At 37.5% G+C, this 72089-nt stretch overlaps 5 protein-coding genes across 5 annotated transcripts in view; 2 read left to right on the forward strand and 3 right to left on the reverse strand.

Moving 5' to 3' along the window:
- Positions 1 to 1625, reverse strand: part of EMB2770 (pre-mRNA splicing factor-like protein) — a 3324-nt gene extending 1699 nt beyond the window's left edge. Inside the window, exon 1 of the mRNA XM_086557611.1 lies at positions 1 to 1625. This exon is cut by the window's left edge and continues 1699 nt beyond it. Coding sequence (XP_086413737.1) covers positions 1 to 1535 — 1535 coding nt within the window. The 5' untranslated portion in view covers positions 1536 to 1625.
- A 22501-nt stretch (positions 1626 to 24126) lies between these two features.
- LOC147504994 (replication factor A protein 1-like) lies at positions 24127 to 30909 on the reverse strand. The gene is made up of 7 exons (XM_086605431.1): positions 30848 to 30909; positions 27696 to 27855; positions 27353 to 27629; positions 27201 to 27276; positions 27006 to 27124; positions 25030 to 25175; positions 24127 to 24315 (listed from the first exon to the last, which is right to left on the reverse strand). Exons 1-7 carry the CDS (start codon positions 30907 to 30909, stop codon positions 24127 to 24129), a joined length of 1029 nt encoding a protein of 342 aa, XP_086461557.1.
- An 835-nt stretch (positions 30910 to 31744) lies between these two features.
- LOC147504995 (glutamate--tRNA ligase, chloroplastic/mitochondrial-like) lies at positions 31745 to 34508 on the forward strand. The gene is made up of 4 exons (XM_086605432.1): positions 31745 to 31832; positions 33120 to 33219; positions 33438 to 33594; positions 34406 to 34508. Exons 1-4 carry the CDS (start codon positions 31745 to 31747, stop codon positions 34436 to 34438), a joined length of 378 nt encoding a protein of 125 aa, XP_086461558.1. The 3' UTR covers positions 34439 to 34508.
- Positions 34509 to 35948: 1440 nt separating this feature from the next.
- Positions 35949 to 38610, reverse strand: LOC147504996 (uncharacterized). The gene is made up of 4 exons (XM_086605433.1): positions 38518 to 38610; positions 36873 to 37215; positions 36649 to 36746; positions 35949 to 36500 (listed from the first exon to the last, which is right to left on the reverse strand). The coding sequence occupies exons 1-4, from the start codon at positions 38608 to 38610 to the stop codon at positions 35949 to 35951; spliced, it is 1086 nt and encodes a 361-aa protein (XP_086461559.1).
- Positions 38611 to 53693: 15083 nt separating this feature from the next.
- LOC147504997 (putative mitochondrial import inner membrane translocase subunit TIM21) lies at positions 53694 to 58395 on the forward strand. Its single transcript, XM_086557613.1, has 8 exons — positions 53694 to 54118; positions 54201 to 54260; positions 54348 to 54366; positions 55228 to 55394; positions 55583 to 55761; positions 55872 to 55920; positions 57707 to 57826; positions 57951 to 58395. The coding sequence occupies exons 1-8, from the start codon at positions 54032 to 54034 to the stop codon at positions 58122 to 58124; spliced, it is 855 nt and encodes a 284-aa protein (XP_086413739.1). The 5' UTR covers positions 53694 to 54031; the 3' UTR covers positions 58125 to 58395.
- Positions 58396 to 72089: the final 13694 nt, after the last annotated feature.

The raw sequence follows: 72089 nt of genomic DNA on the forward strand, positions 1-72089 counted from the left end.
AGCTCAACATGCAAGGGACAGCACTCAACAGCTCTCTGAAGGAGAAGCCTAGCATCCTCCTCATTGGCAAGCTCCACAACTGCTTTCCAGAGCCTCACAGAATCAGGGATATGCTCAAGTCCTTTCCTTAGCACCCTACTCTTATTTGCAACATCATGCTCCAGTTTCGCAGCCTGAGTCCATAGTTTAACTGAATAAGGAATTGCCTTAACTCCCCTCGCAATAACTGCTTTGGCTTCATCAGGACTTGCCAACCTACAACCCTCCAACCAAACATCCTCATTCTTAGGACACTCTTCACATCCTTTCTGTATCAACTGCCTAGCAGCTTGAATCTTCCCTGCAACCTCTTCCAATCTAGCCGCAGCAATCCAACCCGGTGGGTGTTTAGGATTCGTTTGTGTAACAGACTTAAGTAACAACCTAGCTTTCTTAATATCCGAAATTTCCGCATCACTAGTAATTTTCATACTCTTTAAATCAGTCAAATAACCCTTAGGATCGACAACAGTTAAACCAGACACAGAATCAGACAACCTATCTAATTTCAAAGATAAAACAGTACCTCTTCCTTCTCCAACCGCAGTTAAATCCGTAACAGGTGTCTGCCCCCATGGAGTCTCTGTCCCACCCGCAGCTCTACTCCTAGGGTCCAGTGCAGTAACATGAGCTTGTTCCTGCCTGGCTTTCTCAAGTAAAGTATCTGGCACCGGCACAAAACTCTCAAACCTCTTCTTCTTATTCCTTGATGAGTAATCCCCAATATCCGGTATACTCTCCCAATCACTCTCCTCCATATCATGCAACTTCCTCTTCAAATCAGCAAACTGTTCCGTAATCTTGGGATTAGACGCCCTATACTTCTCAATCTCTTGTTTCAACCTAGCCTCCCGTCTATCTTTCCTCCTCAAATCCATAGTCTTATCAATCCTATCCCAAACCTCATCGGCTTCCCTATCGTCCTCATCATACTCCGCGGAAGCAAACAACCCAACATCGTTCCCTTCAAACTCATCAAACTTTTGATTCTCATCATACCCTTTTTCATCCTCCCCTTCCCCATCTTCCTCCTCCTCATTCCCACCTTTCCCTCTCCCTCTCCCTACAGCCGGCCCCGCCCCGCCGCCGATCGTAGTGGCAGACCTGTCAGGCAAATCAGGTGCAGCCCTAGCTGGACCAATATCTGACCTAGTGGTAAAACCCGTGGCACCTCGACCCAAACCCGCTACATAATTAGGCGGGGGCTTATTATTCAAGAATTCTAATTTTGGTTTTGGTGGATTTGGTGGTTGCATTCCCGTCCCGCCTAATAATGGGATGTGTAATGTTAATGTTGAGTTTTCTTGAACACCAAGATTTGAAATTAGTGTTGATTTTGGACCGAGTAAGTGTTTTGGAGAGAGGAATAGACGTTGGTGAGTTATGGGTATGTTTAATTTTTGTTCAATTAGTTCTTTTAATGTTTCTAAAGTTGTGGATTTTGGATTTAGGTTTAGAATTTGGGTTTTGTTTTCATAGGTTTTCAGGTACACCATTTTTTGGGTTGGGGAAGAAAATTAAAAGGAAGAGACGAGTGTTTTGGTATTTGAGAGAGTGAGATATGATCAGGTGATACGGTTTGATGGTGTTGCGAATCATATCGGTTAGTTCTGGATGTGGATATGGGAACATTGGTTTGGGTCAAGCAAGGCCCAAAATATCGAATTCGGTTAATATTTCGATATACTCAAAAACCGATATATATATATATATATCAAAAATATCAGAGATATCTATTTTTTGACCTGTCAAAATTTGGTTTTTCATGTCGATATATCAGAAATATCGTCGATTATATCGGAAATATTGTCAACATATCAGTCAAAGTCAACAATATTTGATCAAAGTCAACAATATCGGTCAAAGTCAACAATTTATATCGGATATATCGTTATATTGGAAATTGTGATATATATCGGGGAAAAAAGATTCAATATTCAGTTGAGATATATCGAATATATCCATGTCAGTGTACCAAAAAAAAATATCGGCGATATATCGGATATATCAGTGATATTTTGGGCCTTGCGGTCAAGTAGATTAATTGATGTTTTCTTTTTCGACAATCTGTTAATTGATGTTTCCAGTTTAGAGTATTGGTTTGGGTGCATCATCCACGTATTAATTTGCAAGGGCTTACCTTTCTTTTTTTTTTCTTTTTTTTTTTTAATAACGAGTTTTATATATAATTAGGACAAGTTTGCAACAAGCTGGCGCAGCAAGTCCTTTTTGAATAACAATTTTATTTTTTACTTATTATTATTATTTTTGTTTAAACTTAAAGATAAACTGGGACACATAAATTATCTCACATACACTTCGGAATAGTAGAATTCTCCAACTGATGGTTAGCCCATCTAGCCAGTGAGTTTGCATCCCCACTTGAAATCGTGCTAATCCATTTAAAAGTACATGAGCTAAAATCCAAAATAAGATAGTTCATGTAGGTATTTATAGCTTCCATTGACCATTTGCACTCTAATCCTTGTAAAGTTTTTATCACCTCCATGTTGTCTCCTTCCAAAACATAGTGGTCATAACTAGGTCATAACTAAGTTGTTTTGCCATAAGGATTGCAACTTATGTTGCTCCCATTTATGCTTCTTCAGCATCCTTAGCTTTAAATCTTCTAACAGCTGCTCCCACAATACATCCTTCACTATTGCAAGCTATCGATCCAACTCCAGCCCATCCTGTGTCCCTGATAAAAGAAGCATCAAATATTATTACAGTGCACTTATTTGGAATGGTTAGAAACAAACTATCAATATTTTCATCATATGTACTAAAGGAAATTCGAGAGATAGAAGATTATTCTCTGTATGTTAGGTAGCATTTATCAACCAAAACTCTGCTTTTGTTGTCTGACGATCCTTTCCCTATTAGCCTTCCTGTTTTCAAACTTGACCTCATTCCTTATACTCCACATGTGTTGAAGTAAGTACATGATGTGTGTCCCAGCAAGACAAAGCTAACTATTCTTGTTGGTACACCATGACAGATACATGTCCATCCTCTCCCTCATACATGATTGCTGTTGAGTTCTATTAATTCTCAATCCCACTTGAGAACTGAACCAAACAGCTCTAGTCCAGTCACAAGTGAAGAAGAGATGTTGAGCATTTTCTAGCTCTCTATAGTAGAAAGCATATCTAGTAATTCGCCGAATTATTCGGGAATTATAAGGTTTGGCGAATAAAACGAATAATTCGGTGAATTTTTGAATGATACGATTTAATTCGTGAATTGGTTGGGCCAGGCTTATAATTGCCGAATTATAATGTCCGGATCTTTGAAATTCAAAAAAACGGGCCGGGCCTTAGTTGGAACCAAAAATAAATGTGTTAGTAATAGTAAGTAGAACCAAAAAATTGACATTTATATTATTTTTTCATGAATAAAATTGTAAAAATAACAATAAAAACGTTATGTACTTATATATCAAAGTTTTAAATGTAAAATATATAGCCGAATTTTAAAGGAATGCATTCATATTATATCCGTTTAAAACACGTGTATCGTATTTTTACCATTAGCATTTTATTGGACCGAATATTTAAAAGTATTATTGTTGAAAATTTCAAATCTTAGGCGAATATTTGCCGTATCGAACTTTTGCCGTCCACGAATTTACTAGCTATGGCAGAAAGGGCCAGAGAAATCACCATTAATTCTTTTTTCTATCAGCCTATCTCCCATAGGCAGCACTTTCATATACATTTTCCAGATGAACATCTGAATATATGTTAGGAGAGGTGATGCCCAGATATGTTTGAGAGCTTTATAGTTAACACTTGAACTCTATCTGACTTCATTCTTAGCTTGCAAAAATTCATAGGTAGACTTAATAGTTAGCCTCCCAAACTTATGTAGCACCCAAATCATTTTATCAGCAAAAGCAGAGGCAGGTCTAACAATAACCTCCTGTACTTTTTGGCAAATGACAAGATGGAAGTGTTGATTGAGTTTTACTAGATCCCATCCACTTTCATCAGCAAAGAAAAGGTCTGAGACATGTAGGTTAGTAAGAGTGTTATCCACATGTAGGTTAGTAAGAAACCGTTATCCAATTGCCTACCCCTCATATAAAAAGAATGAGTTAGAGAAATATTTTGACTATGATCTCATTCATGTTAAAATGATGAATTTAATATATTGGATTATGAAAAAAATTATGTCCAATTTTTCGCAATTGCACGCGTGATCATGTGTCTATAGTTCCCCTATCTATTTTTAAAACATATAAAATAATGATGTCCGAAATAGGTTAATTACTTCCAAGTTCATTAGAAGGTTTGAATGAAATTGAAGAAGAAATAGATATATATTTCAAATGAGGTTTCTTATTGTTTTTTTTCTTCAATTATACCGGGTTTTATCCTACTCGAAATCCAAACCCGAGCCCAATTGGTACTCGAAATATAGGGTTAGGGTAGAGTTTGGTCACACTTCTCAACAAAATACCCGACTCCGAACCCGACCCACTAAAAACCGGTCCTGGTCTGGGTAACCCAATACCCGTTCAAAACTCAAAAAAGTCGAGTTCGGGTTGGGTTAGGTACCCGTCTGGACATCCCTACTAGGGAGCGGTTTCCCACTAGTAGTGGATGTTATAACAACCATAATAGAATCTGAAGGCAAAAGGCCTTGCATATCAACCAAGGTTGTTAAATCGGTTTCATTTCCGATCTTCTTTACAACTCGAGCATAATCAACTAGGTGAGGTACTAGGGACTCAAGTTCTGGAAATTTTTGTCGGTATGTAGTGGCTGCAAATGAAATTGTGGACAGTAACAATCTCATTGTCGATATAAACTATAAGCTTTTATTCTAAATTATTATCATCGTTCGGAAAATACATATTCCCCTTGATCTCAAGTTTATGCTCGAGTTTCTGCATCATGTCAAGGTAGCCCTGTGTTTATGCAATTTTGAAACGCTCTCAAGGTCATCATAAGTCACACCACTACAAAAAACAAGGGTCTAATGTGTCACTTGGTTTGTGTCGGTTATATTCAAAAGTGACACACTACGACATCCTAAGATGGGTTGATGTACTTTTTCCCTATGCGACTCTAAAAATAATTTGTTGTGTTACTTTGATATTCCTTGAGAGAACTACTCCTTGAGAGAATCTTCCTTTGTTTCCACCCTTTTTTCATATTGTCATTCCATTCTCTCCTTCTCCTACATCCTATCCTTCACATCATCATACTTATACAACATTACTGCCTGCTTTGCTCTTTTTATTTTATTTTTCCTTTCCTCCTCTCTTTCTGTTAGGTCTTTCTACTGGTGAGTGTCTGTGATGTCTGGGTTAAGCAACTTCGAGTGGGTCATGATTATGGTAATGGAGAAGAACTTGGTCCAAAATTTAGCTCCAAATTGACTTTCTCAACTAAAATTTCTCAGTTGCCACAACTACCATCCCTTGACGAGAATGTTACAGTCAAATGGAAGCTCAATGCTTACAGCAAATTGATTTCTCATCGAGCTTTTCGTACGGATTATATTCAAGGGCAGCTTCAACTTCAATGGGGTTTCAATGATTTTCGGCTTCAAGTGGTTAAATATGGGTTGCTTCTTTTTGAATTCTCTTGCGACGATAAGTTGCAATTTGCGCTTGAGCAAGGTCCATGGATTGTTGGGGGGCATGTAATACTTTTTAAAGCCTGGGAAATGGAAAAAAACTCATGACAAAATGAATTTTCAAACTATGGATTTCTGGGCTCAAATTTATCAAATCCCTTTGGAAAGATTCTCAGCAACTACTGGCAAATTATTAGGATCTTCCATTGGGTCTGTTCAACGGGTTAATACACGGCGCCACCATAATCGTGATGGCTCTTACTTACGCATCCGCATTGCCATTCCAACGAATGCTCCATTGCCCACTCATGCTGAAGCTTTGGATCTATCACACAACTTTGTCAGTTACCCTATTAAGTTGGAAAGATTATAAGTTTTCTGTTTTGAATGTGGAAGGCTGGGGAATGATAAATCGTCTTGTGGCATCCAAGAATCAATCAGTTGGGCCAAACGTTATTCACGCCGGAAAAGATACAATTATTGGCTGTGCGGCTATCATTTTGACCGCTTTCCCCCAGCCCCTTCACAGCCAGCATCTCAAACCACTTATGGCATCCACACCCTTCCAACCACAACAGTCCAAAATTTGCATCTTCAGGGCCCAAGTGGCACAGGTGATGTACTTCATCAGCCTTCTAGTACAAATGGCAACCGTTACTTGCCAAGCAAGGATCAAGCAGGTCCAAGCAACACCAAAGAATCTCATGATTATTCTAGCATGCAACTTGCAACAGCTGCAGAGGTTCCTCAACACTTGGACAATAATAGGGAGCCAAACACTCATGTGGGTGACAACTCTACAATTGTTACTCCTATGGAGATTGTGGTTCCGCCACCTGGCAATGATAGTCTGATAGGGAATCTCGAAGAGCAACACATGACTCAAACTACTGATCCCTCTATTGCTTCTGGCACACTCCATCAGGATAGCAATACCATGGATGTATCTCCTCCTTTGGTGCATACCGGTATTCCAAGCGCACGTGATAAAGGGAAAAGTATTGTTCAGGACAGAGGGCACACCATCCCAGTGACTACAGATGATCTCTCTTTCTTGGAACTTACTTTAGCCGCAGTCACTACAGTTTCTCCACACACGCCGTCAATAAAATTTTACTCTAGGAAAAAAAACATAAAATCAAATCTCCACTCTAGAAAACACCAACCGTCCCTAGCTGCTCACAAAGCTAAAAAAAACCTTTAAAAGACATAAATCCAAAATGAATTCTACTAGCACCTCACACCAAGCTCTAGAAAGTCTCCCTCTTAACCAAGTGAAAGCCAAAAAACGTCCTAGAAGTGAAGATGCCAGTGATCAAAAGTGTGTTGCTAAGTACTCTCCTCCACTCAAAAAGAGGAAGTTACTATATGATCATGCAGTTGCTAATAGTGAAGTGCTGGTTATGGAGTTCCCATGCAACCTGCAGGATGATTCCGATGATGAGAACTCTGTTGATGAATCTACTCCAAGTTCTTCTCATGTTTATAATGAAACCCATGACAACTCGAATGTGCTTGATCCAGAACATCCAACAGCTCACCAGGTACACACATCTAACGTCTCTCATTTATTTTCATATACTTCTCCTTTGATTACCGTTCCTCACTTTCTTGCACCTTCTATAAATTCAAATCAAGTAGATTTTTTTCTTTCACCTTGGCCTCCACCTACACAACACCATGAAAATTTGTTCTTGGAATTGCAGAGGGAGTGGTAAACACTCCACTGTTAAATACTTACTTAATCGGCATTCTAAGCTTAAGTTTGATATTTGCTTTGTCATGGAGACAAAAGCATCCATGCATGATAGTCAGTTTCAACTTAAATCTCTTCCTTTTCAGCATCATTGCATTGTTCCTTCTGTTGGCTTAAAAGGTGGTCTTTGGTTGCTTTGGTCGAGTCAAATTAAGTTAGACATTCTTTTTCTTTCTCAAAACATTATACATACTAAAATCTATGATCATAACTCTACACCCTTACTTATGTCCTTCATATATGTGCCTCCACACCCTCGAAATAGATTCATGCATGCTTTGGACTCATCTCCAACAACAATGTGCCCACATTGACTCTGATTGGGGCATTATAGGTGACTTTAACAACATCCTATCTCCTTAGGAAAAATATGGAAAACCCTTCAAACAAACAAAGTCCTCCAACGCGTTGCAATCATTCCTACAACAAGCTCATCTTATAGACTTAGGCTTCCATGGCATCACCTTTACTTGGACAAATTACCAATCTCTTCACAATCTCACAAAAGAACGTCTGGACAAAGCTTACCTTAATACACAAGCCTTACAAAAATTCCCTAATACAACTCTCTATACCCTCCCGATCACATATTCCGATCATATCCTTATCAACCTCGACATCAATCCCACACACTGCAAAATCGTTAAACCTTTCTTCTTTCAGTCAGCATGGGTTACAGACTCTTCCTACAAAGAGCTTATTGAGCACAACTGGCAAACACATAATAATACTTCTTTCCAGGAATTTGAAAATAATTTACATCTAATGCAAAAGATCCTCTTAACTTGGAATAAAGAACACTTTCAAAAAATTGACTATGAGATTCAAAGCCTTTTAAATCATCTTGCTAAAATTCAATTAAGTAATTCTAATTATAACACCTTAGCCCTTGAACATGAGATACAATCCAAAATCACTTCTTTAGATACCAGGCAAGAGTCCTACTGGAGGGATAAGTCTAGATACCTCAAATTAACGTTAGGCGATCAAAATACCAAATTTTTTCATCAATCTGTTATATCCATACGACATACTAATCGTATTTTAACTTTAAAAGATGACAATAATCAATGGTATAACACAAGAGATGAGATTGGTACTCACATTGTGTCCTTCTTCACCAATCTTTTCTCCACTTCACATCCTATTCTCCCTCCTCATTTACCTTTCATAAGTAGAATCATCTCAGAAGATGATAATTATGAGTTAATAAAAGATGTAACTATGGAGGAGATTCATTCGGCTCCTTTTGCTATGGACCCTTGTAAAGCTCCGGGACCGGATGGTTTCACCCCCCTTTTTTATCAAGATAATTGGAACTTCCTAAAAAATGATATTTTTCACATCGTTCATGATTTTTTCACAAATAACAATCTAATGTAGAGTTTCAATCATACTAACCTCACTTTAATTCCCAAAATACCTAACCCTATTAATATTAAAAACTTTCTCCCCATCAGTTTGTGTAATTTCAAAAATCGCCTTTCCAATCAGATTTTGTCAAAATTGCCAAATCACTGATAATACTATTTTATTACAAGAGATTTTACACAAATTAAAAAAGAAAAAAATGTGTGCAAGGTTGTATGGCTGTAAAATTAGATATGTATAAAGCCTTTGATCAAATCGAATGGGCTTTCATTTTCAACATCTTAGAACAATTTGGTTTTTCTGATAAATGGATTTCATGGATAAAACTTTGTCTTACTAGTTCTTCTTTTTCTATTAACCTTAATGGTGCTCCTTTTGGGGTTTTCTCGGCTACCCGAGGCATTCGTCAGGGAGACCCTTTGTCTCCCTTTCTGTTTATCATTTGCACAGAGTATTTTTCTAGATGTATAAATCATTTGATGGCCATTAATAAGTTACATGGCATAAAGATTGCTCGCCACTTCCCTCCTATTTCCCATTTAATGTTTGCCAATGATTGCTTTGTTTTGTCAGAGCCAACTTAGTTGAAGCTCATAATATTGTTGATTGCTTGACTGACTATTGTAATCTTTCAGGGCAATGTATAAATTTTGATAAGTCCTCAATTATTTTTAGTCATAATTTACATCCTCTACTACGCAAACTTGTTGCTCGAGTGTTAAAAATCCCCGTGTCTAATCAAAACAATAAATATTTAGGTCTGACTTTTAATCCCATTAAACCTCATAAGTTTAATACTAATACCATTATTAGAAATATTTCAAAGAAATTATCAAGTTGAAAAAATACTTTAATCTCCAAAGTTGGACGTGGAACTCTGATTAAAAGTGTAACTAGTGCTATACCTATATATAACATGCAAACCCATCTTTTCACGAAACAAGATTGTCATGAACTAGATCAAACTCAAGCTAACTTCTGGTGGGGTAAAAATGAACATGGTAATCCAAAAGCCCACTTCATCAGTTGGGAAAAATGTTGTGGGAAAAAAAGTTTGGGAGGCCTGGGATTCAAATCTTCTTACTTTCAAAACAAAGCTTTGTTATCCAAGCTGTGTTGGAAACTTATTTCAAAACCACATCTCTTTTGAGTTTAGATTTTAAAATCCAAATACTTTCCTCAATGTAACTTCTTAAATGCTAAAGCCAAAGTTTCTGCTTCTTCTTGGTGGAAAAAGCTTATTAAGATAAAAAATGAAATAAAATATATTCCTTGTCTTCTAATCAAACATGGCCGAGATACTAAGATCTGGGAGGACAATTGGATTCCTACCCTGCCTTATAAAAAACCTATAGGTCCGCCCCCTAATGATAACATAGTTTTTGCATTAATTGTTTCTGATCTAATTATGAATAATTAATGGAATTATAATATGATTAATAGCCTTTTCACTGAAGAGATTGCAACTGAAATTTATAAAATTCATCTAGATCATAACTGTGTTTCTGAGGCTTGGATTTGGATAATAGAAAGAAATGGTAAATTCACAATTAAATCCACTTATAATTGGTATATGCAACTTCTTACCAACAGTCCTTCCTCAACTCCAATCCCTGATAAAATTTGGAATATCATCTGGAAACTAAAATCATCTCTAAGGATTCAACTCTTTATTTGGCAAGTACTACACTCTATTCTTCCAACTAAACATTTCTTAACTCATAGACATATGGCTACCAATGACATTTATCCTCGTTGTACCCAAGCGCCTGAATCCATTGACCATGCTCTGTTAACTTGTCCTTCCTTAGCAACAACATGGTTCACTAGTCCCCACTCTCTCCGCACACAATCTCAAACAACCTTTCTGGACACTTTCCTTAAAATCTCTATGGACACCCAACCCAAAGATGCTATCCTTTACAACTTAACACACTTTGCAAACTTATCTTACTTCATTTGGTTTGATAGAAACCAACTAATATTCACCCCAAACCACAAACCTTTATCCTCGATCAAACTTGTAGCCCAATCAACAACTTCTTTCTTACCTTCAAAACCCAAACCTTTGTGCAAATATTATATCCCAAAAACCTTTTTACCTAAGTTATTTCTTATAACAATTGATGAAGGATATGAGAGTCTCTAAAAAACAGGTGGCATAGGTCTTACTATTTGTAAATGGTCATGTGATATTTTGTTTGTAGGAAGCAAGCACTGCATAGCATCGGGATCGGAGGAGACGGAGTTCCAAGCTCTTTTGTGGGGTTTAGAAAAAGCTTTGGATCTGGATATTAAAATGGTGATCATTGTATCTGATTGCAAAAGCATGGTTGATGCAGTTAATGGGCAAATTGCATGTTCTTCTTGGGAGTTAGAAGATCTAAGGTCAAAGATCCAGTTTATCAGGTAGTCTTTTGGGTTTTGTCGTATTGTTTAGTGTTCTAGGAGTCTGCTTGCAGAGGCTGGTAAAAGTCGCACAAACTTGTCTTGTAATGGGACTGTGGTTCCCTTATCTATTAGTAGGGTCTTTTATCGAGTCAAGGAGCATATGTATGAAAACTTTGTTGTTACCTTATGATAAACTAGTTTTCGAACCCGTCCTACGAACGGTTGCCGTTATATTAAATTATTTTAAAAAATATTAGCAACTATACATAGCTATGAGATTTGGTTTTTTTTTTAATATGGAAGCAACAGACATTGATAAAACCCATTAGTTAATCTCTGATTTTATTTTTGTAATATATCTGATTAGAGCAATTTATTACTAAATGATTACATTTATTACTAAAAATATGATTCCATATATGTAAAAATGTCTGATAAGTCGTCTCATCTCCAAGATTGAACAGATAATTACGTAGAGAGAATCATAACTCTACCATTCTCTATTTATAATTGGCTTTAGATAATCAATATATTTTTTAGAGGGTTAAGTTTTTGAAATTTGAAATTTATAGATCAATTTATTGTTAGTAAAACACTTTAAAATTACAATTAACCAAAAAAATATAAATGTTAAATTTGTTTACCTTTTTATTGAATTTGTTGAGACTCGAGTACCGTTCTTTATTCTCCTTGATCATGAGTTTGGTATTGTCTAAAATAATACTTATAATATCTGTACTAGATATTCCTCGACGTGTTTCAATTCTTCTAACCTAAACTTTAAAAAGTTAGTGATATATAACATATAAAAATCATATTAAATAAAAAAAACTTGACTTTGTTTGTTGTTTGATATTCCAGTCTTTTCAATGAATTTTGATGGTCATCCTTTAAAACTTATGATTTTAGACGCAACTTCCACACCAACTACATCATTTCTCACCCTGACGCTTGCATTGTACATTCTGTTATGTATTGAACTTTCGTAAACAGGTTGATCCAGATTTAGCTTGTTAATTATTTATTCCAGCATAGGTTTGAATGACACTTCAATCCCTCCTGAATATTGCTTTGTTCACATCTCCATAGTGATCCTTTTATGTGTTTTTGTATAAGATAGCCAAGAAAAAAATGTTATGTTCACATTGTAGTAAGTAGAAGATTATTTTTTTAATTGAAGACACTTGGAAGAAGCCTTAAACCTTGCAGTGACGATGCCTATTGAGGCGTGTGTGGAGCACTATTTGGTGTTTGTCAGATCCATGGAAATCCTGATTATAGAAAAAGGAGTTAGAAAGAAACCTGGCTGCAGCTTGATGGAAGCAGAGGATTGGATTATACATGAGTTATTTTCTGGTGACATTATGCACCCAAAGTCAAAAGAGTTCAAGGAAGCACTGGAGAATCTTTTATAGACATCATTTGGACTATTTAGTACGAATGCTGGAATCCCCATTAGGATTGTAAAGAAACTCATAATTGATTGTGCTCTTGTGGTAATTTGTGGTGATTTAGGAGAGTTTATATAATGGAATTGCAAAACTGCCCCGATAATACTAAAAAAATCTAGACATCTAAGAATGTTGCTAACTGCCTAATTATTTCGCACTACCAATGATGTGTTTTTTTTTTAAAGTTCATTTGGTATTTGGCATTAGAATACTGAAGGAGGACCTCACTATCTCATTAATATTTGGAAGACACTGTCCAGTATTTACATTGTTGAATGTTCAGTGCATCCACTTATTTACAATTACTCACTTCTCTTAGAAGGTCAGCAAACGAAACAATGCTATGATACGAATACCTACTCCAAAGGTGACAAATGACTTATATTTTTTTCGATAGCGAACACAATATAACTTGAAGTAGTCGAATTTGAAAAGCGAGTGTGCTAATATTATAAATTTAAACTGAAAATTAACGAACTCAATAGTTACAAACTTTCATAAATAAAAAGCGTTAAACCTCGGCCATTAAAAAAATACTATGTGACCAACATAATAAAGTTTTGGTATTAAAGTACTAATCCTCATGGTTTTATTTTCTTTATTATGGAACTCTACATGCCTTTCATTCCTTTAATTTTTTCTTCGAGATAATATATTTTATCTTTGTTGTGTTTATCATCAACCAAACAATCTAGCATAATATTTTTGAGGATATCGAGTTGATTCTGTTTCTCTTCAACTTCTATTCTTTTCTTCATAAGTTCTTTGAAATTGAAGTCTTCAATTTCCATATCACGTTCATCCTTTATAAACTCAGATTGCGTGAAAAGCTCACTGAATCCTCTGCTTTTGCAACAGAATATGTTGGGCTTCCATCAATTTCTTTAACTATGACGTCTTCACTGTTAAAGAATAAGTCTTTTGGTACCTTTAATGTCATAGTGCTTTTGAATCGTCCGCTCTCTAATTCTGTGTTGTAGACTGGATCTTGTTGAATGTTAAGTCCTGCTTCTAGAATTTCCTTTAGCATTTTTTTTTCGTAAGCTGTAAATCTCATGAACAAAATATATTTTAAAAAATATTAGCAACTATGCATAGCTATGAGATATGATTTTTTTTTTTAATATGGAAGCAGCAGACATTGATAAAACCCATTAGTTAATCTCTGATTTTATTTTTGTAATATATCTTATTAGAGCAATTTATCTTTTCAAAGATAAATGATTACATTTATTACTAAAAATATGATTCCATATATGTAAAAATGTCTGATAAGTCGTCTCATCTCCAAGATTGAACAGATAATTACGTAGAGAGAATCATAACTCTACCATTCCCTATTTATGATTGGCTTTAGATAATCAATATATTTTTTAGAGTTTGTACTGGATATTCCTCGACGTGTTTCAATTCTTCTAACCTAAACTTTAAAAAGTTAGTGATATATAACATATAAAAATCATATTAAATAAAAAAACTTGACTTTGTTTGTTGTTTGATATTCCAGTCTTTTCAATGAATTTTGATGGTCATCCTTTAAAACTTATGATTTCAGACACACCTTCCACACCAACTACATCATTTCTCACCCTGACGCTTGCATTGTACATTCTGTTATGTATTGAACTTTCGTAAACAGGTTGATCCAAATTTAGCTTTTTAATTATTTATTCCAGCATAGGTTTGAATGACACTTCAATCCCTCCTGAATATTGCTCTGTTCTCATCTCCATAGTGATCCTTTTATGTGTTTTTGTATAAGATAGCCAAGAAAAAATGTTATGTTCACATTGTAGTAAGTAAAAGATTATTTTTTTAATTGAAGACAATGTGAAGGTTGTGGAAATGGATTTTGGGCAATCTAGATGGAGTACAAAGAGCAGGAATGGCTATTTAACCAACGATCATGTTGAAAGGGGAGATCAAAGATATTCACCACATTATTATACAGAACTAAAGCAAAATTGTCTCTGCCACATGTTATTAGCAAAGATGAGCCCTAATGCCCGCAGTAGACATTTTGCTAATTACTCAGTGAGTACAAAACAGAGCAGCTCCTGTCACAACTTAAGTGTGTCAAAACTTGATCCAAGTTTATTAAGTATTTTTCAATTTTGGTTAAAGCTATTGTAATAAGGATGCTTTCTAGCTTATCCGGAAAATAAACATTATTTTGATATTGAAATTATATATCTAAAGCTACATGATGTTCTGTACTCATGTAAAATATCAGAACAAACCTTAATTCCACAAAATATAATTTTTATTTCCTACCCTGTGTTTTCGTCCTCCATTTACATCCAAAAAATTTAATATGGATATGTTATCTTTCCTTGGCATTGTTATCAGGCACATTGTAGTTGAGTGTTCCACCAAGTCATTGTGTTGGAATTGTTGTTAGCCTGGCCACATGGGTAGTGAGTTCCAAAATGGGGTGACGTAGTAATGGTAGATCTTCTTGGTCGTGCTGGACACTTGGAAGAAGCCTTAAACCTTGCAGCGACGATGCTTATTGAGGCGTGTGTAGAGCACTGTTTGGTGTTTGTCAGATCCATGGAAATCCTGATTATAGAAAAAGGAGTTAGAAAGAAACTGTCACAACCCGAATTTCTAAACAATAACAAAGTGAATATTTGAAATATAAAAATCTCAAACATCACTAGGTTCACTTGTTTAGAAACCTAGACTATGACAGGGGATACTACACATACAAAACCCTAACAGCCATGTCATAAAAGAATCAACTTAAAATAAAATAATCTCAATAATTATCCGCAACTTCTTTATTAAGATAACATACTTCCAAATAAAACATCAAACAAACTCTCAATATAAAATTCCTCACTACCATGTTCTCATGCCATGAAAAAGGTAAACTACGTTATTACATCCTTCCAATAAAGAATCAGACCTAAAAGAAAACTAACGGACTGCTCCAGGCACGAATCCCAATCACACGCCGCGATTCCACTGCCTTCCACCTATGTTCCCAAGAACACACCCACGTTGCCAAAACAAAGCAAACATGGGTCAGCAAAATGGAATTTGCTGGTATGAGTAGACTAACTACATATAAGCATTTCAAACTTTACTTATCCAACTAACACTTTAAATCTATCATAACCTAATCATTCTCAGCTTGGAAGACAGGTAGTTCCGTCATCTCAACCGGCATAGTTTCTTCCCAAGCAAAACTTTTATTTTATTAACTTCCATTTTATGAACTCATTCTAATAACTCCTTTTAATATCTAAATAATTGAATTACACTTACCGATATCCACCGCTGTATAAGGGTAGGACCGCGTCCCTGCACAAAATATTATTAAGTCCTACCCTCCTGCAAAAGAAAGTTAGAACTTGTATATATAACATATGTAGATATTCTATATGTATTCAAAGGTAAACCCAAGCACACTCGTATAAACAAATCAATTTCTCTTGTCAATTACTCAATTACTTTTCTTATACACCCACCCTTTAGTACCTACTCCACGATTTGCACTCTACATATTTGCCAAATCACACATTCCTGTGTGCCTCTCCCCCAATCGAATACCACAATATCATAGCCATCTCTCGGGCTTTCATACACATATTTCACAGCCTCTTTGGGCACAAAAAACTCGTGTCATTCATGGCACATTCAATGAATACCTTAGGTCATTCCCCGCCACATTCAAGGAATACCTATCATATCACTAACGGCCATTCATGGCACATTCAATGAATGCCCGGGTCATTCCCCGCCACATTCAAGGAATACCCAATCCTACATTCCCGCACACTTTCGAGGAATACAACTAACCCAAGGCTAATACCTTAGTTCCTCTTTAGGGCAGTCCACTACAATCTGGTCATTCATGGCACATTCAATGAATACCCGGGTCATTCATGGCACATTCAATGAATACCCTTATATAACACTAACGGGCCATTTATGGCACATTCAATAAATGCCCACTTAACATATGACATCATCAGTCATAAAACTCAATTCCAAAACTTGAGGCGTGGAGAGTTCTAAAAGGGTGCGGTAAGTTTTGTTTACGCATTATTGAACTTTATTGCATAACTTATTTAGAGAACGAAGGAAAAATCTTGATTAAATTATTTTTGGTTTACGCGTTATTAATTTTATGAATGTATAAGTGTCATAACGTTGTGTATCGTAAAAGACTGAAAAATCACAAAGCAGTAAATACACGTACACAAGTATATTTATAAAGGTCCTAGCCTAAGTCAAACATGCTAAAAGTCCTAGACTTATCCTAATAGACTGAATCATAATTTTAGGAAAAAGTCAAATTTTCGGGTCAACTGGTCAAAGTCAACCCTGGTCAAAGTCAAAGTCAAAGTCAACTCTGGTCAACAACCAACCTTGGTCAACCATGCCTAAACTCCAAAAACCTAAAAGCCCAAAGCACTAGGGCCCATAGTCTAACTTAAGTTAAAAAAATAAAAATCAAAAAGTTAAAGCCTAAGCCCAACCCACGATTTTCGGGCCCAATCCCAAATCAGACTTTACTGTTCATCTTCTTCACTCTTCTCCTCCACCACCAGCAGCCAAATTTCCGGCCACCACCATCTCCCTTCTCCCTCATATCGGTTTGACTTCTTTTGAAAAACCAAACCACTTTAATAAACGCCAAAACCTCAACTCTTGAATTTAACATCTCGCCCAAAACTAGATCTGAGACAGAATTCCCGCCGCCATTAATGCCATTTCCAAGCTTTTCCTAAGCTTTAATAGCACCTATTAACAGCACCCATCCCAATCACAGTTTGATAATTCAACAGCATACACCACACAACAACAAAACAGTTCGAATAGTTTACTGGAGGATGGGCGTGCCGCCATTAATGGCTGCTTGGAGCTTTCCACAGCACTCACAGCCCTCCCCACGAATCTACACTCAATCCCTCGCGACAATCAATTCGCATACAACCCAAAACAACTACCATACAAATTCAATACCACAATAAAAGAGTTCAAACGAAATCCTAGACGATTTCTGCTGTTGGGCATACGCCGCCATTAACAGCACACAAAACTTTACCAATACCATTTCATAGTCTCGCAAATCAATATGATTAACATGTTTATCAATTCGACAGAAAACAACAACGGAAGAATATACAGAACAAAAATCCTAAGTGGAAAACTAAGTTTTTCTTCGTACCATAAAACTGTAAAACTCAAGGTGAGGTGAAATAGAAAAAAAATATGACTACTCACTATTTTAAAACCGAACAGCTTCCCCAAGAGCGAAACCCCGAAAGCCCAACGTCTACTGTCGCGCGAAACTGGACGATCTTTCTTGTTCAAACCCCCCTTTTTTTTTTTCTCTCAGTAAAACTCTCTTTTTTTTTCTAAAACTCTCGTTTTGTTTTTCCCTAAAAACTCTACGTGAGAAACTCTATTTTCTAGTTTTTAAAAACTTCTCAAAAAAAAATGATAACTCTTATCTAGTTATTTACGGGCTTTTATCCGTAACTACTGGATATCCTATATCTATTTTATCTATTACATTATTATTATTATTATTATTATTATTATTATTATTATTATTATTATTATTATTATTATTATTATTATTATTATTAGGAAAAATAAAATAAAAGACGGGGTGTTATAGAAACATGGCTGCAGCTTGATGGAAGCAGAGGATTGGATTATACAGTAGTTATTTGCTGGTGACATTACGCACCCAAAGTCAAAAGAGATCAAGGAAGCACTGGAGGATCTTTTACAGACATCATTTGGACTATTTAGTACGACTGCTGGAATCCCCATTAGGATTGTAAAGAAACTCATAATTGATTGTGCTCTTATGGTAATTTGTGGTGATTTAGGAGAGTTTATATAATGGAATTGCAAAACTGCCCTGATAATACTAAAAAAATCTAGACATCTAAGAATGTTGCTGACTGCCTAATTATTTCACACTACCAATGGTGTGTTTTTTTTTAAAGTTCATCTGGTATTTGGCATTAGAATACTGAAGGAGGACCTCACTATCTCATTAATATTTGGAAGACACTGTCCAGTATTTACATTGTTGAATGTTCAGTGCATCCACTTATTTACAATTACTCACTTCTTTTAGAAGGTCAGCAAACGAAACAATGCTATGATACGAATACCTACTCCAAAGGTGACAAATGACTTATATTTTTTTCGATATCGAACACAATATAACTTGAAGTAGTCGAATTTGAAAAGCGAGTGTGCTAATATTATAAATTTAAACTAAAAATTAACGGACTCAATAGTTACAAACTTTCATAAATAAAAAGCGTTAAACCTCGGTCATTAAAAAAATACTATGTGACCAACATAATAAAGTTTTGGTATTAAAGTACTAATCCTCATGGTTTTATTTTCTTTATTATGGAACTCTACATGCCTTTCATTCCTTTAATTTTTTCTTCGAGATAATATATTTTATCTTTGTTGTGTTTATCATCAACCAAACAATCTAGCATAATATTTTTGAGGATATCGAGTTGATTCTGTTTCTCTTCAACTTCTATTATTTTCTTCATAAGTTCTTTGAAATTGAAGTCTTCAATTTCCATATCAATGCTCATCCTTTATAAACTAGTATTAGTGAAAAAGTCTGCTGAATCCTCTGCTTTTGCAACAGAATATGTTGGGCTTCCATTAATTTCTTTAACTATGACGTCTTCAATGTTAAAGAATAAGTCTTTTGGTACCTTTAATGTCATAGTGCTTTTGAATCGTCCGCTCTCTAATTCTGTGTTGTAGACTGGATCTTGTTGAATGTTAAGTCCTGCTTCTAGAATTTCCTTTAGCATTTTTTTTTTACATAAGCTGTAATTTTCATACGCCATTATCTGCAATATACATAATAAAATGAAGTCAATAAATAATTGTAAATAATAGAGAAGAGGAAGAAAGTAGGCTACCTGGTTTTTGGATATGTGTAGTTAAATTGTTTTTTTTAGGTTAATAGATTATGTTTTACTAAGTGATTGGAAGTTTACTTTTCGTAGGTTTTTAGTTTGTATATCTCTTAAATTTTGATATTTTGGAACATAGAGGTTCTCCTTTTTTGCAGCCTCCACTTTATTAGGAGCATGGATAATGACACGTGTCGGGTATTTTGAAATTTGGTTTTTTAGTTTTATGGTGTCTGCACGTGCAAAACGTGTGAGGGGTAATTGTTGAATTTTGAAAGGGCATAACACCAGACACACCACAATAGACGGTCAAACTTGGTAAATGAATCGTTAATTAATGATAGGGTTACCTAAAGCTAAGAAACGTAAAACTTTGGGTCCAATGCAAATACCCTTATTATTGGGAGGACCTAAAGCTAAATCACCTTATTTTAAATTAGATATATATTTTTTAATTAGGTAGAAGTAGGGCAGGGATCGGGTCGGGTTCGGGTCGGATATGGCTATATCCGAATCCGAATCCGAACCCGATTATATCCGAAATTTAATATTCGAATCCGACCCGAACCCGACCGAATCCGAATAACCCGATCGGATAACACTAAAAATTCAAAAAAATCCCAAAAATTATATCCGAATCCGAACCCGAACCCGACATACCCGAATCCAAATCCGACCCAAATACATAAACGGATACAAAAATCAACCCGAACCAAATATATTCGGTAATTGGGTCGGGTCGGATTCCGGTCTACCCGACCCGATTCCCTGCCCTAGGTAGAAGCTATTGGGTTTAGAAACCCATAAGTATACTATTACTGTTGGGCCTGGGCCGAACAAATTGCGGGTATTGAATCTAAAATTCAATTCAAATTTGAATTGCTATCTCTTTTTCCCACGCGGCTTCCTTTCAACTAAATTGCTCCAGTCTTCTTGTTAAGATATGTATCTGATTATTTGGATTTTAGTATGCCATGCTATCTAGTAATGACATATTTTGGGATTAATTAAAGATTTTAGTATGCCATGCTATCTAGTAATGGTATCTTTTGGTATTAATTAAGATTTTAGTATTTGGATAGAATTTTCTTTTCTCAGCATCTGTTTAAGTGCTTTGAGATCAATATTAGATCTTAAATGTTGTTTTATGGGATTTCTTTTATTATGCATGAAACTTTTGAGATATTCAAAGTCTGTTTTACTTATGGATTCTATGTTATATTTTTTTTTTTTTCAAGGAGAGACCGACTCGGGTATGTTTTCAGATTTCTTGTTTCCACTCGGTTTTAGTCAGTAGAGGATACCATTTAGTTCCTACTCATGCTTTTAGCCTCATCACCTAGAGCACTTCTAACTCCCTTTTAATTTGTTTTTTCAATTAGCTAAAATCAGTTCAGCACCCTTCCCCTCCTTTGGAAAAGGAAATGAGACTTGCATAAGATTTTGAGGTGTCAAAATGCTTGGAATTTTCTCAAGTTCTACTGGATGCTTTTAATTAACTGCAACTCTACCCTGTAGACTTTTCCCTGTTCATAAAAAAAACCAAATTGTTTACACCCCCACTACGCCTATTATAAGTTCGGGTTGATTCGATTCCCCCGCTTGCATAGTATTGTGATTAAACTTGATATAAAGTGAGCTATGTTTATGTTTATGTTTATGATTAAACCGCCTTAATATGTTTTATGTTTCGATATAATGACATAGTTTTGTTTGGTGAAAAATCTTCGTATAATTTAATTCCTTTGTTAGACTTCAAGAAGCAATTTCCATTCCAAAGGATTAGGTTCCAGTTTAATGGATGACCTTAAAGACCGACTTTACTATTAACAATGAAACGGTGTTATATAGATCATTGTTTCGAGCCCTTATTGCAGCCGATGCTACTGAATCAGCTGCTTTATTTTTTGTACCAACTATTAAGAATTGTTAGTGGCCTGCCTCGTAAGAAAGCTCTGCAGGACCAGACACGATTGCAGAACGCTCTTCGGAGCATTTTCCCCTTCCAATATTTTTCTATTGGAGCTTCGCTCATTCCTTTTATTGAACACAATGATGCGAATCGGGCTTTAATGAAATGTCAGATTGGTCCACTTTGAATAATATGCAAACTGTAGATAGGAGTGACTATATTAATGTTTTTTGGTTGTTCTTTATATGTTTCCGTTCTTCAAATTAGGTAATGATTTGCTGTGTTTTTTTTCCTGTATATTTAGTGGCACGCGGATCAAGACCCACAAACGGATTATAGCAGCTCCTCTGGACCCTGCCGCATTTGCAGATGCATTGGTCCAGATATATCTGGTTCATAAGGTCAGGCACTGATTATTTTTGGAAAATACGAAGTTTATAAATAGAAAAAGTAATTAAGAAAATCAGGTGTAAGAGCTTTCTATATGAGCACTGTAGATATGTCACCTCTTTGAGATATCAGAGGAGACTGACATATCTGAAGTCATTGACATTGTGAAGCAACGTGTTAAGGATGCTAAGCTGCCTGACGTTGAGGTCGTACGCATTCTATGGGATGTAATTATGGATGATGTTTAGTGGTCGTGGAAAAAATCGGCGAAAAAATGCCAATCTTTGCATTAAGCGCCCGAGTTTGTGCTTTACCATTTCATTAGTTTTTCTAATAGGTGGTAAAAAGCTAATGAAACTGTTTGTGAGGTGTCAGTTTCGAATGTTACCTTTTTTTTTTGCTGATGATATAACTATGCTATTTCTTCTCATATTGAGCTGTTTCCATTTTTCTGTGTTGTGATTCCTCTGAGTATTGTTTGAACTGTGTAGCTCGATCTATACTTGAGAGAGTGAGTGTGTTCCTTTACAAATTTACCTAGCAGTGTTCGAAGAGAGTTCTTGCTTTCTGTTGAGAAAGGGTTGCCGTTAGGGAGTGGTGGTTTGGGTTCGAGTGGTGGTGAGTCTTTGCCGTTCCGTATTCATAGCGATCAATGAGATTTTTGGTGGGAGAGTTTTTGGAAGGAGAGTGGTTTGGGGTCGAAGTGTGGCGAAAAGCTTTCTTTGCAGCTGTAGCCCGCTAATGAGATTTTTGGTGGAAAAGTGGTTTGGGGTTTAGTGGGCGAGTGTTCTTTTGCACCGTAGTGGAATGAGATTTTTGGTTGTAGAGTGGTTTGGGGTCGAGTGATGCGAGTGCTGCTGCTGCAGCTGTAGTTGTTAATGAGATTTTTGGTGGGAGGTTAACTGTTCCTGATCTTGTTCATGGTGGGTTGGATTGGAAGCGAAGGTTTCGGGCTATCATGCGGATAATGTTTTTTTAATTCCATTATCTGTAAAACTGTCATGCTGTTTGATAGAATTATAGTTTCGATATTGTGTTCAGCAAGCCATTTAGGGAAGTTTCCATCGAGCTCATTCTCGCTTAGATCAACGGGTTCGACAACATGACCTCAAAGATAACTGAGACAACATGCACTTTGGAGCTTTATTAGCATTGTTGTTCCAAGTAAGGTTGTTTCCTCCAAGGTTGAAAACCCTCAGCGCCTTGATATCCATTAACTATATCTTGTTCAAATTCTGTAATGACAAAGGGATTCCACCAGTCAACTGGTTCTTGCTTAAGGCTATAGTTGAAATATTGGACAAAGTTCTAGTGTTGGTAGGAATTTGAATTGATGGAGAGTTGTTGCGCAAATCCAAGACTTGGAGCTCAGTTAAATGCAAAAGTGAATTTGAAAGCCTACCAGAGAATCTATTATGGCGAAGCGACAATTGCCGCAGCTATGTTAGATTTCCAATTTCCATAGAGGAAATTTTAAGCTAAGTTCAGTACTCTCAATTTCCGAAGGGCGCCTACTTCTTGACTAAGGATTCCATTTAACATATTACTACTCATATCAAGGTATTGTAGCCTTTGTAAACGGAACAATTTAGTAGGAATGGATCCATTGAAGCTATTTTCCCTCAAGTCGAGGTGAAGCAACTTGATAAAGTTGGCAATCCCATTTGCTGGGAGTTCACCTTGTATAGAATTGGAGGAGATGTCAAGCTTTGTCAAAGTTGTTATACGAAACAATGGTGCTAACACTGCTGATTTTACAACAACCTCTGGAGCCAGTGAAGTAACAAATGAGTAAATATCAAGCGCGACAACATTTCTTGAAGGTGAGCGGGGTTGCAGGTGACCAAGTCCTATTGACAACAATCTAAACTTGAATTCCATGACTCTATTCCACCAAAAACTGTCTCTAATGATGGGTTGCTATTGGTTTCATTGATGAGTTTTTTGTTTGTTTATGTTGTAACAATGAATTACTGAAAATGACAACTTCAGATACACTCCATGTTTAGCCTTAGTCCTCTACTCTTTGTTTCTGCCTTTCAGGTAAGCTAATTCGTTTCAATTACCTCAAAGGATTACAAAAAAAAAATGCTTGGAAGGATTACAAAATTGTATGAGTTTTGCTCAGCGACAATTAATGTCCCTTGTTTAATAAGAAATTGGCTAACCAATTAGTAAATACGATGTAATCAAGAAGACGGCAAAATCATTTGCATTGTATACCACAACCTTAAATACTAAGGCAAACACCTATCTCTACCCTATATTGACTTTCAAATGCTACCTGATGTTAATATAATCTTACTTATAAGGACTTGTAATCTTCTCCGCCTGTTTGTGAGTGCTCATACTGGTTGCTTGGAGCTCCAAATGAGTGCGAGTTAGATCGTTTTCAAGCTTACTCAGGGAAGAGTGTAGTTTTTCCATCTTGAGCATGCAGGGATCAGACCTTACAACACGGTCGTTAAGCTCTGCAGTCGCTCCAATAACCTTCGATGAGAAACAAAAAAAAATCAGAAGGACAAAGAAATATAAAACTAAATACATGCATAACAATAGTAAATAGGAAAATAGAAAGCCTCACCCCTGATAAGCATCTGGCTATGTAGGTGTAATGCTGTGATGCATCCCTGTATCAGATACATTCGCCGAGCTCCATGAACTAACCCAAGAGCAGCGTCATCCATGAAAGTAGATTGGTCAGCTTTCAAGGGTCCCTTTTCAGGATTTTCACCAATGAAAAACTCAGGGCTCAAAACAGTAGGACCTGAATGGAAGACTCTTTTCATCTTTTGCTTTAAAGTGGGGCTTTAACCAAGGGTCTAGGCGTGGCTATGTGAGCTTCGCAAAGTTAATGGTGTTAGAGCTGGATGGGACGTCTGATTGCTTTCTGCCCACGGGAGAGCAAGAAAGTTTCTAGCTGAATCTATTAAGCAGGTGTGTAGGGTTAGAAGTTCACCACATCATTTAAACCCGCTTTAAAGAGCATTGACATCAGAAGCTGCAGGTATTTTATTGTAAAGATAGTACATGCTCGTGGTGCTAACTGTATAATTTGGAGGCTCTTAAATGAATCTTTATTACTAATTCTTCACCTAAAAATTCCCAAATGAAAACTTGTACTGTAGTTTGTAAGCAGCAGGATGCTCTCTCTAAATTGAAGGTTGAGGCCAGTGGTTTAACCAAATTTTTCGTTTTTCTTACTGTATAAGGAGTATCTCCTTCAACAATGAATGCAAGCCATTCATACAACTTCATAGACAATGAATGTAAGCCATTCATATATACAACCTGTCCTTCAGCAACTTCTTGATCAGTGAAGAACCAACATGAATCAAAGATGATTCTCTCTACAAATTACAATTTCTGATAAACACAAATAAAATGATAATTCTTCACCTAAAAATTCCCAAATGAAAACTTGTAATCTGCTTGTTTGTAAGCGTGAATGCTCTCTCTAAATTGAAGGTTGAGGTCAGTGGTTTAACCAAAATTTTCGTTTTTCTTACTGTATAAGGAGTATCTGAAAAATGTGATATGTTGTTTCAAAAGAGGGAGCAATTAGTGGAGAGGATGGATGTATTTCTCAGAGTGGTCACTTCCATACCTGGGATTGACAAACATGATGCTAATGCAGTAATTTTGTTCTGCCATTATGTTTTACTGCTGAACTGAATAAGAGTTTTACTGAATAAGGTTTATGTGTGATAGATAACACATCTTTATTGTCAAAGATGTATGCTACTTCTCATAATGGGAGTCTGAACTGCATTATCTTCATTCTATATAATGATATGTACTCTGACATTATTATCAAAAAAGTGATGAATGTATTATAATATCTTGATGATTAATATAAAATCCTAATAAAAGAAAAACAATTATTGAACTACTGAGAATTATTTATTCCTCTCCAAAAGATTCTTCATTTGCTTGATACTCTGCTGTCTTCATCACTTTACTCTTCATTTTTTTAGCTTTCTTTGATGGTCGAATTTCTTCAGTAATTTCTTTGGAAATCTGCTGCTTCATTTTAACATAACAATATATTAGTTATTTATTTTCTCAAAAATAGTAAACAAAATATTCGAAAGAGGAATTGTAATAAAATTTGAACATACCTTTGCATTTTCTGTCATTGATTCAACATCTTTATTATCTTCAGATAACATATTTGTTATGGTAAATGATGGAAACTTTTCATGCATACTATATTTATTGAGTTTGACTTGAAATATCCAATGACTACCAATATTTTTTCAAGTTCTTTTCGATGTCATCGAAATCTTGACCCCTAAAATTATATAATAAACAGTTAATAATAATTTAATATTGAAATAAAATTAAACGTGTTTATGCTTTACTTGCCTTTTTCTCTAAATCAAGAACTTTTGCAATTGGTACTTTCACAATATCTTCTGCTTTGTTACCAAAAGCTACTGGCAGATCATTTCAGTTTCATCCTCAACCCGTAGTTTTAAAAAGGTATCTCAGAATTAAAACATTTAGAATATTTGTACTCAATATCCTTTTTATTAGACATTTGTTGGAAGACTTACCTTTTTTTTGGTCTTAAATATTTGGCTCCACAATCTGTGCATGTATGTTTTGAACCACTATCAACGTGTTTTACAGTACATTTAACACAAGTTTCGTAGTACCAGTTGGTCCCTAACAACTTAACAAATATTCCTCTGCATGTGAAGACCTTTCCCTGTAAAAAGTCATAGATTACAAAACTAACTATATAAATCATATGATATTGAAAATATATGAAAAATAATGTAATAGTAAATGGCTAACCTAATTTGTTGGTTCCATCCCATATGTTATGAGTTCTTCTATTGTTATCCTGTCCTTGTTCATCTTTTCCTCTAATGAAATTGGTTCTTCGTTGTCTGTTTCTTCTATTCCAATTTTTTTATCGGGGTTTTCAAATCTTCACAATTGAAAAAAATAATCATTATAGAAAATATGAATAATTGAAAATTTTGTAAATAAAATTGATCATAAATTACCTTTTTATCATTTCATGAACATATTTTAAATCCAAATTTATGTAAAGCTTTGTTGCTGATGAGACACATACTTGGAATTGCACTATTAAATAGGAAACAGTTTAGTATGATAAGAATTATTTTGGAAACTAATACAAAGATGATGTTAAAGCTTAAACTTACTTCCAATCTTTTTCAGAAATAGGGATGTCAGAATGATAATAACATTTTCATCCTTATTGCTTATATTAGAAATTGTATCAGACATTTCTCCCCATAAAGCCACGGTCTTCTCATAACCCCTTTAAATTATCCCAAATTGTCAAATACAATTTAATAATAGAAGAAAAAATTGCGTACTTCTAAATTAATGTTTACCTTTTGTCTACCAAAGTAATTTCTTTGAAACCTTGTGGTTTTTTATTACCAATTTTTTTCAAAATTGTTATTATATCTGTATTACAAATATTGTTAGATCATTCGAATATGCATTATTAAAATATACAAAAGATAATAAGTTTATAAAATACCTTTCAAGTCACATGCTGAGGCATCTTCTGTTGCAAGAAATTTTTCGAATCCAACAAAAGTGAACTTGTAATTTTCAATACTCTTATCATCTTCATTGGTAGGAGTTACTATAGTTGCTTTTGTAAACAAAATTTTGCAGTTAAATCGTACAGGACGGTAACTCTTGTTTTCTTTGTCCACTTCAAATTTCTCAAAAGTATAAATTTTTCCCTCTTCTAGTTTTTCTCTAAATTTGTCTTTTAGGCTGTCCTGTACCTTGGCATGGATTTGATCTCCCTATGATTACAAAATTAAATTATTAAGTAAAAAAAAGTGATTATTAATTAAATGTATATTTCTGACCTTTTCATCAATGAGAAGCATGTCTATTCCAAAAGTTTGTTTTTTGTTCAACGGATTAAAAGGAAACCACAATCTGCTGACACGTGCTTTCACTATACACTTGTCTGTTTTTTGGTTGAGCTCGGCAAGTCCTGTGTATTTATTTTCCATAGTGTAATTCCTGCAAAACAATATTATAACATTGTTAATTAGTTCCTTAACAAAAAACTATCAATATATATTGATTGAGAAATTATTGTGTAATAAATCACAAATAGACACTTGGGCACCGCCATCTTGAAGTTTGATGACTGGCATAAGATTCACGTCAAGTTCAAAAAGGTATTGTTATCATTTAACGCTTGTGCTATGGAGTTAAATAGCTTGACCATAGGGAAAGGAGTGAAACTGGATTGAGATGCAGGGGCGCATCACCAGAAGAGATTGAGCTAATTATAGTTGAATCATCATCAGTGATAGAGGTATGGGGAAGGCAGGAGTAGGAGTTTACCCAGCGTGGTACTTGGACTGACTGTGCCTTGCTTGCCACAGTCTTATGATAAAACTCACCGCTTCCAGAACTGTAATTGTCTAATTGTCTAAGACTGTCTAAGAACTGAGTTAGCTTTAGACTTTTAATTGTCTGGAAATTATAAGCCAACATAAAAACGAAAAAAGAGGAGAAAAAAACTGAGCGATAAGTATCTGGAAAAACCCACGATTCAATTGTAATTTAGGACAACTTTCAAAGCATTTAAACGATTTGGTGTTGAAATGATATGCTTTTTGTATAAAAATATTTGGTAATGGGAGGTTTCCAACTTCTGTAATACCTAAAGAAATCATTCCAAGGTATAGTAAAATACCTAGAACCGATGATAAAGACATTATGTCCAAAATAAAAGAACCAACACCGGAACTGAAAAATTAGTATAAATTATGCTTAATCGGTTATCAGTATTTTGAACATAATGTGAACATGAGAGTACGTAAATTGTATTACAACAAACAGACCAGATAACTGAACTGATGCCTAAGCCCCATGTAACAACTAAGTGCCTAACAATTATGATTCGAGGAAAGCTCTGATTAATCTCCTCTTCAGTGATCATAACAGGCCAAGTCTCATTATTATCCACGAAACATTTGCTCGATCTCTAAATCGCCCCTTATCCAAAATCATCTCTAATGCTCATGTAGATGTGTCTTGGCAAAGATCAAAAACTTGCTCAACTCCGTTAACAAATGTGACTTTGATTTCGGTGGATGGTCATCGGTTCTTCTTTGCACTTGAAGTTGACAGGCTGGGTTGGATTCCTTGGCTTTTCTAGCATTGCATTGGGCTAAAAATTCCAAATACTGATAAGAAATTTAAATAAAAACTCACTTACAGGAGTGATGTGCATTATTTAATAACTGGTTTAAGATGAACAAATTTATTATGATTAGAGAGCTAGGTTATTGGTTAGAGTAACTGATAAAATAAACAAACATTAAAAAATCAAGTGCACTCTCAAGTCGAAACACATCGGATCCTAGAAGGGCTAACCCCATGACAAAGGATTCCACATAAAACCAAGGAATTTCAAGAACTTGTTCTCCTGCAGGTACTTGAGATAGTATGGGGATACTTGAGCACACACATACATAATGTGAGATGACTAAAAGAAAATGAAATAAAAAAGATATGTGGTCAAGACTGCCTTTTCCTCGAGCTTGTTATGACAAAATATAAACAGACGGGCTTCAGCATTTTCTGACGAAAGACCTTGACGTGATGATCTTAGCTGTTGAAAAACTTCTTAATCAATATACTTCACAATCAAGTACCTATTCAAGTATATATTATAGTTTCATTAGTATCAGGAAGCTCATTGAGACCATAGTTCAGCACCACACGGTCTGTCTGTTTTGTTTCAATTGATGTCACAACCGAGCTAGTAGGGATAGGAGTCTCGGACACTGCTGTCTGACTCGGATGAACTACCTGTGTTGTCATCGCCCAAGTAGTAGTGGTGTAACTTTCGAACACCGTTGGTGAAGCCGAATGACTTGCCACACACTTTGCAATGGTGACTCACCTCTCCCTTTGAGTCGCCCACTTGTGTCACTTCTGTTGATGGTTCATTAGCTCTTGCAGAAATTTCAGTATGAGTTATCTCTGAGCAATCCTTGCTTCATAGCTAAAAATAGTGTTCCTTAGTATTATTTAATGAACAGTCAAATAAAGTAACTTTTCATGTTGCAGTGTAGCTAAGCAACAGCACATTGATAGTTCAGTAAAGAAGCGTAAAAGTACCACTACTCAAAAGAAAAGGGGCTCTTCCAAAAAGGTTATTGACATTGACCTTGATGAGGATGATGAAAGTTCTGGTGGTTTAATTACTCATTCCCAATCCTGCATCCTGCGTACAATTTAATATTAGCAATTCCACTTCTTTTTTATGTAAATTGTAATCGATGACTTTACTCATGTAGGCCTGTTCAGATGTTAAAAAATTACGTACATCTTTGTAGGTCAATGATGAGGAAGTTGAAGCCACCTTGCCTGCTGCGGCATATGCACTTGCAAAAATTCATATGCATCTTGTATACAGCGGTTAAGACCACCATGAGTTAGTGGTTTTCAGTTACTTGCAGTAGGCAACACTTTTCTGGAAGGGTTGTTTTCATTGTAGATAGTGACATGACCTTATCGGGAGAGCATGATACGCTGTCACTGATTTTTGGTTTACTGATTTCATTTACATTGCATATTCTTTATTTTTCCGGTACCTATTAGATTCTCATTACCACGCACAAGGGGAGGGTTCTCGCTTTTCGAAGAGGATGTTTTCGAATTTGGCACGGGTAACATCCATTTTCCATCTTTACTTATATCTTCTATGTGGTCCATGTATCTTAGAAATTAGTTTTACCATTTCCTTAAATTGTTAAGCAAGGGGGCATTGCTTCCAACTTGAAATAACAAATCGCTACAATACTACAACAAATTTTAGACTTTTCTAGTTTTGTCTCACCTTACACTATCGTCGAGATCGAGAGAGAGAGAGAGACCTTGGCAGATACATCTTCTCTTATATGCTATACATAAGTGTAATAAAGGTTCCCACATTAATCTGTTTTTCTAAAATATTCCAAGTAGACACCGAGAAAGACCTTTGTTTTTGGACCTTTCAATCTCAAACAGTGGACCTTCACGACCTGATCCTTGGACATGGTTATTTGAACACATTTCTGTTCAGTTCATTATATCCATACACATTGTACTGACACAAATTAAAAAGATGGAGCATAAGAGTCATACGCTCATATGACCCAATCTTGAATGTGCAGTACTTCTTACATTTACGTGATCTGTGTTTGTTAAAAATGGTTTAAGAGCTGTGTTGCACGGGTACGGCTGAGACACACCGGGGACACTCCAGAGATACGACATTTTCAATTAAAATATGGAGTGTCCGACTCGGGTACGACTTCCATTTTGCAGTACCAGCGCAACACAGTTTAAGAGTATATATGGCAAGGTAAGCTCTTCCTCACAGTATTTAAAGGTCATATAGGATTATTTGTTGCCAAAAGGATTTCTTTATGATATGCTCCTTTCTCAGGGAAAATTCATTCCGACTTAACATTGTCCCTATATTGCTAGTAAGTGCTTTTTCTTTTTTCTCTTCACATATGTCAAATTGGTTTTTCATTTATAGCTGTGGAAATTAAGATTATAGGACTTCATATTCAATTGTGGTGGACTATCAGTAGAATTTGTTTTTGTGACGAACTGGGATTCTGATTGTATGTCCTCCATCTTTAGCAGGTAATATGTTTATTACTTTTATTCTAACCCTTTTTCCTTGAGCTGTCCGACATCATGATGTTACTCGAGTACGTGTTTAAAGGGCAATTCGAAATCTCTATGTGATTATCACTCTCCCGACCACGAGCAAAATGATTCCTTTGTTCGTAATTATTTCAAGTGAGTTGCCAATCCACCCGTGATCAAACTGGTTTTACATGACAAAATTCTGTTTTTGAGGAACTTGGATATGTAGGTTTAAGTAAGGTATGGCATGGAGATTGGCGGGCCAATATTTGTTCCAAATCAAGACTTAGAGATGGGATTTGAAAAGATTGTAAAGATAGCACATGCTCGTGGTGGTAACTATATAATTTGGAGGCTCTTAAATGAATCTTTATTACTAATTCTTCACCTAAAAATTACCAAATGAAAACTTGTACCGCAGTTTGTAAGCGGCGGGATGCTCTCTAAATTGAAGGTTGAGGTCGATTGGGTTAACCAAATTTTTCGTTTTTCTTCTCAGATAAGGAGTATCTGAAAAATGTGATGTTTCAAAAGAGGGAGCAATCGTGGAGAGGATGGATGCATTTCTCGAGTGGTCACTTCCATACACAGGATTGACAACCATGATGCTAATGCGTAATTTTGTTCTCGCCATTATGTTTAACTACTTTGGAATCAATAAGAGTTTGACTGTACATGCATGTTTAAAAGGCAACTGAATCTATGAGAGGAATGAACTTCTTATCTTTCATAGCTGACCTGTACCACTATAGGGGACTCACTTATGAGTTATCCCCGATGAAGAAGTCATCCTTAGAATACTACGGCAAGTAACTCATCTCTTACTTCCCATTGGACCGTCTGTGTAGATATAGCTGTCATTCAGCTATGTTGGTGTTTCTATTTGTCTGCGTTTTACCATAGGTGTATTTATGCGAGGTAGGACACCGGTGTTTATAAGTTATAGAATAATATGCTTGAGTGATACTTGAAGCAAGCTATTTCGCACTAACCGTTAGTGTCCCACCGGGTAAGAACCATATTGACCCTCACCTTAAATACAATCCCGATTTATTTTCAATGTGATGGCATGTGTTGTCTATTTGAAGAGAGTTCATGTATAAACTCATACCCTTGTGTATCTAATTAATCGGGTCCTAATAGCTCAAAGATGTACTCCAAGAAAATATTGGACATGTATTGAATCTTTAGTTTTTGCTATAATAATAAAATGATCTTACTTCCGAAATGTAGTGACTTCGATATATCCAAGGTCTCAGTTTTGGTTATCTTTACTAACTGGATTGGGACATTTCAGCCTTTGTATTGCATGCAAAAACAAAAACCTGTTGAATGATAGGTCTTTTGAATATTCAATTTCCGTATATAGACATTATGTGTAACCTGCATATATTCCATGGAATATTAGGTGGATGAATGGTCGACATTTAAGAGCTCTACCTTGAGAACAGTTAGTCAAGCTTTTGGGTGAACAATGGAAGGTTCTTTGGTATCCTCGTAGAATCGAAAGGAACATTTGTACAGGGTTGGATTATGGATTCATTTTTTTTTACCTTAAAACTGATTTTTCATTATTACTTGCTATTCAAAGTGTTAATCCTTTTTATTAACCCCTTAAACAGAAGTCGCTAAACCGCTAAAGGATGGTATTGATTTGGTTACAGATTCAGATAAAGTTTTATCAAAATTGCTCTCGTATCCCTTGCATTCTACTTTGGCTAGGTACCCTATATTTTCTCCTATGCGTACTGTTTATTTTTATGCTGTTGTCGAAGACAACGTAAATAGTGTTGAATTTTGAGGCCAAGGTCGTCTTAGAAATCTGCTTCTTAGTTGACTTTTTCATTTAGTATAGTACTTATTATTTTGTGAATGCATATTAGAAATAGAAAAATGTTGTTTGGAGGCTCAAGGTGTCTTTAGTAATGGGGTATTTGCAGTCCTGAAGGTAAACCTGTTTTAGAAGATAAGCTTTCGGAAGTCACTACCCATCTGTTATCAACATACGACAATGGAGAGCTCACTGTTGCACTTGAAGAAGGTCACACCGATTCGCAGAAATGGGTTAAGAGCTTTGGCAAATCAATGAAGCGCAAGGTTGGTTTTTAGTAGATGAACTACCAGAGCTTTCTTTTCTCCTTACCACCCTTTCAGAACATGGTTTTGTTTTTGTGCAAAATACTTCAACCCAGGAATATTACTTGTGCAAGAATTGTATTGATATTGAAAGGCGGTGAAGGAAAAAAACATTACTTGTGCAAACATTGCAGGCGGTGAATGTCAATGTCAACCTTAATAATTATTTTGTAGCATAGTTGAAAGGAGTGGGTATAGAGTTTATCCTGTAATGGGGAAGTAACTTGAATGTCAATGATGTTCCTGCTGTTTCTTGCCTCTTCCGTTGACTGTGCTTCACCTCTTCAGTTGTTGTATACAGTTGTTTGTTATGTGGGTAAAGTGATTGTCCAGTTGTAAAGCGTCAGCTAAAGCAATAGGTTCAAACATGATATATAATCATTTCGTTTTGTATGCGTTTACAGGCATTGGCAGTGTTTATTAGTTTTCTCTGTTTGCTTAATTACATGGATATGCACATTATTAATTGTTTTACTATTTTTTTTTTACATTGTTATTAAGGTTTCGAACCATATTTATGTAACTCTTACTATATCTATTAAGGTTTTGGCGACGGGTGTCTGGCTTAAATGTTATTCTTGTTGACTGCTATATTGGATATATAAGTAATTAAGCATCATTTGATGCTTTATAAACATTTAGTTATATCCTGAGAAGCTTTATGGATTTGTTGGTACAGTTGGTTCCAATTGACAGGTTTTATGGGTTGGATTTTGTAATTATTATACTTGAAACATTAATTTAATCTGATGAAACATCTAACTTTTTGCAGAGAAGGCTCAAAGCAAAGCAGGGCCTTGAGTAGGCAAAACAAAAAGGAGAAGAAGCTTTCCTGAAAAAGGATTATCTAACGGCGATAACTTGGTATACTAAGGTAACCAAGAGTATTTTTTTCAATAATACTTTCTACTTAAGGTATTTTTTTACTGTTCATTTTTAAAAAAAATTCGTTCTAAATCGCTAAGTGCAGATTATGAAATAGGAACATTATTCCTATATCCAATATGATAGAATACACAAACTTTTAAATAGGCACACAAACAAACTTTGGAGTGAGTTATCCAAAGTAGAAAAGGGGAAAAATCTAGTACATTCTTCCCATACTTTTATTCGTGATCAGCCAATGTCACTACGGGACATGAACTTGATGCCTAAATGTCAGCAATGACAGACAGACAAACAACAAACATGTAGTAAAACACACTCAGTTATCATAAAAATAAGACCAAAACAACCAGTCAACCATATAAAAATTGTAGCTGGAGATACCTGAGTTGCAAATATATATTGTAGTATAGAGTGTGTTAACGATAAGATAGTGTTCACCATAAACAGATATCTCAACAGTTTGTACTTCACCAAATTGTTATGATAAAAGATTTTCTCTATAGCTTCTAGCTCCTGAAAAAGAACATAATTCCTTCCAGAACCACCACAAAAAGCCAAGACAACTTCACCTAGATGGTCGCTTGCAGCACCACCATATCCAACGCTAGTAGACCTGTTTAGATTAAAGTAAACACTCTTTTACAAATTGTATCCTAGACTTACAGAAGAGAGAATCAATCTAATTCCCAGGAGATCTGCTGCCATGTCATTGTATTATGCAAGAAATTAATATATATTTATTTAACTTGTTTTTATTTTAATCTTGTATGTGATTCATCTTAAATGTAAAATAGCTATATTAGGACATACCTTGAGTTAATATCTTTATATTGAATTGAAAACTTCTTTATACACGATGTTCTTTGTGCACCTTTCGGGTTCATTTCCGTCCTTTTTTATTAGGAATTTCAATCCCTTTCTTGAGGTGGTTCGCGAGACAGCAACATATAACTGGCCATGTGTGAAAATTGGTCTTGGTAAATAAACACCAACCTTATCAAAAGTCTGACCTTGACTTTTGTTTATAGTCATAGCGAAACAAACTTTGACAGGAAACTGTTTCCTCCTGAAGACGAAAGGCCATTTTGTGTCACTTGGAGACATAATCATTCGGGGAATAAAAACTGGTTCTCCTATCTTTGTTCCAAGAATAATTGTTGCTTCTATGACTTTTGGAGCAATATTTGTCACCGCGGAGTCTAGTACCATTACACGATCCTCTTCACTTTGATTCATGTTTCATCGAAGATAATAGGGACTCCACGCTTTAAGCTTCAAATTGTGGTTTGGTACTCGGAAAATTCCAAGCCGTTTAAAAATTCATTGGATACGTAACATCTTGTTCTCTGCGACTTTCCTCGGATTGGACATAGAGTCTGCACTTAAGTAGCTTTTAAATCTCCGTGAATTTTTGAAACAACTGAAATTTATTTCGCTACCGTGTCATTCTTCGGTGCTAGAATACTCCTCTCTTTCAAGTACTTAACTTCTGTATACTTATTCACCAAATCTGGATAAATGGTGCTGATGATATATTCAACTGAGTTGTCACTTTCTGAAATGAGTAAGTCATCAGGTATTTTGATCCAAGTTGGCTCTATTTCTTCGTTCATCGCCTTTGCAGGTAGGTTCCCATCTCTTAAATCTAGAACCCATTTGCTAAACTCATTTACAGAACTAACAGTGTCATAGCCCATCACGTCACTCTTGAGTCTCATGTTTTCACTCAAGTGAAAAACTTGGCAGTTTTTCCAAAGTTTTGATTTGTTAATGGAAGCTTTAACAACATCAATTCTTTTACCTCTTGGTATGACTGGCAAAATTTGTCTGAAATCTCCACCCATGAGAAATGTCTTTCCACCAAAATCTCTAGTATCTGGTTTCAATAAGTCTTTCAGAGTACGGTCAACGGCCTCAAAGCCGTTCCTATGAGTCATTGGAGCTTCGTCCCACACAATAAGGTCAGCTTTTGAAATAAGCTTGTGTAGTTTTGAACCATGAGAAATGTCACAACTTGTGGTCTCATCTATAGGTATTATAATTTTAAACCTTGAATGCTACTGTTCTCGCCTACGGTAAAAGAAGTGATGCTATTCTTCGAAAGAAGTAACTTAAGAACAATTTTACTTTCGAACGGAGTTTTGAAATGATAGTCTTGTAGAGATATGTTTTCCCAGTTCCCCCGCTTCCGTAGACAAAAAAAACACCTCCAGATTGCTTCTCAACTGCATCAGTTACACAGTTGTAAACATTTTTCTGTTCATTGTTGAGACCGTTATAGAGTTTGATATGTTCATTGTGTGCAACTCTAAGCGGTTGTAATCCAATTCTTCAAAGAATCAATTTGTTACCATAGAATGCTTGTGAAGAAATATTGAATTTAGGAAAACCTTCAATATCTGTAAGTGTTTTCCCCCTACGAACCATGATATTCTCAATTTCACAAAGAGTATCATTCTTTATCTGGTCATCACTTAGCTGGAGACTTTGGTTGTGGTTGGTTTTTCTGTAACGAAACAAAATATCTTCACCAAGGCTTTTCTGATGATTTTCAAAAAGTATTTCTGGAGATTTAACCTCACACAGCAAGATTAAAGTGACAAAAAGTTCTCTTAAAGAAGCTAGATTTGCCCACTCGCTTGCTTGCTTCATAGCATCATTCCATTCACTGTCGTCCTCTAGCAAACCATATGTCTGTAATCCAAAAATGAAGGATTACATAATATAAAATGAAAAACTTGATATTAACAAATAAGTTAACAGGACTTAAAGTAGACTCTTCAGGAATGCAACATCTCAGGCAGCAGAAAGCAAGTAATATTTCGCATGAAAACTGGGTGTTTTCCCGAAATGTATTTGGGGGTTCGTTTGGTGCATGATAGAGTTACTTACTATATCATTTTACTCATGTGCATGGATTTAAGGATGCCTGGCATGAAAGAGTACTATTATTATTCAAGGGGGTTGAGTTTCTTGAATCACGTGTTTCCATGTCCAACATGTTCATCTTGCTTCTACTACTTTGGCAAGAACGGAAGTATAAGTGGTTTTGGAGATGAGAGGAAACCATTTTTGGAGACACCTAGCAGAAATGCCAGAAAACCCTTCAATGGAAGACTATGGACTAATGTCCTCATTGCAATCAATGTCTTGTGAGTATAAAATATTTTGAAATCGGATTGTTGTACTTCTCCTATGATAAAAATTGAAGTGCACTTGGCTTTAACTTGGGATGTCTTAAAAAAAAAATTGAGAATATTTCCTACCTTACTTTCGTTCAACCACACATGAATGAATAAATGGTGTATTCTCAGAAAACCTATATTATCCATAGGAATGTATTGAATCAAATAGGTCCTATGTGTTAATCCGGATAGTGTTATTGATATAAATTTTTTATTAAGTAATGATCATTTAGGTGTACCCTTTATTTTACGGGCAATAAGAACAGTACCTTATTTGATGGTTTTCTTTGGTCAAAGCATATGTCGCACAACTTGCAAGCCATGGAAAGCTGGTGCTTTGGGGAGCTAAGGTTTGAATAAGAAAATTGGTTTGCATTTATAATTTCCTTTCTATGTACTCACTAAGATTCATAAGTATATTATGTATTTATGTCTACAGATTAACAGCCTCATTGACAAAGGACAGTTATGGAGGTTGGCCACTTCATCCTTTCTTCATTCAAATGTTGGGCACCTCATGGTCTGGTATTGAACTTGCATACTAAATCTGTGATGTTACTACCGATTTTGTTAAGTTAACAGCTTTTTGTTGAGGTTTGCATGAGTTTAGCTGGTACGAAATCGTTCCTTAAAGGTTCTAGTAGGATTTTAGTACTCTCTAGAGGATTAGGCATAGATTGTCCATACTAAATGTGAAATATAAAGAGGCCTCAATCTCAATTGTTTACAGGTGCTATCAATCTCCTAGACTTTAATATATTACAAAAAGCTGTTAGTAGTAGATGGACAATTGAAGTAGTTGAAAGATTACCTGACATGCTGCTTTAAAAGTTGGATGTGGGGTTCCATTAACTGTACGAATATCTTCATAACTCCTAGGTCCTTTAACAATATTAAGCAACATTCTTAAGTAGAACCTTTCACCTGATGTAGGATGTGCATAGTAAACTCGTCCAACTGATATTCCTCGTTTTCGTAGAGTCCACTTATTATACTTTTTTTTCCAAACAAATTTAGTTGGGAAATCAACATACGTAAGTGTCCTGGCTAATTCATACTCTTCATTTGCCTAGAACCATTCTCAGAACTTTGTTCGACGCTTTTCACGACGACTACTACTTTTGGATCATCTTACTCACTGTAGTATACCATATTCTGACCTTCAAGATAGAATGGCAACCGCTCGACACTCGGATTTCTGTACTGTATATCAAAATTTAAAAGCATCCAAACTCCTTCAGAAGAAGAAAGAAATCGACAGTCTAAGAAGTTTGATATTTCATCAACATCCCCGACAATTTGTTCCTTCTCGTTATCGCTCGGCTACTACATTCTCAACAATCATTGCAGATGCTCTATCCTTTCCCTTGTTAATATACTTGAATAGGTACTTGATTGACCTTGCTTTGTTGCAGTTGTTCAACATTTATGTGGGCTTGAAACTTCACAATCAAGTCCACATTGGTGGAATGACCCATTTGTTATCAAGAGTTATTCCGTCTTTTTTTTTGTGCAGATTCGACCATTGTCTCTCCTCATATAGACCGTGAAGTCATTTTCGCCAATCGTTGTCTCGCTACTGAGAATGGTTTCGGATAGTGCCTAGAGCATTTTTATTCCCATCATCAGTTTTACCATGCAAGGAGAATCTGGTTTAGACCGCCACATGGACCGTGAATCATGAATTCCACAACCGCATTATAATGCAACTTTGTCAGCAGGTCGCAATTCGGCGATATAAACTCGTTGACTTGCGAAGGGGTGGAAGGCTTTGCCGAAGTTCTCCAAAACAGCAAGATATGAGCATGGGGCAAGCCTCTTTTTGGAACTCTATTTGTGTATAGAGCTGCAATTAATTGGAAGTTAGTATCAGATTTTCATACTTTAATAATATAATATTTACTAAAACTTAACAAGAAATATAAAGACTTTCCAACAAATTGTTTACAGATGCTATGTAAAGAAGTTGCAAACTAACAGAAGCAATGGAAATAAACTAAAAAGTGGACCACTTCACCACTCTTTGATTGACTGTTCCTTTTGGTATATAGGACTTTTAAGGGGATGGAAACCTAGGATGCTATTCCACATAGCCATATACGAAGTACATTAGAACAAAAACAATTTGTAGACTTATTAGGATGAATTTGTGTGTATTTATATTGAAATTTACTGCTTGATTTACTTGTAAACTTTACTGGGCCTGGGCTTTTAAAATAGGTGTCAATAATCTTTCATATGGTGACTTGAAAGGTAATAACATAAAAATTCTGATTCAGTTGTAAGGAGAAAACTTATACTCTTATGCTTGATGATATCTTGAATGTATTTTAATGTGTTCATGACTTATTTTTTCCTCTCTTGATCTGTTTGTTTGATGTTCACCGTGATGTTTACTATTAGGTTCTCCCCGGTTCATAATGAATAAAAAGAGACTTCGCAAATATTGCTCTTTGTTGGGGACTCTAAATGGGTGACATTGTGAGACGTAAGAGCACTATCGAGGCAAGGATCATGGTTAATCTTTCCTGGTCCGAAAAAGTAACTAAAATTAAACAGGCAAGAACTAATCTCTTGTATGGCTTTTCGAAAGTATTGTTTGTAGCTTTTCTAGTATAACATCATATCCGGGACTTCTATGTCATGTCCCTATGTTAGTGGTGCGTGTGTTTACGTGAAGACTTTCCACCTCGATTGGTCACCTTCAAAGAATCAAGTCTGCCCTTATGACTACAGGTACTTTGTGTTGTAATAAAGATTTATTTGTTTGTTATGTAGAATTCTTAATACCAATTTCATGAAGCAGCTCTTAAAGCTTCTAAAAGAGTTCACTTTGAGAACTAAAACTAATCCCCGACTCGTTTTGAAGTTTTTCAACACACGGATTCACCAATACTCAAATATCAACCATGATCGCTTAATTACCGTTGCTTCTCTTGTCCGATCCTAACAAAACCCTTTGAACCCAAACTTCGTTTCTCAAAGAGGTTGGTTTTTCCTCGACACCGACATAGGTAAGCTCCTTTCGAAAAGCAATACCTATCTCTTTGCCAGTTTAGAACACTATAATCCCGTCTTTCAATTCGCTTAAGATGTTACTTCAAATAGAAAAGAATGTCGTTTCGGCAATCAGGGCTAGCAATGGTGTGGATATTCTACGTTTGGAACCTCAGAAGTTTCTAGAAACCAAAATTCAAATCTTGCGGGATCATGGTGTACCCGACTCAAATATCTCTAGATTCATTTCAATTGAATTTCAACACTTGGGTGTAAAGAACAATGATTTTAATGACGTGGTTAAGGAAGTTATTGCAATGGGAATCGGTCCATCAAGCAAGGGGTTTGCACATGCACTTTGTATAGTGTTAGCCTGTTAGGGATGACTAAGGCTAAGCGAGAAGCGAAGATGGGAATTTATAAGAGTTTTGGATGGTCGGATGAGGAAATCCTTTTGGCTTTCAGACGTCAGCCCATTTGCTTAGCTATTTTGGAGGAAAAGCTTAGGATTGGATTGGATTTTTTCAACGTGAAAAGAAGTGGGAGCCTGCATGTCTTGCCAAAGCTCAAAACATACTTGGTCTTAGCATGGAGAAGAGGATTATTCTGAAGTTAAATGTTATTGAATTTCTTATATCAAAGTGCTTACTTGAGAAAGACATGCACATTGTTAGTCCATTATTTCTGACTGATGCCAAGTTCATCCGTAAATAAGTGGCCAAGTATGAGGGCAGAGCCCCGAACTTTTTGAAGTTGTACCAAGGTAAGCTTCGATCAGTGTAATTCTCGTTCCAACTTTTTTGTGTTTTAATATTTGAGGGACATCAGACTTGAGTTTCAGAAAGTGAATGACATTGTGGATTGTAGGATGTGAATTGATCTTAAATTGTCAACAAAGTATGCTTCATTTGTCAATTCATTATACTTTCTTGTTATGAGCAATTTGGTTACATGAAGCAAATTTCTTTTATCTATTTAATTTTCTTGTAGAATTATTAGTTCTCTTAGTTGCATTTTATTGTTTGGCAAATATGAGTGTTGCTTTAAAGGGAAATCTTGGAATGCAGAATGGTTCACATTGAAAATCCTGGATTCATTAGTGCTTGTATTATTTATCGTGATGATATTTGTTATCTAATTGTACCATAAGTCCATTACATCGGCACTAAGAATTGTCTTGGAATTTGGAAATTAATTTAGCTCGGAATAATTCATACTTGTGTATTGTTTGGTAACCTCGTTTTTTTTTTTTTTTTTTTTTTTTTTTTTGAGTGATGAGTGAAGTCTAGGCTTGAGTATATAGAAATAGTCTTGGAGGATTTCTGCACCTATTTGCATGTCTATCCGTGTCCAATTGGAAAGCAACTAAACCCTTTTCTTTGTGCCTCTCAAAGCATTACAGATGTTAGAATTCTTTATTTATTTATCATGCAATGGTTTGTCTGTCAATTTGAAAAGATTTGATTCATGTTGAGAGATGTTGACCCATTTTGTAGTTTCTCGAAGTCTGACATTCAGATCCATCTACGGTTAATCTTGTAAGTACTTATGTTTGTTCATTCATTCAATTCATGTGGTTGTTCACTTGTTCTAACTATTGTAAGCACTTATGTTTCTTGGTGTTTGTAGCTTTCCCCCTAAATCCAACAACTAACCCAGATGCTGAATCGGTTATGGTGTTTTGACATATTGATCCCGTAAAGGCTGTAGAAGTCCCGGCTTAGTCTATGATGCTATTGAAGGCTTACTACCTAAAATTTCTATGCAACATAGGGTATACTATGGAGCCGACAAAACTCATATCATTCATGTATATTTCAAGAGCTCAAAGCTAGGTATGTGCCTATCTATATTACAGATTTACAGCATGTTATCATAGACTGGTTTCTTGTTTGGATCATTTAGGCATATTTTTTTTTTCAATATTTAGCATCTATTTATAGATTAATTATATATTTGAAGGGGGAGATATTTTTTTCTTAGCAATATGATAGTCATAAAGTCTACAAATTAACTAAAAAGTTAAAAATTACGAAAGAATAAGTTATAAAAACAACTAAATTAGTAAATTACTTACCTGCCCAAGCTTTTCCGAACCTTTTACGTTTTTGCAAATCCGTCATAAGTTCATGCAGCTTGATCTCAAAAACTCTAGAGATAATTTCAGGGAAATCGACGTGTGAATATCCAGGAGCAATCTTGTCAATACATTTTTGAACTTCAGGCCATTTAGGATTGCAAGTAAAAGTTATGAATAGATCAGGAGTTCCAGCCCATCGACAAATCGCAATAGCGTCTTGGTAGTTTTGCAGATATAACGGGACCTCCGTGAAAAGAAGATGGTAAAACTATTCGCCTTCCAACAAAACCTGGTTTTGAATCTCCGTAGTACCGCGATAAACTAATCCTTGATAAAGCTCAGCACGAATAGTCTGCTGGTTATTTCTAACCCAATCAACTCTAATCTGTTCTACAGCACAATAAGAATCAACAATAAGTTGTTGTTTCAAGCGTCCACCAAGAACAATTGTTTTTCCTTCTTTTAGTCTCATTTGCAACCTGAAAGTGTAGAACTCCCTCATGCTTATGTTTGTCCTTTTCCCAACTTTGACATTATTCCGATAAGGGATATCAATCCTGCACTGCCTTTCAAAGATGAGGAAACAAAAGAGGATATTGCATGGCCATGAAACTTGGGTGCAATTCATTTATTCTTTTCAGGCCATATCCTTTTTTGTCCACCACAATATCACGGTAATTACCAAATTCACTCTATTCCTCAACAATAAGTGCAGCAACTTCAGATGATGTCGGCATGTTATAAAGTCTTCCATCCTTTTGTCTTGTACTAATAAGCTTTATAATCGAAATCACCTACTTCGGACTCTTTAAACCTGTCCCCTTGCCATTCTATAAGTCTCGATAAGTTTGTTTGTATTGTTTAACATATCTATCGGTCCTTTCACAATATCTGGATCCAACTCTTCTTCTTCGGACCCGTTTGTCAAAAATTTTCTTACTAAGAGAGTTCATTTTGTTCACAACTTCATTATCAGTATCATATATGTAAAGTTGGGAAAACTTAGGGGGTAAACCTTCAGGTGGAAGCAAGGTGCCAATTTTGTGGTGGTTTTGCCCTTTTATCTTGTAGACGTAAGGACCATGACCATTGTTTATTGATTCTTGAACATCACCTCCTGTTGATGTGAAAGCAAACATGCTGTTATATACTCTGATATTTTTCATAAACTTTTTGGATCTGGAGCTAGAATTGCAGTCCATAAGCTCATTTAAAAAATCAGGTGTATCTTTCAAAAAAGGTAGCTGAACTTTCCCTCCACCGCAACATATAGAGAACTTTGGATTTTTAGGATTTTTCGTTCGGTCATTCCTTTCTTCATACCAAACAATGGCATCACAATAAGGACACACTAATGTTGGTTCTCCAAAATCCAATGGTTGGAAACAACGCCCTGAATTAAAATGAATGTTAAAAACTATAACTAATAATATAAAAAATAAAATAATATTAAAAACTATAACTAATAGTATAACTAATATATTACTTACTTTCATGCAAAACTTCACTTGGTTTCTCATGGGAAACTGCAACTTCCATATGGTCATTTGTATCGTTTTCATCTTCTACTTCTGAATCATTCCCACTGATTTGAGAATCGTAGTCATCGCCACTTTCTCCAACACCGCCCGGTTGATATAAGTGATTTTTTCGGCAATAATGGTTGTCATCGCTTGTTTCACCATCACAATTAACATAACCATGAGTTTCAACTGGGTGGATTTCTATTACTCAATATCGCCTCCTTTTATATCGGCTATTTTTTGCTTTTTCATTATTTGATTGTTGTCCATCCACTGTATAAGAATAAAACATGTTAAATACAACTTAAAGCCAAGTAAAAATGAACAATGAATTATTTGATTGCGGTCCATCCACTGTATAAGAATAAAACATTTTAAATACAACTTAAAGCCAAGTAAAAATGAACAATGAAGAATGTCTTACCAAGTTCATTAGAAAAAGACGGTGAAGGAAAAAAACCATCAAGTTGATGTTTAGTGGATGTAGCATCTGTTGACAAAATTAAAAAACATTGTAAAGAAAAGACTTATACTTATTTGATTGCCATGAAACTTAGGTGCAATGAAGAATGTCTTACCAGGTTCATTAGGAAACGACTGGGAACTGTGTTTATCTTTTTTGTATTTGACTCGACGATTCCTGAACCAATTCTTTATATTATCTTCTGAAATTTGACCATGTATTGACAGTTCAGTTGTCAAGAGTTTGATTTCTTCCTTAGTATAATATGATTTTTTTTTTATTAAATGCACTTTCAAGTATCTCGGTTTCATCGCATGCGTTATGACCAACGTTTCTCATAAGAAACTTCAACTTCAATATGGTCATCCATTGTATAAGAATAAAACATATTAAGTAAACAACTATAACTTAAGTAACAATTAACAATAAAGAATGTCTTAACATATGTTGACAAAATTATAATGGAAGACCTTCCACTCGGTCCATTCTTTCGGATCTCTCCCGCTTGTTATAAAACCACTTATGCACATTTGTTTATGTAACCTCACTATGTTCTTTCAACTGATTTGTGATATCTTGGATTTGCAGTTTAGTAGGTTGATTGAAATGATTGAAGGTCTGCTCCAAAGATTTGAATCAAGCATCGTTGTAGGACTCCAACGCTTTTTGGTCGCCATCTAACAAATTAAGGCATTGAAAAATTAAATTAGGGAAATTTTCAAGCAAGGTAAGACAGTGAGAGGAAAGAATTATATTTTATAAAAATCGGCATGAGACGGTGATGTATATATAACCACACACGAAGTGTTTTGTCTTAGAAGTCTAATATAATGGAAACTCTATTATATATGGACATATATACACGAAGTGTTTTTGTCTTAGAAGTCTAATACAATGCGAACTCTATTATCTTGATTTTGTCTTAAAAAGATTGCTTTTGTTTGCCCGAATGTGCTGCCTTGGGGCATATCTAACTGATAATGATCTTTGCGTGCTTAAGCCATTCTGTTTTTCACACTTTGCTTGCCCATCTATTCTTTTGGAAACTATGCTGTTTGTCTCCCTTGAATCTTTGTGTAGAATGTGCTGGGATATCTTGAGGTTCTTTTTTAACCATGATGAGGATGATGAGAGTTCTGGTGGTTTAATTACTCATTCCCAATCTTACCATCCTGCTTCTTTACCAAACCCACCTGCTGGATTTGTTTTGGACCCCAATGGAAAGGTTGTTTTGGTGTCGTCGGCCGGATAGTTACCATTGTAAGTTTTTTTTTTTTGTTTTTAAAATATATAAGTTTCAGAAGTTACCTTGATTAATACATAAGCTACTATTGGCGTGTTGATTCTACAAACAATTTGCCATTGGAGTGTGTAATAAGGAGAGTGTTCGAAAGTTCTCAAGGGGATGACTGTATGTTGTTGTGCCCAGTTGATACATAAGTAGTTTTGTTTCTAGAGCAGCTATGCCACTTCTTTTTATGTAAATTGTAATCGATGACTTTACTCATGCAGTCTGTTCAGATCTTGAAGAATTACTAACATCTTTATAGGTGAATGATGAGGAAGTTGAAGCTATCTTGCTCTGCCGCTGCATATGCACTTGCAAAAATTCATATGCATCTTGTATACAGCCGGGTAAGACCACCATGAGTTAGGGGTTCGCCATTTTGCAAGAAGCAACATTTTTCTGGAAGGGTCTGTTTTCATTGTAGATAGTGACATGACCTTATCGGGAGAGCATGATATGGCATCACTGATTTTTTGGCTTCTTGATTTCATTTACATTCCATCTTCTTTCTTTTTCGGTACCTATCGATTACATTTACCACGCAAGGGGAGGGTTCTGCTATTCAGAAGAGGATGTTTTCGAATTTGGCACAGGTAACATCCATTTTCCTTCTTTACTTTACTTATATCTTCTATGTGGTCCATGTATCTTAGAAATTAGTTTTACCATTTCCTTAAATTGTTAAGCAAGGGGCATTGGCTTACTCAGGGTTCAGCTTTTGATCCAACTTCTGAAAAAGATTTTTTCCACTTCTTGATTTGGATGCGTGGTGTTATCATCCTCATTTAATTTATGCACAACTAACCTAGAATCTGAGTGAGTTGAGCCCATAACTTTGTGATGAAAATTTAAACTCTTTTCTCCTTTTCCGAGCTTATCCACTGTGCCTCTGCCCTTTTTGGCACCTAGTGGCTTAAGGTTTTTGGGTTGAGTCAACTAACTCCTCTTTCCTCTTGCTAAAGAAATAACCACCTCCCTCATCCTCATGGCTGTCATCCCACTCACACTATCGTAGATTGAGAGAGAGAGAGACCTTGGCAGATACATCTTGTCTTATATGCCATGCGTAAGTGTAATAAAGCAAACATGTTGAATAAGGTGTAAAAAAATTCTTTTATTCTTGACCTGATTGGGTGTCCAGTGATTCTAGTGTCTTATAAAGGAATTTTGTTTGTTTTGGTTGAATTTGTGGGAGGGGTTGATTGACACCCCGTTTGTGTTTTGGTTGACCATCGCTTTCTTGTAGACATAGCTACGTAGTAAGAAGAACTCAAAATCATGTTGGTATGAAAGAGATAAGGCCGTTAATCGTTAATGTAAAGTTGCTGAGAGAACTCGCTGAAATAAGACTTGTAGAAATAACTCGATAAATATTGGAAACTTGTGTATAGATTAGGAAACTAAATTAAAACTGATCAAAGAAACATAATTAATTGGGACCCTGGAGCTCTAGTAGTTAATATTGGAGACGCTTCCCGCAGTGGCAAGACAATATTGAACTTATCGCAGGCAAGACAATAGCACATTGAACTTCTATAGGTATACACAATTCCTAATTGTGTAGTTTCATTGTCTTTGGCAGGATTCTCTTGAGAGCAGAAGTGAAGCTTGTAGAGACTTTTTGGCCGTTTGAAAGAATCATTGGCAGTTTGGGGAATTAGATTACCAGTTGATGCTAGGCATTTACATTGCTGCTGTTATTTGCATTAAATATTTGAACGGTTAGAAAAGAAATGGAATCAAGCTAGATGGAAAGAAGAAGTTCATTAGTCAACTTCAGAAGGATCAGAAAATTGTAGCCATGGTCGGCGATGGAATCAATGACACAGCTGCCTTGGCAGCATTAGACATTGGAGTTGCCATGGGTGGAAGTGAAAAGTATCAAAAGGTAATCTATGTGGTGCGTTTGGTAGGATAACTTGGCAGCATTAATGTTTGATGTTTGTGTTTCATATAGATAAAAAGTCTATTAGAGGTATAATTTATTATTAGAGTTCGGTGGAACCATTCTACTTTGCTAAGGAATAGAGGGTGCTAATCATTCTACTAAAATTTCAATAAACATTCACGGGTAGGTCACCCACAACTACTTGAACATTTTTTTTTTTTTTTTTCTTTTTCTGATTTCTTTTCAGGTTATATTCTTCGATGTCAAGGGTTCCTCTTGTCTACTTCAAATACATATGAATGTTTGCACATACACATGATGAGGTCTAAGAACGGTATGAGCTAGAAGGTCAGAAATTGCAAACTATTTTCAAGCTTAGATGGTTTGTTGAAACAACAGTCCGATCCTTGCTCATTGTAAGATGAAGAAGCACCAGTACTTGTTGACCCAAAAGAAGTTAAAGCAAGAAGTTGGGGCTCGGGGGTGTGTAAGTTGCAATAACTGGAAGGATCAAAACAAAATCGGCCTTGCAATGGTAGATCCAAATCTAGAGGAGTCGAGTTCTTCTACCATTATCGACGGACACTGATCTCTATAGTAAAAGATTATTAAAGAATTGTTAAGCTTTATTTTGATTATGAAAGAAGATATATTAAGGTTTATTTTGAAAATAATGAGACCAGTCCAATATTAAATTTGGTGGTACTCTTACTTCGCAGTTTATTCCTCCTTTTTTTTCTCATGATTTCCAGAGAGTACGTTTTTCCTTTCCTGGCAACAGATAAAAGCTTTCTCAGATTCCAAAATGTGGGCATGTTCCCCAAATGCATCAATGCTGGCAGAATAACACTCTGAACTCGACTTCTGGAGCATCCCAGCTTCAATGTACTATACATTCTAGTTAAAGCAGAATGCATGTACTCATCAATCTTGAGATAAGGTCTTCAGCTTCACCAACCATATGCCTAATAGAAAAAGCATATAAAAGGGTACGGTAACTCACATAGTTTGGTTGGAGGCCATTTTCTTTCATCTTTGAAAGTAGCTCCCAGCTGAAGTTATATTGTGATGCTTTGCATGTAGAAAATTAGAATGTTATGCGTTCGTGTCGAAAGACATCGAAGTTCTTCTATCTTATTTATCAATGAATCAACCTCTTTGAACTTCCCATTGTTCCCACATATGTGAATTATTGTATTGAAAGTTACGATGGTGGGGACAATTCATTCTCGTTGCATTCGTGAAAATGAATCAGATACATCTTGGAGTTGGCCAGCCTTCCCGTACATATCCATTAAGGTATTATAAGTGTAAGAGCTTAAAGTTAGCAAAGGTTCAAACTTGGTATTATTAGTATCAGCAATTTTGCCTATACCGTTAGCCATGTTCTTTGATCCATTGTCATTTATACTCTATAAAGAATTTCCTAAGATCCCATTGTGTACCATGTCTGGAAGAAAATAATAGAATAAATCAGCTAAGCACATGTGCAAGTACTAATATCAACATGGATAGAATGGCGTTCATTAGATCATACAAAGCTCTAAAGGGCATGTTAAAATCAAGGTCAGAGTGCAATAAATTACAGATAACTACTATTTAATTTCCTTCCTTGCTAGGTGTTTTCCTTACATGGGCATGTCGACAATTGCTCTTCAAGTTGCATGAGAATGTAAGAGTTACCAAATGGTCTGACTCTACCAAGAACTACTTTCTTCTGAAGTTGTAGATCAATAGCTCTGGCCTTGACATGAGCTGTATCAAGAACTTATACATGAAGGTATACCTGGCATACCCTTGTGGTACCTCCATCATGTGAGTCCAGGTATGAATTGTCTCCACATCCAGGGTGCACTATCAGTTCCATCTCTGCAAGCATCTATGAACTCCTTCGCATCTCCTTCAGAGATTGTATACTTCCAAAGTCTACTGCTATTTTGTAGCCAACAATTCTGCCTCTGCGGAGGTACAGGACTTCATCTGCGGAGGCAGTATCTTTGGCCCTTATTTCAGCTGGTTCCACACGAAGAGTTGTCCATTCTTAAGAGAAAGCCTTCTGCCAATGCTCAGAAAGTTTAGAATAGATTCATGAGAACTTTTAATTTTTTAAAACTTCTAGAACCGACTGGTCACCAGAGAAACTAATGTTCTTAAGATGCAGATACTTGAGGCTTGCAAAACAAACCGGCGCAGTAGGAACATTTACAAAGAAATTTTTGTGTCCCCTTTTCGAAAACTGTGACAGACTCAATTTTCAATATGCTCAACGATTTAAAAGTGAAAAGGCAATGGGGAAATATGTAAGGATGCTTACGACAGTTGTGCCTGTACAGGCTTGCAAGTAATTTCCGACCTCAATTCTTCTCGGTACTTTTCTAGGAACACCCAAATTAAATAATAATTAACAAAACAACACTAACAGAAGGAGAGGGGGGGTGGAGCACCTGATAAGTCCACAATGAGCTTGAGAGGTCAATTTCCCGCTTTAAAAGCCGCTTAGCTTAACTTTTCCTCTAAATCCTACTCCATCCTTCTCTAGAAAGGAACCATAATTCTGCGCAAGGATATATGTAAATATAAATATATATACAATTTAACTCAAATATATATATTTGCTACTAACTTTTTCTTCATTATTTGAACTCAGATACAAAATGACTGTTAAAAGTAAGGGAAACATCGCAAGACACCAAATTTACTCATGATGCCGTGTCTAGCATCGCATGTTGTCTGCATAATTGAATCAACAAAATTCTATGAGTGACTACTCCACAAAAAAAATTCTATAACTAACATAACAGGCTGTATCCGTAGAAATAGAGCACAATGACGCAACAAAGCTCACATTTCCCTCATGTGTTGCAACAAAACTTGATGCCTATTGCGAGAGTATTTGTTTCATCTGCCAATCTAGCTTTTTGCATTTTTATATAGACCTATGTTGGCATCAGATCACGTGACCCTAGATATCTATATTTGTGACTATTACCTGCAAACACACTGTGTCTGACAATAGAGCCAATTCGTTGTATCCTTGTTGCAAATGAAGTGGTTGCGCTACACGAACCCAACGCCCAACTGCAATGCCTTCATACGCATAAGGCATGTTAGTGTGCACAACAGCAGTTACCTAGTGAATGTCAAGAGCATGTAACAAATGACATGCAGGGACACATAACCTATACTAAAGTGAATCCTTTTCAATTTTAAGGTAACCTAAGTTTCGCAGTAGGTCCTTTTTTTCATATGTGACTTTCTAAGTTCAAAGACTAATTATGATTTTTTTTTTTTGTCGGGGAAAATATGACTTACCTCTCCCTTCATAATTTTCTGATTGCATCTCCTGCAAGTAGCACCCGGTTCAAGTCATATTATTCTAGAAGATAGTTATATCTTCTTCCAAAGGATTTTTCTCGATCCGTACTATTCAAATCTAACTTCCCTTTAGAACTTGGATAGGCTAGCTTTCCCAAGAGAACCCTTCTTGGTCTTCTTATTTGTTTTACTTCCTCCACCATACCGAAATAAGAACCGTGAACTACTTTCGCAATTCCTACAACTTGAGAGGGATCCAGTTTTGTGCCGAGGCACATTACCTATTCCAAAGATCCAAGAGAAATTTTATGCCGGGGTGGTCTCTGATATCTTGACCTACTTGGGGTGCATCGATCATGGGTGCAATGTTGAACTTGCTAAGTAGTTCAGAGGGTCCAATTCCACTTAACATGAGGATTTGGGGAGTCCCCATTGCTCCTACAGACAACACCACATCGCCCTCGGATTCTGAATTAGATGCTGGATTCAAGTTTACCTCATAGGATTAAATTCGATTCTTTATATTAAATCGCCGGTTTTTAGGTTTAGGTTTGATCACTTTTGGGAGTTGAAATCGCCGGATTTCTCCTGATTTCTCGTGAGTAAAAAGGGTACTTAAAATTAGCCTACGTGGACACCCTCACAGCGCAGCAAAAGAGACTGCTATTATATATATATATAAAACAGCCAATTGGAAACCAATAGTCATGCTTCTAATCTTCCAAGCTACCAACAAATAAACTATACACCATTTGATCCCTCTCTAAGCCAAAAATTGTAATAAAATGCATGTCAACACAGACTATCATGTATGCAAACAGACATTAAGAATATGTTTATTATTTTATGGGTAAAGTATAATATTATTTGATACAATCGAAAAGGAAATAGGATGGGATACCTTTTGATTTCACAGTTTCGGCAAGGAAAATTTTGAGTTTGATTCTTAACTTTTTTAAAAAAATCATAAAATGGGAGGAAGGAATTCAGAAATAAAAAAATCATATCAAGCAATATTTTTATTATAGAAGGAAACATTTACCTTCACACCTGCACTATCAAGAATAATGCCTTCTGGTGCATATGTTGTTCTGCTAACACGGAACTCAGCCGTAATAGCACCATGGTGCACAGAGATAACGACACATATCTAGAAAGAAGTATCAACGAAATAGTAAGTTAGGAATCGAAACGATTGCTTAAACTACACAGCAATAGGAAAATCGTTTCCAGGTGTATTCTTCCTACTTAATCAATAAAAACTAAAACAGTAATTATATTACTTTCACACTAATGAGTAATGATAGAGAGACTGAAAGAATGAAGCTCTTAATAGATCGCCTAGGTCAAACATCGGTCTCTCTTTGTCAAAGAACTCTAACTCTACTCTTCTTTCAGGATCAAAGCCTCTTTTCGTCGCATTTTGCACTTTTTCTTCATCTGCAACAAATCTCAGTCAATTCAAGATGTTGAATAAGTCCTAGTTGTCGGATGCCTTAGAGCATCCACGCAAATGAATAAAATTCTTCTTGGAGAGTAAGAACCAAATGGATCTTGGCCCTTGGATTCGAGGGGCAAGTTTTGAATTCACATATGAAGCTCAGAAATTTTGTGTTTAGGTAGCCAGGTTATACCAAATCCTTATGATTGCTCTTAATATCTAAAATATGAAATTGAAAGATATACATCCGTACCTGATACATCCTCTCCATCGCCCTGAAGAACATTGATTTTCCTAAAATAACAAAAGAAAGCAATCATGACGATTCCAGAGTTGCTTGATCAAAAGCCGGGATACCAACAGTGAGTAGATTTTGCTGCAGCTGTAGAGATGTCAATTCTGGCAAGTCGATGTAGTGCGTTAAAGTTAGAGATTCTGGGTTACCTTGAAAGAGATGGTGAAGATAGCATAGTTGGTTTCATTGGAGAAGAAAGATGAAAACATAGTCTCCAACATCGACTAAGTTTCATAGGTGAAGATGAAAACATAGTTTCATTGGAGAAGAAAGATAACATAGTTGGTTTTTGATTTAAATCGCGGGGTTTTTAGGTTTAGGTTTGATTACTCTGACAGTTGAACTTTATAAGTGGCTTGAAAGCCTTGAGAAGGAAAAGCGCACAACCATGGCTAAAAAAACATTGACTCGTACTTTATTTTGATAACGGAGACATTCTTTCGGTGTTTTAAAACGAAACAAAGATTCGGTGGGTTTTGCAGACTTTTTAAGGTGTTCACCAGTTTTTTCTCCGTTTTTTTTTTCTTAATCCATCCTGATTTCTCGTGAGTAAATAGGGTACTTAAAATTTGCCTACGTGGACACCCTCACAGACCAGGAAAAGGGACTGCTATTATATATATATATAAAGATGAGTGGAGAATGGATTTTTTGTAAAAAAAAAGACATAAAAAGCAACCTAGGTCCTAGAGTATTTATGCTTCATGTATTCAATTAATCACTTTCAAACGATAATGAAACTAAAAGTATTATATTATTCTGAAGAAAAAAAAAAAAAAAAAAAGTGACACGAATAAACAAATTTATTGTGTCACTTTACATTCATGCCCCCATCAACATCTTCTACCTCGATTCCACGCTCAGGCTAGCAAACCACCAAAACAAGCTGTTGTTATCTCGAGAATAATAAATCTTTGTTGTCGTGGTGGCGGGTTTTAGATTTTATCACGTGTCGTTTCCTGGGCTTTCTTATTCTCTCGTTCAAACTGAAGCAACTTTAAAGTGTTAAAGCCATTAGAAAGAAGTGGGAATTTGATGATGAATAGTTTGCGTTGTATACTAAAATATCAAAAGGGCTTGTCAACGATGTGTAACAAGAATATTGCTCATTCATTCAATAAGGTATATGTAATCTAGTACACTTGATTAATTTTTTTTTTTTTTTTTTGGTGGTACAAACTTTTTGATGGTCTTACAATTGCAGGTTGTTGAGTCGTCTGGTCGCGTGAGAAACTTTTCTGCTGGTGCAACATTGTTGGCAAAGGTTACTGTTGCTGAAAATTCATTTGTTCTCTTTTTTGCTGATTGATGACTAGACGCTAATTGTATGTTGTCATCTTTTCTCCTGCAGGATATATCAAAGGTTGACGGTATGTTGCTGATTTGCCTATCATGAAATTTGTTTTCGCATGTGAGAATAATGTATAGAAAATATGCGGGTCTAAAGGAAATTATTGGCCCTGATATTCCATCAAAGGGGAAAAAAATGGAATTTTCATAGAAGAGTCTGATATGTTGAATAATGTGTTTGACAGTACCACTCAACCAATGCTGATTTCATCTGATCTACCTTTTCCAAAAGAGTGACACATGTCAAAGGCTTTTCTACTACAATTGACTTCTACCTTCTAAACGATTGAGAGCATTAACTGTGCTGAGGCAAATATTCAGGGAGACTTCCTGAGTAGAGACAATAGGGCTTCTTGAAGATCAAGAAGGTAGTTATTTAACTCATCTAATAAGTAGAAGTAATATTCTCTTACTCCTCCCATGGCCTCTACATAGATGATCTTGTAGTCAATACTGGTGGACCTTGAATATACCCGTCTCTGTGAGAGTCATAGAAAAATGAATTAGATTTTATGGTTTAAGACATTTATCCGCCTTATCAATTTGGTGTGCCATACAGACTGCTTGGTCAGTGTCCTCTAAAAATGAATTCAGTTTCATGGTTTATGAAATTTATCCACCTTATTACCTCGTCTCTTACGTGCAACTCACCCAGAGCAATAAGCTGGTGTGATATGTTTTATCAAAGTTACCAAAAGGCTTGGTTTTATCAAACCTAAGGCCCAAGTCTCGCTTGGTAGGTCTGTCTGATCTTGTGGCCGTTTAGTCTTTTTTAGATAGTTGGTATATGTTTTGAGGTGCGTTTCAGTAAGAAAAATTCTCTTCAAAGACAATGACATAGTAGGAAGTAAACTTTATTGCTTGACCATGATGTTCTGCAGGAAATAATATTTTTTTCAGAGGAGGGCACATTAACGAGGGTAGAGCTAGTTTGCTGACTCCACAACAACTCAATAAATGTAATGGAGGTCTCCCTGTGCTTCCTTGTTTCACTAGGTCCCTGGCATCCATTTCAGATTCCCATTTATCAGGTCAAACTCAACAGCAGGTAAGCCACGAATGGCCTCCATATTTTCTATTTATTTTATGAAAAAAAATTGAATATCTATTCAGTTTTTTTTAAGTTCAGTTTCAATCATCGGATAGGTACTACATCTTTTATTCTATCATTTTCTTTTTCCTGTTACATGGTGTTTGCATGTTCTATATTCGAATAAAGAATTTCTTCTTGAGCAGCACAGAAAAGACATATCTATTATTGATGATCCCTTCGATTCTCCCACATACAATATTCCAGAGGAGCCAGTGACATTTGTAGAGGGAGCTTCATATAGTGTTTTCATACTTGCTGGGTTTGGTGTTGCTACTGTCTGCGGATATTTTGCTATTAATGAGCTACTAATGGAATCAAAAGAGTGAGTTTATTACAATTTCTCTTAACTATATTTCTTGGCTCAACTTTGGACTTCTAGAAGTTTCTTTTGTTATGGATTTAACTCATATTTGGATCTCACGACTCCTTTAGGCACAAGGTTTTTGGGAAGGCTCTGGAAAGGGTACGTAATGACAACCAGGTTAGTTCTTGGGACTAGTATTCTTTATTTCTTTTTAGTTTAGGTTTTCTTAAAGTTATGAGTATCTGTAATCCCTGTAGAAAAATTCGTATCTGTATCCCTGTAAAAAAATTCGTATCTCTTGGTCTCTCATTTTCTTATAATGGAAAAGGGAAGTGCCACCTCTCAAGTAAAATGTACAATTGTAGAACAGCAGGAGCTCAATTATTAACTTAACTGACCAAAGCGGATCACTTGGAAATACCTCGTCTATGCCTTGGACAGTTAGACTGTACCAGATTGAACACTCTTATTCCCTTATGTACTCTGATTTTGGGCAAGGTTGAGATGCTTCTGAGTAGATGATGGTATAAGAGTGCTAAATCCAGTGTGGTAGACTATCTGAAGCACATATGAGATGCTCCCAAATGATGCATTTTTTGGGAGTTGGGTGAGAACTTAATAAACCTGCTTCTGTAGTTTTAAAAGTACACCACCCCCCTCCCTCCCCCCATTTCCATTTTGAGGAAATGAGTAAGTAAGAGGTTGAGAGAGATTGTAATGTGGATTCCTCCTATCTGGGGAGTAGGAGAGGCTAATTTTCTGGTTGCGTTGTCTATGACGTGGTCCTATGATCTAATGATCCTGTAGGCTACTAGGATTGTAAGATTATAAGGATGATTATTAACTTGTCTCACGTCATATGCCATGATCCAATCCCAAAGAATTAATAGGACCTCTGCATATGGGACCGAAGCCATGCCCATATTTATTTAAAAGGGAAAGAACAAAACTCTTAACTCTCTCTCCAAAGCTATCACCTTACCTTTTGGGTTTGAGGACGTGGCATTAAAGGATTAACTCTAGTAGCCAATCCTCTGAGTCAGCATTTCTAGAACCAATACGTGGAGATGAGATTTTAATTCGCAGAGTGCATCTATTGAGTAAGGCATTGGGAAGGCTTGTAAGAGCACGCAATTCCATTCATTGGATATTCACACGTAAGGTAGGACTTGTACCTATATTTAAGGTGTATATAGAGTCAGGTTGTATTATGGGATGTAGAAATATAGACGCACGTCCAAGGGGCTCACATGCAGAAGACTAAAGGCTGATTTTCAGTGGAATTAATCTCCTCTCCATGGAGGTCATTTTCACCAATGTTATCTAATTCGAAATTCCTAACCTTCTTAGAAGTGTTGCAGATGGTCAAGCGAAGTAGCGGGATGCATGTGACACTTGCGTGGAATGGACCAATATGTCTATGCCATTCTTAAAATTTATTTTTCAGCTCACCTAACTGCCTCTTCGCTTGTGAATGCTACAGAAAAATGGGCAAGTATCATATGACTATTGTCAACCTTTTGAACAAAATCATTTATTTTCCACTAGAATGGTGCTTGCATTTGTGTATTTTTATCTGCTGAGTAACTTACTGAGTGGATTTATTTCCTTTCCCTGATGGGTACCATGGGTTTGATTCAGTGTACCATAAATGGATGATAGATCACCTTTTTTACTTGTCCTGGACGAGGGATCTTTAGGTCAGAAACGAACCCAACCAAACCTGACCACATTCGGTTTTGGAAAATATTTCAAACCAAAAGGTTCATGTAATGATAAACAGGCTGATCTTATTTTTGACCCAGGAGATTGAATAGGTGGAGAGAGAGTGCTGGGTCTAGTCTACATTTGTGTCCTCCGTTGTGCTACTTATTCCCAATCTTATGTTGTGCCCTGAATTTTTTCCTATCGGGAACATCTCCGCCTCATTTCACATAATTCTCTTTCTTGCAATGCTTGACAGGTTAGAGCGAGAATTGGATCTCCTATTTCGGGATATGGTCAGGAAAGCAGAAACCGACATGCTCGCCAACAGATTCCGAACAGGAAATGGACTGACGAAGATGGTGTTCAGCGAGTTGAGGTAATCTGTCTCTAGAAATTATTTTGGGACTTATCTGCTCATGTTCAGTCTTATTTGAAGGAATTAACATGCCAAATCCATCTACTTTTATACCATAAATCAAATGCAACCCAATGTTTTGCAGGTTAACTTCTGTATACGTGGACCTCATGGAGCGGGAATTGTTTTTTCTGAGATGTTCAAGGACAAGGTGGACAAGCAGTGGAAGTACACTTACTTGATTGTTGAGATCAAATCACCTTCAAATGCACAACTGATACTGGAATCGTATCTCCCAGGCTCCCAGCTTAAGTGGTAGAGATGTGAATGATGGTAATCAGTGGAAAGTCACTACCAAAATCTCAGATAATTCTACAGTCAATTAACCAGGGCACTGTCCTTGAATCATGTTAGAGTGGCTTTCATTTTTGTACAGAATGCTTGAGTTATTATGTTCTTCAAAGAACAAATCTTCATAACTGGGTTGTAATTGTTTGTTTTTTATAAGGATAACTGGGATCTATAGTTTCGGTTAACCCACATTTTTTTACCATGTCGATGGGTTTGAGTTGATTATTGGTTGTTGACTATATCCGAGTCTGTTGAAAGTTTTCACTTACAAGTTTCCTAAATTTTAGACTGAAAAGGCTAGTTTTGCACATCTGGGCGACGTGAAATAAATGACCGCCTAATACGCTAGGATAAGCAAATACTTTATTGACCCTAAGCCCGTAAGGAGGCCTCATTTGGGGGACATGAAGTCCTATTATTGACACCCCAAAATTGTGTTGGGCAGACCCCAGATAAGCCCGGTCCAATTTGGGCATGGTCCCGTACGCCCCAACAAAAAAAACCGAACTTGAAATAAAACCGACAAACCAATTATAACCAGTTTCTTTCTTCTCCTCCAGTCACTATACACCATTTTACTTCTTCATTTTCTATCCAATTACAAACTCTTATGAAAAGGTCAGACAAAAAGAAAGATCAAAGCATCAAGCTCAACCATTGATGTATACAAGAAATTACATAAAAGAAATACTTATTATTGATGACGACAGTTATTCAACTCTTTATCCCAGAAGACTTGGTAGTATTGCGCTTGGGCTAATTTTCCATCAAACTCCGGAATTTCATAGATTAAAGATTTCAAAATGATGTCACTTCATAAGATTTCATTATATTATTTCTCAATTTGTGTCAATGATTTGTGTAGAAGAAAATAGACTTGAGAGTTCTGAAAATGGGAGGAGGGAGGAGAATGCAAAGAAGTGGAGTCTTTTAGGGCGAATGGCAATAAAATGTTGCAATAGGTTACTTTGATATAGTTGGGAGGTGTCCGACGCAAAACATGTTTTTTATGTCAATGGCAAACATGTAATAATTTTTTTTCGGGTCTGCCCAACATAAAATGGAAGGTGCCCATAGCGAGTACCAAATGGGCTGTTCGATTCTAAATTCATGCTATTTAATTATTTTGGGGATTGCTTGATTTATCGAACTTGCATTCTCCACCAAGGACCAAAATATCGAATTCGGATAATATATCGTATACCCCAAAAAAACGAGATATATTAGAAATCGAAGATATCTATTTTTTTGTTGACCTGTCAAAATTTTGTTTTGTTTGTCGATATATCATAATATATCATAAATATCTTTATATCAGAAATATCATTGATATATTAATAAAAATCGGTCAAAGTCAACAATTTATATTGTATATATCAGTCGATATATATCGATATATCGGAAAAAACAAAATTCAATATATTCAGTGGATATATATATCGAATATTTACATGAGTGATATCTCATAAATCTAGGCGATATTTTGGGTCTTGTTCTCCACCACATGAGTAGGTTCGACCGTACAATTATACCAAAATGATCTTATATATATATATATATATATATATATTGATGAAGCAGGCCGAGCTGCCGAGCTAATACTTGATGGAAAGTGTTAGCTAGGATCTTAGAACTGTTATGATCCATATATAACTAGTTCAGATGTGATTAGTCAAAGTGTTAGTATAGTGGTAGGATCATCTGCGATATAATGGATGAGTGGTAATGCGATCTGATGCGGGCTATGGTAGTGGGAACCGAGGAGTAGGGGATCGACATGGGGATGGACTCGAAGCAAGATATGCAGGGAGCTCATGAGTACAGTAGCAGACCAGGATCACGCGGGTGCACGGCTGGAACCCTACACGTGGCAGAAAGGGGAGTGAGGGATGAAAGGACAGGTGGACGGCTGTGATGGGAGACAAGGTTGTATAAAAAGAACATTGAAAGAGAGAGAAAGAGGAGGAAAAAAGAAAACTAGAGAAGCTAGACCTAGGAAAGAAAGAGAGATAGTGAGTGTGATATTTAGAGGTACAACATTTGGCGCCGTCTGTGGGGACTGAGATCTAGACAACTGGAGAAATGGCCACAAGAGTGAAGAGAGGAGTAGGAAGGCCAAGGAAAGTGGCTGTTGCAGAGGAGGAGGGGGAGTCAGTGAGGAATGGTAGGGGAGAGCAAGGAGGAGAAGAGACCACCGCGTCGGTGTCGGAGAGAACACAATTGTTACATGAGGAAATAGCGAGGTTGAGGGAAGAAAACGACGAGCTTCAGAGGGAGAAGGAAACCATAGAGGAGTCAGAGAGAGAGGCGTCTGAGTCGGAGAAAGAGGAGGAGGGGAGGCCCAACTTGGCGGACAATGTGTTACTTGGACTCACGAGGGAGCAAGTGAAGGAAATGATAGCCAGTGACCTGAAAGCGAATCTGGAGCAAGCTAAAGGCATTAGTGGAGCGGCGAACCAGGTGGTGGCGGGGTTGAACCGCAACCCATTAGCTAACGCAATCTGGAAGTTTGAGGTCCCAAAGCGGTTAAACCAGCCCAGATTTGAGAGGTATGACGAGAAGGGAGATCCGGCAAATCACATTCACCACTTCCGACAACAGATGCTGTTGTGGCAAGAACCTAGATATGATGGACTGCGATGTATGATATTCCCTGCAAGCTTAAAGGGGGGAGCTTCCGACTGGTATTATCGGTTGTCGTCGAAGAGTATAAACAATTTTCAAGAGTTAGAGCAAACTTTCGGGTAGTAGATATCGTGGCTCTGTTCAACGTAAGACAAAGATTCGCGAAGTCGGTGATAGACTTGTTATGTAGATTCAAGGCGGAGACGCTGAAGGTGGAAAACTTGGATGAAAGAACTGCGGTGATTGTGTTTGAAAGGGGGTTATGCCCGGGAACTAGGGTACACGAGTCTGTGGCCAAGAACAAGATCACGACATTACAAGATTTATATCCGAGGGTGGAGAAATATATAAGATATGAGGACACTATGCAAAAGGAGGTGAAGAGGTCGGGGAAGGCCGTGTTGTCGTTGGAAAGAAGCGAGGATCGCGGAAGATACGAAGCATCAGACAGGGGAAGCAGTGGGTATCGGGGATATTCTTCGCGGCCCAAGAGGGGGAGAAACAAAGTCAGAAAGGAGTATAGGGAGAGAAAACCTTATCGGGAAATGGAACGGACACCGGTGATTCGGTCGCTGAGCAAAATATTGCCGCTGATTCAGAAGGTGTAGGGCTATGAAGGGCCGCAAAACAAGCTAGATGAAATACCAGGTAAGCCTTATTGTGCCTACCATCAGATACACAACCATGAGATGAATGAATGCTACGCGCTTACGTGGTTAGTACAGAGGATGATAGGGAAGGGGTTATTGAAGGAGTTTACAACTGGGAAAGGGAAAGAGGAGCATGTACCAGATCAGGGGAATATACTGGGGATAATCAATGTCATTTTCAGCGGGGAGATTTTGAGTCATAACGCCCACCGAGATATGATAAGATGAATTGCGAGCATACATCAAGTCAATGAAACAACAGGACACTCGTGGCTAGCCCCATGGTTTACGGCTGAAAGGGGGAGCATAGTGTTTACTGAGGCAGACTTAAAGGCGGTTGATTCCCCGCACGAGGACGCGTTGGTAATCACAGTGGCAATGGGTAACTACATGGTGAAAAAGGTACTAATTGATTCGGCAGCGCTGTGGATTTGTTGTTCAGAGGGACAATGGAGGAGATGAAGATCGACAGGAAGCAGTTAAGACCATCGTAGACTAATTTGTACGGTTTCAATGGAAGCATGGCTGAGCCTTTAGGAGAACTCTTGCTCCTGGTGACAACGGGACCGGTGATAGTGTTCTCTCGATTCAAGGTGGTGGACGTCAATTCGCAGTACAATGCCATTCTAGGGAGGTGGTGGATTCATGAGATGAAAGCAGTACCATCCACTTACTACCAGGTGATCCAATTTCCCACCTTGACAGGGATGTACGAGGTTCGCGGTGATCAGGTGATGGCGAGAAATAGTCATCAGGGGACAGTGAAGAGGTTGATTCGAGGGGATGAGGGAGAGACATCGAACCTTAGGAAGAGGCAGACATAGCAATTACAGTGTACCTCTGCGGAGGGGGAGGCGGAGGCGGCACCAAAGACTCTTGATGGAGTTGAGATAGTAAATTTGGGGATGGGGGAGGAAGAGAAGTTTACTTCAGTAGGGTCCAGTTTGCTTGAGGAGTGGAAGAACAAACTGATACAGTTCCTCTCTGATAATAAGGATGTCTTTGCTTGGACAATAGAGGATATCACCAGATTAGACCCAGATTTTATATGTCATCGTTTGCACATGAGGGAAGATGTTAAGCCAGTGAGACAAAAGTTGCAAAGCGTTAGACCAAAGTATGCAGAGGGAATCCACGAGGAGGTTGCAAGGTTAAAAGGAGCAAGAATAATACGGGAAGTGGAGTTCATGGATTGGTTGTCCAACATCGTCGCGGTACCAAAAAAGAATGGCAAGGTACGTATGTGCATCGATTTCACAGATGTCAACTCAGAGTGCCCTAAAGACAGCTATCCTATGCCTCGAGTGGATGAGCTAGTGGACCGAACGACGGGATTCAAAATATTCTCATTCATGGACGCGTTGATGGGGTATAACCAGGTCACGATGTATGGACCGGATCAGGAGAGGACGTCCTTCATAGTGGAAGGGGGTACATATTGTTATACGAGGATGTTGTTCGGTTTGAAGAATGCCGGGGCCACTTTCCAGTGGCTGAGAGAAAAAATGTTCGAGAGCAAGATCCGAAAGGGAATCGAAATATATATAGATGACATGGTGGAAAAGAGTATGTCGGAGGAAGAGCACCTAGAGGGCATGCGGGAGACATTTAGCATACTGTGAGCACACAATTTAAAGCTCAATCCAGAGAAGTGCACATTTGGGGTTACCATAGGAAAGTTTTTGGGATACATTGTGACTCATCGAGGAATATAAGCCAATCCTGAGCAAATACGAGCACTGATAGAGATGCCTTCACCGCAGAATATTAAACAAGTATATCGGCTAGCGGGAAGAGTCATGACATTGAACTGGTTCATTTCTAAGTCGTCAGATAAGTACGCCGGACTTCGTTTGGACTGTAGAGTGCGAGGAAGCATTTCAAGAACTGAAGGGTTATTTGGGCAAAGGCACTTTTGCTGTCGTAGCTAGAATAGGGAGAGAGGTTGTATCTATACTTGGGGGTTACCGAGTACGCTTTGGCATTGATATTCTCAGCATTGAAGTTGAAACCTTACTTTGAGGCGCATTCGGTAGTGGTGGTGACAAATCTGCCCCTCAAGCAAGCACTGAAAACAGAGAATTCAGAAGAATGCTAAAATGGGCGGTGATGCTTAGTTCTTATGAAGTTCAATATCAAATAAGGACTGCGGAAAAAGCACAGGCAGTGGCTGAGTTTTTGGCAGAGTTCCCAGTAGACGATCCTACATGGGGGGAGGAGATGGTCATGGAGCATGAATATGAGGGGGAACCAGACTTGCTAGATCCATGGGATAAGCGGAATGGATGGAGAGTGTTCGCGGACAGTTCAGCCACAGACACATGCAGTGGAATAGGTGCAGTAGTGGTTGCTCAAGATAACAATAGGATTAAGTTGTCAATAAAGTTGGGGTTCGCGACAACCAATAATGAGTCATAATATGAGACAGTGATAGCGGGATTAGAAATGGCAGAGCATTTGGGGGTGGACGAGTTAACGGTGTACTCAGACTCAAACTTGGTGGTGTGTCACGCAAATGGAGGTTTTTGTTGCTAGATGTGAGCGAATGTCGAGGTATTTAGGAATTGTGCACAACAGAGCGGCGAAGTTCAAAAAGATCAGGTTCATTCATTTGGGTCGTGGTGAGAACATACATGCGGACACCCTGGCTTATGTCACGGCTGCAATACCAGGGTCAGAAGAGAGAACCATAAAAGTAAGGAGGTTGGAGAAATCGAGTATCGAGAGGGAGGTGGAAATATACCAGATCGCGGAAGGGACAGGAGGATGAATGGACCCGATTAAGAACTTTCTATCCGGAGGAGAGGTGATTGATAAGAAAGAGAAGAGAAGGTTTGAACAGACTTCGCAAAGATACACTCTGGTAAAGGGGGAGGTGTACCGAAAGAATTTTGATGGACTGCTGCTGAGGTGCCTGGGGCCGAGCTTGGCGCAAGAAGTACTGGTAGAATTGCTTGCAGGGGACTGTGGGAGCCATTCAGTAGGAAGAACCACAGCACACCGACTACTGACGTAGGGTTACTTTTGGCCTCATATGAAAGGGACACGGTAGAGTTTGCTAAAAGATGTCGAAAATGCCAGAGGTTTTCTCAGTTAATATATGCACCAGCGGAGCCGCTGCACAATGTATCAAGTCCGTGGCCGTTTGCCATGTGGGCCATGGATATTGTGGGTCCGCTGCCAATGGCCAGCGATAAGAGGAGATATATGCTAGCCGCTACAGATTATTTTACCAAATGGATAGAGGACGTGGCCTTGCAGTAGGTGAAGGAGGAGCAAGTGGTTAAATTTTTATTGGAAAACATCATATGCAGGTTTGGATTACCGTATTCCATCATAGCGGACAATGGAACACAGTTCACGGGGTCAAAAGTGAAGAGTTCTTGCAGGCTTATAATGTGAAACAGGGGTTCTCAACTCCCTACAATCCTGAGGGGAATGGACATGCCGAATCATCTAATAAGACCATAATGAACAACCTCAAGCGAAAGTTAAAAGATAGAAAAGGGGTGTGGGCTGATGAATTGAGTCATGTGCTCTGGGCTTACCGTACCGCACCGCGAACCTCCACTAGAGAGACTTCTTTCTCGTTAGCATACGACATAGAGGCAATGATCCCGTCAGAGATGGTGGCATCCATGACCTGCACTAAGGTTGTCGAAGGGTTGAACTGGGGCATACTATCTAAAGACTTGAACTTGGCTGAGGAGAGGAAGGACACGACACGAGTCAGATTAGAGGAGTTTCACCGATGCCTGCAAAGGCAGTACAACAAGGGGCTGAAGCCACGACAATTTCAAGTAGGAGACTTTGTACTCCGCAGAGTGACTCCAAGCACCAAGAAAGTAAATGACGGAAAGCTGGGACCAAATTGGGAGGGACCTTACACGGTGGCGGATGTCGAAGGGGCTGGCACCTACAAGTTACGGACCATGGAAGGGAAGCTGATAGAAAGGCATAGAGAGGCCTTGGAATATAAGAATGTTGAAAAAGTTTTATGTTTAAATGTAACACCAGTCCGGGGCAAGGGACTTGAGCTGTTTACACATATATAATACAATGCCACTTTTGAGAAATGGACAAGGCAAATCAAACTTAGGGGCAAGGTGTTGCCCCAACAGGCTCGTTAGCATCGAGAGACAAAGGAGGAGCTCTTCGCGGACTGCACGTCCGAATCAAACATAGGGACAAGGGGAATTGCCTCCAACAGACTCATCATCCTAAGTGAGACAGCGGGGTGGGGCGATCCCTTTGCGCACGGAGGTTCGAATCAAACTTAGGGGCAAAGAGAGTTGCCCCCAGCAGGCTCATTAGCCTTAGAGATAGCGAGGGGGGAGCCCTTTGCGGACAACACGTTCGAATCAAACATAGGGGCAAGGGGAATTGCCTCCAACAGGCTCATCAGCCTTAGTGAGACAGTGAGGGGGGGGGGGGGGTTGAACCCTTCGCGGATAGAAGGTCCAAATCAAACTTAGGGGCAAAGAGAGTTGCCCCCCAGAAGGCTCATTAGCCTCAGACGGATAGCAGGGGGGGGGAGCCCTTCGCGGACAGCGCGTCCGAATCAAACTTAGGGCAAAGTGGCAAAGTATTGCCCCCAACAGGTTCATCAGTCTCAGAGAGACAGCGGGGGGACAAGACCTTCGCAGACATCATGTCCGAATCAAACTCAGGGGCAAAGTGAGTTGCCCCCAAACTGATTCGCGAGCCAAGAGAGTTACCATAGTGGGCTGCCTGGGGAAGAAAAGGCATTGAGCATGGATTTACACCAACTATGATGAGAGAGACAATTGGGGAAGCAAGAACGGAATACGAAGGGGATTATCTTAACTATTGTGCAGAGAGAGAAAGAGCATACAGATTCCAAGAGGGATTAATATTTGGTTACACAAGAACAAGAGTAGTAAAAGATGCAACTGAAGCATAGGGAAAGAAAGAAAATATCCATAGTGTCAAGTACATGCCCAAAAGCAATGACATACAAAACATCAAAAACATCAAAACATCAACAACATGAGCCTTTCAAAGGCTAACAAGAGACAAAGTTTCTTCCAGATTCAAAAGCCATCACCACGGGTTCAGAGTGTGTTAGAGGGGGGCACCGTAGAGGGTGTGTCTGCAATGGTAGTTCCTGTTTCAGGGATGATGTCCTATGCAACATCTTCAGGGTGCTCCTCTGCTTCATCTAGCACCTCAGTTCTCGCAGCATCTTCAGGGTTCCCTTCTGCAGCCACTTCAGCAGGGGTGGACGGCTTCTTGGGTAGGAGGCGTCCCTCCTTGAGAAGCCGATTGTGTTCTTCTTGAAGTTTCTTAGCCACCCTCTTGTCGGCTAGAGCTTTGAAGCGGCTTTGAAGAGTGATTATATCCGCCTTGTGCTGCTTTAAAAGTGCCACAGTATTTGCCTGATGCTGCAGAGCAAGAGCATCTAGAACAGATTGGTGCTGCTGGAGGAGTGCTGTATGCTTGTGACTTAAACGTTCATTAACCATATCCATATATAGTTGGTGGTTGGTTTCTACAGTCTTTAATTCATCCTGGGCCTAGGTTTTGGCTAGGTCCGCGGCCTCTAACTCTAGCTGGAGTCGGGCACAAGTGGCTCTCAGGCCATTGGGACCGCTGGATTCCTTCTCCAAAGAATCCACCTTGGCCCGAGCGCCAAAGAGACTGCAGATCATATAAAAGATGTCAAGGCTCACCTAAAAGCAAGAAGGATAATAAGTCAGCAATGAAAGAGGAAGGAACAAGGGTGGGGATAAGAGAGGGTACCTTCTCCCAGTTAATGTATAGCGAAGTACGATGGAGATCAAAGGTTCCACCTTCTGCGTAGGCCATATCTTCCGGTAGATGGGAGCTGTAGAAGAGAGAGGAGGCCACATTAGGATTTTTGAGAGCCGAGTCTGTGACATTCACTTTACGGTTGTGCACCTTAAAAGTTGGGCCAAACACTGCTGGGGCGATATCTCAGTCAGAAGGGAGAGTTGTTTCCTTACCTGGCCAGCGGGCAAGCTTAGCAGGGGCCTCAGGTGCAGTTGCCCGAATGATGGGAGAAGGTTCCTCAGACACAGTGGTCCTCATTCTCTTACTTGGCGGCCTATCAGTCGGATTACCCACCGCAGTTGGGGAGATTTCCATCACTTCATCATCATCCTCATCGCTGTCAAACAATTTTATTTTTGTGACATCCATGTCTGTGGAGAGAGAGAGTGGAGGAGTATACTGATCTTCCTAGGTGGAAATGGACTTGTAAAAGGGAGGGTTTTCTAGAGCGAAGGGGAAAAGGGCTTCACTGGATGCAAAGGTAGTGTGAGAGTGAGAGGAGTTGCAAAGTGGGCGGCGGCGGGAAGTATGGTGTTTGGAGCATTTTATGGAAGGAGGCGAGACGCGTGCTTTTCTTTCTTTGTGGGGAGGAGGGCGGTAAAAGGGAGCGGAAAAGCCCGCGAAGTTGTGAAGGGACGGGGCCTCTAATAGAGGGGTGCCTGTGGTGGGATGGAGGTTCAAAAGGTTAGCTTGAGCTGGACTGAGACCGTGGAGTCTTTCAAAAATGGGATAGATGGTCCCTAAGGTAAATTCGAGATTTGGAATCAGGCCACCAACCTGCAAGGAAAGACAACCAGGAAAATATTAGTAGTGCGGATTAAATGCAAGAAGAGATAGAGGCTATAGTGAGACTCAACCACTGGATTGGAAGGCAAGATGGTTAAGTGTTAGCCTAGATGGGAGGTCCGCGAACAAGAAATTCTCGGAGACATACAACAGATAGTGATGCCATTGTTTATCGGAGGTGGTGATGCGGAGTACAAAGGATTTCTTTATAAGGCAAACGCAAAAGGATTGATACCCCACACTAACGTCCTTGGTGCTTGTCTTTATGAAGTAGTGGGAGACCATATCGCGGTAGGTCAGTTTGGGATCACCGGATCTATTGTAGTAGTTCGCGGTATACATCAACCTCCAGAAGTTTCCAATGCCTTGGTAGGGAGAGTACACACTTCAACATCTAATAAGGTGAGTGGAAGCTGCAGACTGATGACAATTTGGACTACAGAGACTACAAGATACCCCGGTCGCAGGGGAACTAGATGTGGATAATGGGTGATAGATGGCACGTGCTCTATAAATGATGTCAGTAGGGATTCCATAAGTAGCCATAATCGCACCCAAATTAGGTTTACGATATCAGGACGGGGACGACAATGGGGGATGAATCGTCCGGATGTGGACGGGGACGCAGCAGCGACCACAGGAGGTGGAGTGCCCAGAAGCCGTTGTCAACATCGAGAGGGAAAGATGAACAGATTCGAAGAAAGGAGAAGACTCCAACAGTTACTATACAAAGGGAAAGAAAGAGGCAAAGAAAATCACTAAGACAAAGGGGAGGAATCCCAGTGTATAAGAGCCAAACCAGAGTGAACGCCGAAGGGTCAAGTGGATCAGAGTGAGTGGGAAGGGGAGGAGCGGCTGGAGAAAGAAAGGAGTGTAACTGAAGAAAAATGAAGTGAAGTGAGGGAAGAGGAAAGAATGAGCGGGACTTTAAGTAGAGGAAGGGTAAAAAGGTAATATCCTGAGGGTGAAGAAACCGAAGAGTCGGCAGGTGGTCTAGCAGATGAGTGGCACGTGGAGGCTCAGAATACGAAGGGGTAGTGACAAGATGCGCATGATGAGTACTCATTGCAGCACACGCATATTGATGTGTTGTTAGAAAAAGGGCGGCTGGGTGTTGCGGCAAGCAAGGAGCTAGTATTCTTAACCCCAGGCCTATATAGGGCCGCGAAGTCGAGAAGGGGCATCTGTAGTGGTAGGATATACGATATAATGGATGAGTGGTAATGCGATCTGATGCGGGCTATGGTAGTGGGAACCAAGGAGTAGGGGATTGACATGGGGATGGACCCAAAGCAAGATATACGGGGAGCTCGTGAGTACAGTAGCAGACCATGGTCACACGGGTGCACAACAGGAACCCTACATGTGGCAGAAAGGGGAGCGAGGGATGAAAGGACAGGTGGACGGCTGCGATGGGAGACAAGGGTGTATAAAAAGAACAGTGAAAAAGAGAGAAAGAGGAGGAAAAAAGAAAACTAGAGAGGCTAGACCCAGGAAAGAAAGAGAGATAGTGAGTGTGATATTTAGAGGTACAACAGTTAGCATCTTGCCACTTCAAGTGATCACAAAAGTTGTTGTTGCATAAACCTAAAGTGATGATACAAGTAGTAGTTGGACTGGTTCGCTGTTTGTTTTCATCATTCTCTAAAAAACACAGGCAATAAGTTGTCTTCATTACCACGTTGCTGACAAGTATTCTGTAAATTTTCCATTTCTCTCTGATCCCATTTTGCACTCATAACTCACAAGGTTTGTTATAGGCGTGAAAAGGTGCCCACTTTCATTGGAGAAACATGTACAAGTTTTAGAAAGCCCAAAATAGTCAAACAACCCCTACCCCATTTTGACATTTTCTTTTACGTCTGAATTACCACAATTTGTACTTATTACATTGGACTATAATGGAATTATCCACAAATTATGACGACATTATTCTTCCTAAATATAATAAATTTTGTCTCGAAGATTTCATTCTTTGGACTTTGGTCACTCTCATTCAACCCAAATACTCAAGATTCACTGGTAAGACTTTTTTTGTTTCTAGCATTCTCATTATAATCAAACATGTACTAGCATTGATGAATGTTCTTTATTTTTTTTATCTTCCTTTAAAAATCCTATCTTTGCTGTGTTTACTTATTCAATGTATTGAGTTATGGGCTTTACTTCAATGAATTATATTTTTCTGTATGTTTTTTTGTATAATGAGTCTATATTAATGTTTTACTACTAATTATAAGAAATGTTATGGGGCGAAGCCGTAGAGGAATGTGGGGTTTGCGTGAGATGTTACTACTAATTCTAAAACATGTTAAATCAAATTGCATTAATGTAATAATAAGAGCAAACTTAATGTATTAGAATCGTGATTGTCATGATAGTTTTGATTTGCTGACATTTGTCATTCGCAAATTTTAGCTCAAAACTACATATTTCATTACCAAATAGCAAAGAATTTGTACAACTTGGACTTGACATGACCATAAGTAAGTTTGAACAATTCCACATAAGTTAGTGCATAAAGTTTTGGATATATGTAGTACAATTCTTCCCCTGTAAATTCTACAATTCTTCTTATTCAATATTTTACTTCTTTGATCTCTTTCTCTTTTTTGAAGATCTCCGCATCTTTTCATCTCTTTCTACACCTTTGTTCCCCATTAGTAAGCATTTTTGAAACCGTAGCCTCTTGGCTCTTTCTCTTACAATATAAATCCCTCTTAAGATTCTCACTTAAGGTAATGTATTTTATTGTCTCCATTAGGTTTGGACCCCTACCAGAAATCTGAGTTTAACTTAATTAGTTGGGAACACACTTGTTTGGAAAACAGATGGGTCTGCATAGTGCATAGTGGATACAGGGATGGATGAAGCAACACTCTTGATAAGAGTACCTCCACCCGCTTTAGAAAAAGACTTAACTTTCCAGCTATGAGTAGTTTTAGATAATATTAGGTTTTATCATATTAGGTTTATTGGGATAAAAATCTATGCATAAATAAGTATAATTAGAGTTAGAAATAGGGATATTAAGAACTCTAGATATAAACTCTCTCATCCTAAGATGCATGTTATGACTAAACAAATAGAGGATTTATCAAAATTGACTTTTAGCCCAGATAGATTATAATATACACATTATAGCAATCCATAATATTGTGAGATTCTCTAAATTAGACTTAGGAAAATAAAGCAATCATCACCGAACATAAGGTGAGTGATAGGTGGATCATTTCGATATGGGGATAAAGGTTCCCGCCTGTCTAATGCCCCTATTGGAGTAGAAAATGACATAAGGGGTGCCATTCAGATTTATAGAAAAGGAAGCGGTAGATAGACAAACTGATGTAGAACATTAGTGTGTTGCTGATGTTGAAGGCGTGTGCCCCTTAGTCGAGTCTAAGCACATGGTCATATAGGAGTCTATTAGTTAGTTGTGGAGACATGTCTGTTTTCTATTAGTTAATTGGTTTCTAGGTTTAGTATAAATAAAAGGGCTTGTAAGTAGGGTTCTTCAGTGTTGAAGTTTATGAGTTGTGAGATTTAATAAAAGAGTCATCTTTTAGGTCTTTTTGTTTTGTTTAATTCAAGAATAGATTTAATAAACTGAAGCTTTCGTCAGTTTAATCTACATCATTTGGTATCAAAGCAGATTGATTCACGGGATTACTATTCACGAGCATTGTTCACCGTGTTACTGTTCATTGCGAATTGTTTCTTGAAAAAAAAATCAAATTTTATTGTTATTATGGTGAATAACAAAACAACTTGAGGTCGTTCTCCCTCTATGGATACTCGCATGTTTCGTTTAGAAGAAAACATGAAAAACATGACACAGATGTTCTAGAACTTTACTGCAACAATGGCCACAATACAGAGAGAGGTGCAGCCGCCACCCCCACCACTTCGAAATACTGGTTCAGTGGTTTCAGATACTGATGATGCGTCCTTGCAGAGTGATGGTACAGTTCCTCTTCTAAACCTTTTTACGCCTATTGCTCCAGAGAATAATGGCGGGGAAAGAGTTGTTGGAGAGAATAACAACATTCAGGTTCATC

This window comes from Coptis chinensis, chromosome 4, assembly GCF_015680905.1.
Source record: "Coptis chinensis isolate HL-2020 chromosome 4, ASM1568090v1, whole genome shotgun sequence".
Lineage (NCBI taxonomy): Eukaryota > Viridiplantae > Streptophyta > Magnoliopsida > Ranunculales > Ranunculaceae > Coptis > Coptis chinensis.

Bases quoted from the DNA above. Each gene is read 5' to 3' on its own strand.
- LOC147504994 (XM_086605431.1), bottom strand. From the start codon at position 30,909: ATGTGTTCAAATAACCATGTCCAAGGATCAGGTCGTGAAGGTCCACTG. The intron at 27,856-30,847 runs GTCCAAAAACAA...ATTGTTTTGCAG, and splicing joins CCACTGTTTGAGATTGAAAG to GAATTACACTATGGAAAATA. The intron at 25,176-27,005 runs GTAAGTTTAAGC...TGTAATTTGTAG, and splicing joins ATTTCTGAAAAAGATTGGAA to AGAGAATCATCTTTGATTCA.
- LOC147504995 (XM_086605432.1), top strand. From the start codon at position 31,745: ATGGAGATTGGCGGGCCAATATTTGTTCCAAATCAAGACTTAGAGATG. The intron at 31,833-33,119 runs GTAACTATATAA...CCCCTTAAACAG, and splicing joins GATAGCACATGCTCGTGGTG to AAGTCGCTAAACCGCTAAAG. The intron at 33,595-34,405 runs GTTGGTTTTTAG...AACTTTTTGCAG, and splicing joins GCAAATCAATGAAGCGCAAG to AGAAGGCTCAAAGCAAAGCA.
- LOC147504996 (XM_086605433.1), bottom strand. From the start codon at position 38,610: ATGTTGCTTAATATTGTTAAAGGACCTAGGAGTTATGAAGATATTCGT. The intron at 36,747-36,872 runs GTAACAAATTGA...TAACTGATGCAG, and splicing joins TTCTTCACAAGCATTCTATG to TTGAGAAGCAATCTGGAGGT. The intron at 36,501-36,648 runs GTAAAATTGTTC...AAACTACACAAG, and splicing joins TTTCAAAACTCCGTTCGAAA to CTTATTTCAAAAGCTGACCT.
- LOC147504997 (XM_086557613.1), top strand. From the start codon at position 54,032: ATGATGAATAGTTTGCGTTGTATACTAAAATATCAAAAGGGCTTGTCA. The intron at 55,921-57,706 runs GTTAGTTCTTGG...AATGCTTGACAG, and splicing joins GGGTACGTAATGACAACCAG to GTTAGAGCGAGAATTGGATC. The intron at 57,827-57,950 runs GTAATCTGTCTC...AATGTTTTGCAG, and splicing joins ATGGTGTTCAGCGAGTTGAG to GTTAACTTCTGTATACGTGG.